The sequence below is a fragment of the Sprattus sprattus genome, assembly GCF_963457725.1.
Source record: "Sprattus sprattus genome assembly, chromosome: 19".
Classification (NCBI taxonomy): domain Eukaryota; kingdom Metazoa; phylum Chordata; class Actinopteri; order Clupeiformes; family Clupeidae; genus Sprattus; species Sprattus sprattus.
The window spans coordinates 665,689-737,777 of record NC_137917.1 but is presented as its reverse complement, the minus strand read 5'-3'; the positions used below and the strand labels follow the sequence as shown (position 1 = coordinate 737,777).

Sequence of the window (72,089 nt, the reverse complement as noted above, 5' to 3'; positions counted from 1 at the left end):
TCAATGACAGAAGACATCACTTCTGACGTTATATGGTTTTTGCTGCAATCAAGACAAACAAACTGAATTCAGAATATTTAACTTAACAACAAAACTACATGTTCAGTACGGGCAGACTTGGATCCCAGTGTGATTGTAGGCCCAGGGCAGCCCCTCCACCTAAAATCCCACACACAGGGAAAGGTTACCTCGTCCAAATTAATGTGTTGAACGAGGTAACATTTATTACCACGTGACAGACACAATTTTTCAAATGAAAATAAAAGAGAGAGAAAAATGTTTCTATTTTTGAGTAGGATTTTTATTTCAATGATGATATATCATAAATAGCTTACGTTTGCTAGAGTTCATGAATTTCAACATAGGTTACTTCAAGTTACGGCAAGCACAACTTGTTTTTCCACGTTTATTTGGAACAGCGGTTGGCGAAAGCTGCTCTTTAGTGGTTTGCCGTCACTAGAAACCCTCTCATAGACGCTTCTACAATGGACTGCCATGGCATTTACAATGCATCTGATCAGTCAGACGCACCTACAGGATTACGGGTTAGATAGGCAATCAGGTATTCGCATGGCTTTATCTGTAAATCTAGACCAACGGCGTCAAATCAGTACCTTTTCGAAACATGACAGAAATGCACACGCCAGATAATTAATAAAATATAAGAAAGTTGGCTATTCAACGCAATGCTAATTTGCGTGAATACATCTTTAACCTTGGCTAGCAGGAGTTAGCGGGAAAGCTGTTTAGTGTAATTCATCTGCTCAATTTGCAAGCAAAGTCTGATTCAGTACAGAAGTGTGTGGCACCACGTTAAAAGATAAACCTAGACATCTAAAGATGCCGTTACTGGTAAGCATGACTTAAATGGGTTGACGGCTCCTGGTCCAAACGGATTTCCAACATCTGCTGAAGTTTCTTTGAGTTACCTTGCTAACTAGCTAGGATACCTAGCTAATTATACTACCCTAGTATCCTGTTAAGTTGCCATTTCGCCCTAGCTACCGTTGTTATCTGGCGTATGTTAGCCCACTAGGCTAGTCACACTGAACTGACATATTGGGACGCGTTCAAAAACCTGCCTTTAAATAATAATTTTTAGTGTGAACTAGGCATCAAAATAAGGTTGCAATGTTGTCATATGTCACCATGTCAATATATTAACGTAGATTATGGACTTCATTTAAATAGGGAAGATCCGCTTGTAGGTAACCTAAAGTTACGTTAGCTTTCCAGCTAATGTTGGACAGGTTTACCTTTCTGAACGAGCGTTCAGCTTTGTAACAACTTATATTTGGTTGTTAATTGTGTGTGTGAGCTCCTCTGTTTTCAGTTACCAAACTATGGAGCTTAATCCCTGTCTTTATTCGTAAGCGTGTTCTTTCAGTTTGCAAGCATGAAACCCTGCCCTCGCACTCAAAAACCCAGTCTTTGCACGCAAAATGTGCTCTGCTTACGCTCAAACTGTGTGCTCGCACTCAAAAACCTAGTCTTTGCGAGCAAAATGTGCTGTGCTTACGCTCAAACTGTGTGCTCGCACTCAGATACACCGTTGCGCGCACACATTTCCTGCTTGCACTCATATTTTCCGCGTGCTTGCGAAAAGTCTCCTTGCAGATTTTTTCTGCTTGCGGATTTTTTCGTGGGCAACCAATAGAATGCCAGATGTAGTGTTGACCAATGAAATGCTCGCTCGCCTGGTTGATGGTGCGTTCGCTTTAGTTCGGTAACCCATACCCATATATATAACAAGGTTCAGCCGTTAATCCTCCTTTAGAACTCTAGCTAGCAGATCGTCAGCCTTTACGAACGGGGTTCATCAATCTATTCAGTCCAGTACCAGTCAACATGGCCCAAAGCGAAGGACCTAGGGTAAGTTTTTTATTTTAATGTTTTGTGATAAATGGACTGAATTTTTTTTTATTTAGCCATACCTCGCGAAAACTGGACTGACATTGCATCAAGCTAGCTCTCCATGTGAGGCTAACAATGAGATAACGTGGTTGGTTCACTGCCAGTGTCCAAAGTACCGCTAAATCAGGGTACCTGCAGAGTCTTAAAAGTATTCAAAAAGTATTACATTACTTTTTCCAAAATGAAGGTCTTAAGTATTGAATTTCATTTTCTAAGGGTTGATTTTTTTTTTAAAGGACGTAAATTATCACTAGGCTAGTCTAATATCGTACGGTAGAGTAAATTCAATTCTGTGTACTGTTCATGAACATGAAACGAAACATTCTGCAATCTTTCATACTTCACTTGAGGTACTGCTACTAGCTTTGCATTTCCACTGCGCCCTCTGTACTATGGTTGGGCACTCGCGTGAGCAGGAAAGTATACGTTTTACTGTGGTTTCCAGCGGGTAAATCAGAACGTGCCAAAACGTGAGAGAATTAAGGTCGAGCAGAGTGATAGCGGTGGAGAAGAGAGATCATGGGAAAGTGTTGGTTCAACACCAAGTGGCAGCTCGATCAAGTGGCAGCTTAATACACCTGGGTGAAGGAAGTTCCAAATGACAGTGAGCCGCAATTCATTAGGTGTTACAATTTAGGTTTGACAATCCTGGGGGTACCTTGTAAACACAAATTTAAACACAAATTTAGCCGTACATTGGACATTGGACACTGGCAGGGATTTCGTGAACCAACCATGTTATCTCATTGTTAAATTCACATGGGGAGCTAGCTTGATGCACAGCTAACGTTAGCTAGATAGCGGTCCTAAACGCCATGTGACTCATGTTGCACAGGTGCTGCTCCTCACGATTGATTCTCACTGGCATAAGAGATTACATTTCCTTTTATCCATGGGTGTAGCACATATCCTGTTAAATCAGCGCGGCTAAATAAGACTAACATTAATAAGGCACAATCCTTCACGTACAGAGAGGCTCCATCCAGGAGGCGGCCAGAAATTTAATCGCCTTATTGGATGGTCAGCTTCGAGCTGACAATCGGCAGGTGCAGTTGGCACCTCAACAGCAGACAACACCTCAACAGCAGACAGCACCTCAACAGCAGACAGCACAAAGGATTCCTCAAGAAATGGCCAGGTTCTGTACATTTTAAAATCTTATAGAAGTAGTTTCTTCCTTTCTTGCGTACCTACTTGGTGCATTCAGGTTCAGACAACCAGTGTAATATACGTATCATAGAATAAATCATGTCTGAGAAGAAGATTTTGCCTAACCAATATGAATATGTGAATCCACAGGTCATTTCCAGGTTTTTTTTCTAAAGTCCCTGCAAGGGGAAGAAGAAGATTTTCCTCACCCTGTAGGGTCACTACAGGGGGGAAGACCGTAACACTGCACTTCTATTTGTTGAACAAACATTCCGACAGGACACCTACAGCAAGCTGCGATTCAGCACTTGTTCTTGCTGGGATGGGGATGCGAACAGTCTCACTGCCTGAGTCTGCTGACCACTTTCAGGTAAATTAAGCCAACTTGTTGAAAATGTACAATGTATGCTTGATATTTGAACAAATAATGGCCATAATTACAGTGGGCTAATATCATTCACTGCATATGCGTTCAACACTTCCTGCAACCATTCACCGTTGTACGTCTCCTCACTGAAAAATCGAATTTGTCTCGGATCAATGTCGAATTGCTATGCTGCTTTTTCTCCCGAATGTTCTTAAGCATATTTCAACACCTTCTTTTTTTATTCAATATCACATTTCCACCTTGGTGCCATTGTCTACTCCTTTATAATCCTTTCTAATAAAAATAGCCTTGCCAATGCCAACTAACTAAAACGTTAAAGATAGTCTACAGTAGGCTATGATGCGTGCATTTAGGTTAAACAATAATAAATTGCCTGACGCGCCGCCTTCATGAATAATAACAAATTCTCCTAGTGGGCCTATGTGGGGAAAATGCCTCTTATACAGCAGACAACCAATGACATTAGCCAACAACATTAAACATTAGGAGAACATGTATTTATGAAATGCATTAAATTAAATTGTGATGTCTGCTTTGTACTGATTCATACAATGTAGTGTGTTGTGTTTTGTACAGATTACAGGTCTCCTGACCAGTCAGTACCCAAAATTAGAAGATGTATCAGGAGGATGGCTACTGTATAAAGCCCATGGTATTGTAAAAATAAAAAAGCATTGCACTGAATCATTCATGTTTTTATTCTTCATTTATTAACTTATTGCTTTTTTCAGGTGGAACGGGACAACGTAAACTCTCTGTTATCCCACCAGAAGCTGAGGGTTACAATGCCCACTTTTTAAAAACTCAGACTGGAGGAGGAAAAATCACGTTATACATTGTTCCTCTCCAGGATGAGTTAGACACATCCCCTCTTCCTCCAGATGCGCAAGAGTTCCGAAAGATGCCCAAGGCAACTTGTAGGGTATGCGGCTCTAGCATGCCCTTGCAAGTGCTGGTAGCGCATGTGGAGTCCTGCGTGAACCAGTCAGGGGATGACTTAGATGTTTATGGAGGGGTAATTCACAGTTTGAACAGCTTTTTGATTTTTCTCAGAATTTAAAGAAAGATGTACACGTGTAATTTATAATATCTGTTTTAGTCTTCTCCCGATGTGACAATTGTTGCTGAGTCCATTCCACCAGAACCAACACCTAGTTATGCCACAAGAAGCACAACTGTAAGACCAAACTTGGTAAATACAAAAACATCTAATACCAACCCTCTAAAGATACAATTTTCATACAACCAACAGCAATTATTCAATGAATGTCTCTGTTCTTGCTTTTGCATTTAGGCTGCCTGTCCAGTATGTCAGGTGGAATTCCCACTGGATTATTTACCAACCCATGCCAGCTCATGTGGAGACAGGTGAAAATAGATTAATTATTTTTCTCTGTAAGAGATAAACAGAAAATTCCTATTTGGAATAAAGTACCAGGTCATTCAAAGTTAAAGTGTTGAATGGAGAAATTCTGTGCTATTCGTATATAAAGCTTGAGGGGAAAATCAATGACAGTAATTAAGCACTGTTCTGACAATAGTTATTTTAATCCCATCAGAATTTGAATATTCAATACTGAAATGTTAACCTTGTCCTCTTTACTGTATACTTCTATGGCAACACAAATGTTTTAATGGATACTCTTTGCCATTGTAAAGGTACATAATGTTCATTTGTAATTCTTGTCTAATCATGTTTTACATGACAGTCTGGAGGAAACGCCTTCTAGGGTGGAAGATGTCTTCGAATCTGAAGGCAGAATTGAAAAGTATCTTTTCTGTTTCATCATCTACCTATACTCATATGTTATTCAACCTGCGCAGTTAAAAATAAAATAATGTAAAATATTGAAGTAATTTATGAATTGGACTATTTTTCAAATGCATGCAGTATTTTTGCAATAATCAGATGCACTGAATAGTTTGTAACCATTTCTATAATGTTCTGTATATTATCTTGCACTTACATCTAGCTTGACTTTTTATCACTAGCCACCTTAATATCTCATCAAATTAATATTCAAATGAATGTTGGCCCTTAAAGCAACATCCTGCATGATACCCAGCCCTACTGTTTGTACCCAGTGCTCACTCATCATAGACTTGAGCACTGAATGAAAGATTTGACTAATGTAACTTAACAACTCTTTTCCTTTCCTTTCCCCCCTCTTTAGTCTCGATGATGTTATCCAGAAAATTGCAAACGCTGTCACGGATGACAAAACATTTGGCATTACTGTGTCACGGAAAAACGTGTTGGAGAGGGGCCTCGCGCAGTGGCAGCGCTCAAAAAAAGCATCCCCAACGAACCAACTGCAAGTAACCTTTATAGGTGAAGCTGGTGTCGACACAGGGGCTCTGCGCAAAGAATTTCTGACAGGTATGTGTAGGAAGCAGAACATAAAAATATGCCATCAGAATAATTTAACAGGTTCAGTGTCATAGAAGTTGTACTTAAAATGTTTATGTATGATTTATCATTTAGCATTTTATCAGGAGATCTAATGTAACGCACAATTCTAATCTTCTTTCAGAAATGGTGGCAGGCATTGAAAAACGTTTTTTTGTGAATGGCACACATGGCAAAACGCCAAAGTATTCTCTGTCTGATTTGGACAAAAGTCATTTCAAGTATGTGCTTTATGCTCCACTCCAGTTAATCTGGGCGACCATTGACTACTAATAATATACTTCAATACCATACATTGTGATTAGCCAGTAACATCAATTTGAAATAAGCACCTGTGCCCTTGTTGTTTTTTTCAGGACTGTTGGCGAAATATTTGCTGCCAGCTTGGCCCAAGGAGGACCAGCTCCAAATTTCTTGATGCATTGGTGCTACAAGTGCCTGTGCACTGGGTCCCTTGATTTTGAGATGTTGGACCAAAATGTAGAAGATCAATACATGAACCTGTTAACTAGTGTGAGAACAGCCACGGATGAGACCCTTCAAGACTTGACTGAGGAGATATTGAACTGTGGTTACACAGGGTCGATCAGTGTTGAGAAAAGGGATGATATAATCCGGTATGTGTTGGTGCTTCATGTACCGTTTCAGAATCAAAAATGTACTGGCATGACAGTTTCTAGATTAAAAAAAAAACATAAAAGCTTCAACACTTTGGCATCATCAACTGGAAATATGGGCAAGCTATAACAATATTTTTTTCATGACTTAATTTAACCATAGTCCTATTGAAATAAAAAAAGGTATGTCACAAGTATGTGGTATTCCCAAATAACATAACATTCTCCATGAATTCTTTAAGGTTAAGTATTCTGTGATTAATCATGTTATTTATTTTTTATTTTATTTTTTTGCATGTTTGTCTGTGCATGTGATTTATTATGAAAACAGTGCGGTTGTCCTCCATGCAAACCTGAGGCTGCTCCCAATACTACTGCAGATACGGGAGGGTTTGAAGTTATATGGCTTGGCTGGTATCATGGAGAAGTACCCTGATATCTGTCAGCCTTTATTTGTGCCAGGGATAGTAATGACCGTAAGTGCAGCATAGATACAAGTTTAAGATTAAGTAGAGGCCAAAGTAGTTAAGTAACAATGAACAGTATAGCACAGCGTTTATAAGGTAAAAAAATTGTTTATTCTCAGGAGGTTTTGGTATGAGGCTGTTTTTATGTAAATCTGTCTATATACACCATTATAAAGTGGATTGTGCTAATGGGTCATCTGCGTTCATTTGACAGGCTGATGCAGACTTCATTGTCTCTGTGTGCCAAACCCAATATAGTGAACGAGGCACCAACAAGGAGCAGTTGGAGGTAACGATCATGAACAATCTCCAGGACTTCCTCCAGGAACTTGAGCAAGGTAAATAAAATAAATAATTTGCTGTTTTGTGACTGAAATGTAACCAACTTTGTTGTCCAAATCTAGTCTGGCTATCACCAGACCAAGTTTAATCTCTGAATTTAGTCTGGGGAGTCAGTGCTGTATTTCCACTGCACAAGAGGCACGCAATTGGATAGTCCAATCATTAACATAATGACATCATTCATCATTAATCATTCACATCAGCGGCACCAACATTTTGCTGTGATTCGGTGCCCACCACGTTGAATGTTTAACGTCATCGTGGTTAGGTAAACCCGCCAATAGTGTGCCAGGTAGCCAATAGCCGGTTTGTGTTTGGTCCCAGAGATTGTGGGATCGGATACAGATATTTTGTATGCTTTGGTGGCCAGACCCTTCTGCAGAGCAAAACGAAATTCGAAGTGCAAATCTAGCCTCAGAGGAACAAAAAAAATCTCAAAATGTTACAATCTGTGTTGTCTCTCATTTCAGATGAAAATGAAGGGATGTCTCCGACTGTATTCCTGCAGTGGGTTACAGGGCAAGGGCATGTTCCTGTTCTGCAAGAGGAGAAGGCGCATTTCAGAGTCAACATACATTTCGATCATCACTGCCTGGAAAAGTTTGGAGAGCACAGGGTTTGTTATCCCTCTGTGGCAGCGTGTAGCAATACAATCACTTTCCCAGTACGACACATGGTGAAATATGATGAATTTAAAAGCATTTTGGAAGAGGCCTTCCATCTGGGCCAGGAGTTCTCAAAGGTGTAGGATCAAGGGTCTATTCGTAATAAAATGATTTTGTTAAACTCTACAAACTATGACTTGGTCTTTTTCATAGTATGTCTACATGTAAATGGTAAAGCAGTTGGTGCTAAGACTTACTGACATGACAGTTGCTCACTGGAAGATTTCAAGACAACGACAGTAGATGTCTCGACCATGGGAGTCGGACGGCTCTGTAGGGTCCACAGCAGCTTGTAAGTATATTATATCTCGCTCATTTAGGGGTGTGGGAAGTTCAGGAACAACAACCCCAGATTCTGATAGGGACTCATCATGGTCAAGGGCACTCTCCCAGTCTATGTCAAGTTCTTGAAGATCCTAACATTCAAACAACAGTTTAAGCATAAATTAGCAGTGCTGTATTCAAGGATGTACTGCTTGAAGCAAAGTTTGTTCAACAGAGAAAAGTATGTGTGTACCTCAACATTCTCAGCCTCATCTGTGCCGTTTTGTAGCAGGCCCAACTGCCACAACTGCTGAGGGGTCATGTTTCCCTCTGTGCGGAGTGGGTGATGGTTCCATCCCTCAGTGAAGGTGTGAAGGTCACTGCTGAGGCGAGGTAGAAACACAAAGTGCACCAGGAAGATATGCAGTGTGTTTGAGATGTCCAGTAGTCCCTCTTCCTCAAGACTGTGCAGGACATCATAATAAGTGCTTGTCACTGCTATCCACACATCACGCCAAAGCCGTTCGATTCTGTTGTGGAAATGGTAAAGTAATTTGGAAAACAAGCAGTATGTCACTTTTTAAAGTTAATGCACAGAGTAGATGCAGCTGGGACTCTTACTTGTTTGACACTAAAGCACCCCTTGTTCATGTGGATACTAAGGTTAGTTTTCAAATTGCAGTTGCAAATTAAATGAATCTTTGGGGTCTTGACTGATATACAACTACACAGAGAAAACTGTATGACTGTCAGTGGTGACTCAAGGTTAAGGTTAAATGTGGTGAAATGTACCTCTGGTTGTGGACACTTTTTCCAGAAATAAAACTTGCCCGGTCAGTTCCTCGTACAGTAAACATGAAACGAGCAATGTCGACATTCTCCACTCCTTGATCAGCTCTGACCCTGGCATATATGAAAAAGTTATAAAGGTATATAATTACAGTTCTAAGTCTAACAGCATATCAGACTGCACTACCTCTAGTATATACCTTGAGGGTAAGCCATTCCTCTCACAAGAGGTCAGGAAAAATGTGAGCCCAGTAGATGCCTTATTATTGTTGGCAGGTTCCAGGTACATGATCTGGACACAAATACTGTATAAGCACCCCTTAAATATAGGAAATGATCAGTCTTGTGTCAACCTTAACATTATCCAGAAATCACAGTGATGACTGTCACAAAAATATATCATTTTGAATCTAAGTACCTTTCTGGAGAAGCCATCAATGCCCCCAAAAATGATGATGTTATATCTGTTGAGGAGGAAGTAGTGTATGTATGTGTTTGTTACAGATGCTTAAATTATTTGACAACTGCAATTTGAAAACATCTTACCTTATGAGTTTGTGATTAGTATCCACATGCACAAGAGAAAGGGGTGCCCTTACAGAATAGCTTCTCCTCACAACACAGCCTAACTGTGTCAAACGAGCAAGAATCCCAACTGCATCTACTCTGTGCATAGCTGCCTTCATTCTGCTCCACTGTACCCTGTGGCCTAAGGACTTCAGTCTTCCCATAACTAACCTGTAGCCAATATAGGGCATCTGAGCTTTGATTTCAGACACTAAAGTGTCAAGCTCCTGGTCTGACATCGTACTGTAGGACCCTGACACAGAAATTCCAAATTCCGCCATTCGGCGGAATACTGTCACCTCGCTGACTCCCAGCAATTTAGATATGCATGGTATGGGTAATTGGGTGTCAATCAAGGACTGTAACATGTCCCGTTGAATGATTAATTTCGGTCGCCCCCTTGCCCCTTGCACTGCCTGTATCTCAACAACGGATGGAATGCATTGCTCATTTTCTACCTGATGTCTAACCTGGTTGGTCAGTTCTCTAAGGGCATTTACTATATCCACTGGCAACTCTATTTGCTCTGCTAATGCGTCAACCACTATTAATTCATGGGTGCACATGAAATTAAGATAGTCGAGGTCTGGGTCAGGATGGCTGACTGCATTTTGCAACTTGTTTAGCAATCTTTCCAAGATGTGACGTCTAAGCAGGTTCTGTAAGAAAAGAAGGCAATAAATATGATTTAATTGTAGACATACCTGCATACCATGATACCTGCAAGTGGGGACGGTTAACCATATTTTCAATATTAAACCTATCTGATAGAGCAGAAAGCAACGTAAACGTTAAAGTTGAACTAATTTGATCTACTGTGTTAGCTGGTTACGTTTCCCATTCATGAACACTAAAACAGAATTTTGTTCCTGCAAACAATACTTTAGCGATTCAATTTGAAAGACGTTAGCAAAACATTAAAATGCAAAACTTACCCTAGGTCCTTCACTTTGGTCCATGTTGACTAGACTCTTCAGTTGGGAAAAAAGACCGGGAGAGGGTGAACCGAGTTATGTTTACGAGTTGGCTGACGATCCACTAGCAGTGGCTAGCTAGACTCTTCAGTTGGGATTGTTTAAGGGAGGAGCTATGGGTGAACCTCGTTGAGATCGCATGTCTATGGGTTACAGAGTAAGTCCTGAACTAAAGCGAACGCACCATCAACCAGGCGAGCGAGCATTTCATTGGTCAACACTACATCTGGCATTCTATTGGTTGCCCACGAAAAAATCCGCAAGCAGAAAAAATCTGCAAGGAGACTTTTCGCAAGCACGCGGAAAATATGAGTGCAAGCAGGAAATGTGTGCGCGCAACGGTGTATCTGAGTGCGAGCACACAGTTTGAGCGTAAGCACAGCACATTTTGCTCGCAAAGACTAGGTTTTTGAGTGCGAGCACACAGTTTGAGCGTAAGCAGAGCACATTTTGCGTGCAAAGACTGGGTTTTTGAGTGCGAGGGCAGGGTTTCATGCTTGCAAACTGAAAGAACACGCTTACGAATAAAGACAGGAATAAAGCTCCATATGGAGCTTAATCCCTGTCTTTATTCGTAAGCGTGTTCTTTCAGTTTGCAAGCATGAAACCCTGCCCTCGCACTCAAAAACCCAGTCTTTGCACGCAAAATGTGCTCTGCTTACGCTCAAACTGTGTGCTCGCACTCAAAAACCTAGTCTTTGCGAGCAAAATGTGCTGTGCTTACGCTCAAACTGTGTGCTCGCACTCAGATACACCGTTGCGCGCACACATTTCCTGCTTGCACTCATATTTTCCGCGTGCTTGCGAAAAGTCTCCTTGCAGATTTTTTCTGCTTGCGGATTTTTTCGTGGGCAACCAATAGAATGCCAGATGTAGTGTTGACCAATGAAATGCTCGCTCGCCTGGTTGATGGTGCGTTCGCTTTAGTTCGGTAACCCATACCCATATATATAACAAGGTTCAGCCGTTAATCCTCCTTTAGAACTCTAGCTAGCAGATCGTCAGCCTTTACGAACGGGGTTCATCAATCTATTCAGTCCAGTACCAGTCAACATGGCCCAAAGCGAAGGACCTAGGGTAAGTTTTTTATTTTAATGTTTTGTGATAAATGGACTGAATTTTTTTTTATTTAGCCATACCTCGCGAAAACTGGACTGACATTGCATCAAGCTAGCTCTCCATGTGAGGCTAACAATGAGATAACGTGGTTGGTTCACTGCCAGTGTCCAAAGTACCGCTAAATCAGGGTACCTGCAGAGTCTTAAAAGTATTCAAAAAGTATTACATTACTTTTTCCAAAATGAAGGTCTTAAGTATTGAATTTCATTTTCTAAGGGTTGATTTTTTTTTTAAAGGACGTAAATTATCACTAGGCTAGTCTAATATCGTACGGTAGAGTAAATTCAATTCTGTGTACTGTTCATGAACATGAAACGAAACATTCTGCAATCTTTCATACTTCACTTGAGGTACTGCTACTAGCTTTGCATTTCCACTGCGCCCTCTGTACTATGGTTGGGCACTCGCGTGAGCAGGAAAGTATACGTTTTACTGTGGTTTCCAGCGGGTAAATCAGAACGTGCCAAAACGTGAGAGAATTAAGGTCGAGCAGAGTGATAGCGGTGGAGAAGAGAGATCATGGGAAAGTGTTGGTTCAACACCAAGTGGCAGCTCGATCAAGTGGCAGCTTAATACACCTGGGTGAAGGAAGTTCCAAATGACAGTGAGCCGCAATTCATTAGGTGTTACAATTTAGGTTTGACAATCCTGGGGGTACCTTGTAAACACAAATTTAAACACAAATTTAGCCGTACATTGGACATTGGACACTGGCAGGGATTTCGTGAACCAACCATGTTATCTCATTGTTAAATTCACATGGGGAGCTAGCTTGATGCACAGCTAACGTTAGCTAGATAGCGGTCCTAAACGCCATGTGACTCATGTTGCACAGGTGCTGCTCCTCACGATTGATTCTCACTGGCATAAGAGATTACATTTCCTTTTATCCATGGGTGTAGCACATATCCTGTTAAATCAGCGCGGCTAAATAAGACTAACATTAATAAGGCACAATCCTTCACGTACAGAGAGGCTCCATCCAGGAGGCGGCCAGAAATTTAATCGCCTTATTGGATGGTCAGCTTCGAGCTGACAATCGGCAGGTGCAGTTGGCACCTCAACAGCAGACAACACCTCAACAGCAGACAGCACCTCAACAGCAGACAGCACAAAGGATTCCTCAAGAAATGGCCAGGTTCTGTACATTTTAAAATCTTATAGAAGTAGTTTCTTCCTTTCTTGCGTACCTACTTGGTGCATTCAGGTTCAGACAACCAGTGTAATATACGTATCATAGAATAAATCATGTCTGAGAAGAAGATTTTGCCTAACCAATATGAATATGTGAATCCACAGGTCATTTCCAGGTTTTTTTTCTAAAGTCCCTGCAAGGGGAAGAAGAAGATTTTCCTCACCCTGTAGGGTCACTACAGGGGGGAAGACCGTAACACTGCACTTCTATTTGTTGAACAAACATTCCGACAGGACACCTACAGCAAGCTGCGATTCAGCACTTGTTCTTGCTGGGATGGGGATGCGAACAGTCTCACTGCCTGAGTCTGCTGACCACTTTCAGGTAAATTAAGCCAACTTGTTGAAAATGTACAATGTATGCTTGATATTTGAACAAATAATGGCCATAATTACAGTGGGCTAATATCATTCACTGCATATGCGTTCAACACTTCCTGCAACCATTCACCGTTGTACGTCTCCTCACTGAAAAATCGAATTTGTCTCGGATCAATGTCGAATTGCTATGCTGCTTTTTCTCCCGAATGTTCTTAAGCATATTTCAACACCTTCTTTTTTTATTCAATATCACATTTCCACCTTGGTGCCATTGTCTACTCCTTTATAATCCTTTCTAATAAAAATAGCCTTGCCAATGCCAACTAACTAAAACGTTAAAGATAGTCTACAGTAGGCTATGATGCGTGCATTTAGGTTAAACAATAATAAATTGCCTGACGCGCCGCCTTCATGAATAATAACAAATTCTCCTAGTGGGCCTATGTGGGGAAAATGCCTCTTATACAGCAGACAACCAATGACATTAGCCAACAACATTAAACATTAGGAGAACATGTATTTATGAAATGCATTAAATTAAATTGTGATGTCTGCTTTGTACTGATTCATACAATGTAGTGTGTTGTGTTTTGTACAGATTACAGGTCTCCTGACCAGTCAGTACCCAAAATTAGAAGATGTATCAGGAGGATGGCTACTGTATAAAGCCCATGGTATTGTAAAAATAAAAAAGCATTGCACTGAATCATTCATGTTTTTATTCTTCATTTATTAACTTATTGCTTTTTTCAGGTGGAACGGGACAACGTAAACTCTCTGTTATCCCACCAGAAGCTGAGGGTTACAATGCCCACTTTTTAAAAACTCAGACTGGAGGAGGAAAAATCACGTTATACATTGTTCCTCTCCAGGATGAGTTAGACACATCCCCTCTTCCTCCAGATGCGCAAGAGTTCCGAAAGATGCCCAAGGCAACTTGTAGGGTATGCGGCTCTAGCATGCCCTTGCAAGTGCTGGTAGCGCATGTGGAGTCCTGCGTGAACCAGTCAGGGGATGACTTAGATGTTTATGGAGGGGTAATTCACAGTTTGAACAGCTTTTTGATTTTTCTCAGAATTTAAAGAAAGATGTACACGTGTAATTTATAATATCTGTTTTAGTCTTCTCCCGATGTGACAATTGTTGCTGAGTCCATTCCACCAGAACCAACACCTAGTTATGCCACAAGAAGCACAACTGTAAGACCAAACTTGGTAAATACAAAAACATCTAATACCAACCCTCTAAAGATACAATTTTCATACAACCAACAGCAATTATTCAATGAATGTCTCTGTTCTTGCTTTTGCATTTAGGCTGCCTGTCCAGTATGTCAGGTGGAATTCCCACTGGATTATTTACCAACCCATGCCAGCTCATGTGGAGACAGGTGAAAATAGATTAATTATTTTTCTCTGTAAGAGATAAACAGAAAATTCCTATTTGGAATAAAGTACCAGGTCATTCAAAGTTAAAGTGTTGAATGGAGAAATTCTGTGCTATTCGTATATAAAGCTTGAGGGGAAAATCAATGACAGTAATTAAGCACTGTTCTGACAATAGTTATTTTAATCCCATCAGAATTTGAATATTCAATACTGAAATGTTAACCTTGTCCTCTTTACTGTATACTTCTATGGCAACACAAATGTTTTAATGGATACTCTTTGCCATTGTAAAGGTACATAATGTTCATTTGTAATTCTTGTCTAATCATGTTTTACATGACAGTCTGGAGGAAACGCCTTCTAGGGTGGAAGATGTCTTCGAATCTGAAGGCAGAATTGAAAAGTATCTTTTCTGTTTCATCATCTACCTATACTCATATGTTATTCAACCTGCGCAGTTAAAAATAAAATAATGTAAAATATTGAAGTAATTTATGAATTGGACTATTTTTCAAATGCATGCAGTATTTTTGCAATAATCAGATGCACTGAATAGTTTGTAACCATTTCTATAATGTTCTGTATATTATCTTGCACTTACATCTAGCTTGACTTTTTATCACTAGCCACCTTAATATCTCATCAAATTAATATTCAAATGAATGTTGGCCCTTAAAGCAACATCCTGCATGATACCCAGCCCTACTGTTTGTACCCAGTGCTCACTCATCATAGACTTGAGCACTGAATGAAAGATTTGACTAATGTAACTTAACAACTCTTTTCCTTTCCTTTCCCCCCTCTTTAGTCTCGATGATGTTATCCAGAAAATTGCAAACGCTGTCACGGATGACAAAACATTTGGCATTACTGTGTCACGGAAAAACGTGTTGGAGAGGGGCCTCGCGCAGTGGCAGCGCTCAAAAAAAGCATCCCCAACGAACCAACTGCAAGTAACCTTTATAGGTGAAGCTGGTGTCGACACAGGGGCTCTGCGCAAAGAATTTCTGACAGGTATGTGTAGGAAGCAGAACATAAAAATATGCCATCAGAATAATTTAACAGGTTCAGTGTCATAGAAGTTGTACTTAAAATGTTTATGTATGATTTATCATTTAGCATTTTATCAGGAGATCTAATGTAACGCACAATTCTAATCTTCTTTCAGAAATGGTGGCAGGCATTGAAAAACGTTTTTTTGTGAATGGCACACATGGCAAAACGCCAAAGTATTCTCTGTCTGATTTGGACAAAAGTCATTTCAAGTATGTGCTTTATGCTCCACTCCAGTTAATCTGGGCGACCATTGACTACTAATAATATACTTCAATACCATACATTGTGATTAGCCAGTAACATCAATTTGAAATAAGCACCTGTGCCCTTGTTGTTTTTTTCAGGACTGTTGGCGAAATATTTGCTGCCAGCTTGGCCCAAGGAGGACCAGCTCCAAATTTCTTGATGCATTGGTGCTACAAGTGCCTGTGCACTGGGTCCCTTGATTTTGAGATGTTGGACCAAAATGTAGAAGATCAATACATGAACCTGTTAACTAGTGTGAGAACAGCCACGGATGAGACCCTTCAAGACTTGACTGAGGAGATATTGAACTGTGGTTACACAGGGTCGATCAGTGTTGAGAAAAGGGATGATATAATCCGGTATGTGTTGGTGCTTCATGTACCGTTTCAGAATCAAAAATGTACTGGCATGACAGTTTCTAGATTAAAAAAAAAACATAAAAGCTTCAACACTTTGGCATCATCAACTGGAAATATGGGCAAGCTATAACAATATTTTTTTCATGACTTAATTTAACCATAGTCCTATTGAAATAAAAAAAGGTATGTCACAAGTATGTGGTATTCCCAAATAACATAACATTCTCCATGAATTCTTTAAGGTTAAGTATTCTGTGATTAATCATGTTATTTATTTTTTATTTTATTTTTTTGCATGTTTGTCTGTGCATGTGATTTATTATGAAAACAGTGCGGTTGTCCTCCATGCAAACCTGAGGCTGCTCCCAATACTACTGCAGATACGGGAGGGTTTGAAGTTATATGGCTTGGCTGGTATCATGGAGAAGTACCCTGATATCTGTCAGCCTTTATTTGTGCCAGGGATAGTAATGACCGTAAGTGCAGCATAGATACAAGTTTAAGATTAAGTAGAGGCCAAAGTAGTTAAGTAACAATGAACAGTATAGCACAGCGTTTATAAGGTAAAAAAATTGTTTATTCTCAGGAGGTTTTGGTATGAGGCTGTTTTTATGTAAATCTGTCTATATACACCATTATAAAGTGGATTGTGCTAATGGGTCATCTGCGTTCATTTGACAGGCTGATGCAGACTTCATTGTCTCTGTGTGCCAAACCCAATATAGTGAACGAGGCACCAACAAGGAGCAGTTGGAGGTAACGATCATGAACAATCTCCAGGACTTCCTCCAGGAACTTGAGCAAGGTAAATAAAATAAATAATTTGCTGTTTTGTGACTGAAATGTAACCAACTTTGTTGTCCAAATCTAGTCTGGCTATCACCAGACCAAGTTTAATCTCTGAATTTAGTCTGGGGAGTCAGTGCTGTATTTCCACTGCACAAGAGGCACGCAATTGGATAGTCCAATCATTAACATAATGACATCATTCATCATTAATCATTCACATCAGCGGCACCAACATTTTGCTGTGATTCGGTGCCCACCACGTTGAATGTTTAACGTCATCGTGGTTAGGTAAACCCGCCAATAGTGTGCCAGGTAGCCAATAGCCGGTTTGTGTTTGGTCCCAGAGATTGTGGGATCGGATACAGATATTTTGTATGCTTTGGTGGCCAGACCCTTCTGCAGAGCAAAACGAAATTCGAAGTGCAAATCTAGCCTCAGAGGAACAAAAAAAATCTCAAAATGTTACAATCTGTGTTGTCTCTCATTTCAGATGAAAATGAAGGGATGTCTCCGACTGTATTCCTGCAGTGGGTTACAGGGCAAGGGCATGTTCCTGTTCTGCAAGAGGAGAAGGCGCATTTCAGAGTCAACATACATTTCGATCATCACTGCCTGGAAAAGTTTGGAGAGCACAGGGTTTGTTATCCCTCTGTGGCAGCGTGTAGCAATACAATCACTTTCCCAGTACGACACATGGTGAAATATGATGAATTTAAAAGCATTTTGGAAGAGGCCTTCCATCTGGGCCAGGAGTTCTCAAAGGTGTAGGATCAAGGGTCTATTCGTAATAAAATGATTTTGTTAAACTCTACAAACTATGACTTGGTCTTTTTCATAGTATGTCTACATGTAAATGGTAAAGCAGTTGGTGCTAAGACTTACTGACATGACAGTTGCTCACTGGAAGATTTCAAGACAACGACAGTAGATGTCTCGACCATGGGAGTCGGACGGCTCTGTAGGGTCCACAGCAGCTTGTAAGTATATTATATCTCGCTCATTTAGGGGTGTGGGAAGTTCAGGAACAACAACCCCAGATTCTGATAGGGACTCATCATGGTCAAGGGCACTCTCCCAGTCTATGTCAAGTTCTTGAAGATCCTAACATTCAAACAACAGTTTAAGCATAAATTAGCAGTGCTGTATTCAAGGATGTACTGCTTGAAGCAAAGTTTGTTCAACAGAGAAAAGTATGTGTGTACCTCAACATTCTCAGCCTCATCTGTGCCGTTTTGTAGCAGGCCCAACTGCCACAACTGCTGAGGGGTCATGTTTCCCTCTGTGCGGAGTGGGTGATGGTTCCATCCCTCAGTGAAGGTGTGAAGGTCACTGCTGAGGCGAGGTAGAAACACAAAGTGCACCAGGAAGATATGCAGTGTGTTTGAGATGTCCAGTAGTCCCTCTTCCTCAAGACTGTGCAGGACATCATAATAAGTGCTTGTCACTGCTATCCACACATCACGCCAAAGCCGTTCGATTCTGTTGTGGAAATGGTAAAGTAATTTGGAAAACAAGCAGTATGTCACTTTTTAAAGTTAATGCACAGAGTAGATGCAGCTGGGACTCTTACTTGTTTGACACTAAAGCACCCCTTGTTCATGTGGATACTAAGGTTAGTTTTCAAATTGCAGTTGCAAATTAAATGAATCTTTGGGGTCTTGACTGATATACAACTACACAGAGAAAACTGTATGACTGTCAGTGGTGACTCAAGGTTAAGGTTAAATGTGGTGAAATGTACCTCTGGTTGTGGACACTTTTTCCAGAAATAAAACTTGCCCGGTCAGTTCCTCGTACAGTAAACATGAAACGAGCAATGTCGACATTCTCCACTCCTTGATCAGCTCTGACCCTGGCATATATGAAAAAGTTATAAAGGTATATAATTACAGTTCTAAGTCTAACAGCATATCAGACTGCACTACCTCTAGTATATACCTTGAGGGTAAGCCATTCCTCTCACAAGAGGTCAGGAAAAATGTGAGCCCAGTAGATGCCTTATTATTGTTGGCAGGTTCCAGGTACATGATCTGGACACAAATACTGTATAAGCACCCCTTAAATATAGGAAATGATCAGTCTTGTGTCAACCTTAACATTATCCAGAAATCACAGTGATGACTGTCACAAAAATATATCATTTTGAATCTAAGTACCTTTCTGGAGAAGCCATCAATGCCCCCAAAAATGATGATGTTATATCTGTTGAGGAGGAAGTAGTGTATGTATGTGTTTGTTACAGATGCTTAAATTATTTGACAACTGCAATTTGAAAACATCTTACCTTATGAGTTTGTGATTAGTATCCACATGCACAAGAGAAAGGGGTGCCCTTACAGAATAGCTTCTCCTCACAACACAGCCTAACTGTGTCAAACGAGCAAGAATCCCAACTGCATCTACTCTGTGCATAGCTGCCTTCATTCTGCTCCACTGTACCCTGTGGCCTAAGGACTTCAGTCTTCCCATAACTAACCTGTAGCCAATATAGGGCATCTGAGCTTTGATTTCAGACACTAAAGTGTCAAGCTCCTGGTCTGACATCGTACTGTAGGACCCTGACACAGAAATTCCAAATTCCGCCATTCGGCGGAATACTGTCACCTCGCTGACTCCCAGCAATTTAGATATGCATGGTATGGGTAATTGGGTGTCAATCAAGGACTGTAACATGTCCCGTTGAATGATTAATTTCGGTCGCCCCCTTGCCCCTTGCACTGCCTGTATCTCAACAACGGATGGAATGCATTGCTCATTTTCTACCTGATGTCTAACCTGGTTGGTCAGTTCTCTAAGGGCATTTACTATATCCACTGGCAACTCTATTTGCTCTGCTAATGCGTCAACCACTATTAATTCATGGGTGCACATGAAATTAAGATAGTCGAGGTCTGGGTCAGGATGGCTGACTGCATTTTGCAACTTGTTTAGCAATCTTTCCAAGATGTGACGTCTAAGCAGGTTCTGTAAGAAAAGAAGGCAATAAATATGATTTAATTGTAGACATACCTGCATACCATGATACCTGCAAGTGGGGACGGTTAACCATATTTTCAATATTAAACCTATCTGATAGAGCAGAAAGCAACGTAAACGTTAAAGTTGAACTAATTTGATCTACTGTGTTAGCTGGTTACGTTTCCCATTCATGAACACTAAAACAGAATTTTGTTCCTGCAAACAATACTTTAGCGATTCAATTTGAAAGACGTTAGCAAAACATTAAAATGCAAAACTTACCCTAGGTCCTTCACTTTGGTCCATGTTGACTAGACTCTTCAGTTGGGAAAAAAGACCGGGAGAGGGTGAACCGAGTTATGTTTACGAGTTGGCTGACGATCCACTAGCAGTGGCTAGCTAGACTCTTCAGTTGGGATTGTTTAAGGGAGGAGCTATGGGTGAACCTCGTTGAGATCGCATGTCTATGGGTTACAGAGTAAGTCCTGAACTAAAGCGAACGCACCATCAACCAGGCGAGCGAGCATTTCATTGGTCAACACTACATCTGGCATTCTATTGGTTGCCCACGAAAAAATCCGCAAGCAGAAAAAATCTGCAAGGAGACTTTTCGCAAGCACGCGGAAAATATGAGTGCAAGCAGGAAATGTGTGCGCGCAACGGTGTATCTGAGTGCGAGCACACAGTTTGAGCGTAAGCACAGCACATTTTGCTCGCAAAGACTAGGTTTTTGAGTGCGAGCACACAGTTTGAGCGTAAGCAGAGCACATTTTGCGTGCAAAGACTGGGTTTTTGAGTGCGAGGGCAGGGTTTCATGCTTGCAAACTGAAAGAACACGCTTACGAATAAAGACAGGAATAAAGCTCCATACCAAACGTACATGCACTGAATTCTAGGAGGTTGACCATCACCTGATTTTCACCTGGTTTAAACATGTTTTGACAGGCTCATACTCCTTTGCTGGAAAATTCCTGAGTTGATTCTTCAAGGGTGGAGTTTTGCTTCAGAAACGTACTAAGGGGGATGGGCAAGTGCAGAAAGCACTGTGTTCCTTGCCAATCACTGGCATGACCAACCTGCTGATACGAATACTTTTTCCTTGTTGCCTACGAGATTGTAATGTACACGGGAGCCGCTTTTTTCTTGACAAGAACCATGCAATTTTAGCTAGCCATTTCTTGGGACTCACACCAGGTACGCTTTACTTTATGAAGACAAGTTAAATATTGTGGGTTCGATTTAGCTCTTCTCTGTCCAAGTTTATGCACTTCAACACGAAATCAGTAATATTTATAATATATATAGTGAGCGAGGTATATATATCAGTGTATATATTATAGTGTATATTATGCTACTGACTGCTTGCATTTTTCAACTGCTTTTGAGTCTGTTGGTTGGTTTAACTCAGGATATTGCATCAGTGCTTTATTACTCAAACCATATTAATTTAACCCTTGAGATCTCTGACATGCAGTAAATCTGCTGTTCAAAATCCTGAGCTGCCAACTCACCCCGATATTTGTGAGGATGATGCGCTGACATGTTCGTTGAGCCTATTTGCTATGCTGTCCACTTTGAAAATGTTAATGCTATGAAGACATGTTTGTGACTTGCGTGTCTTAGTTCCTCTTATTTTTGAGTTACTCAACCATGTTAAGTAATTGATTGGCCTGGTGAACAGTTTCTGAGTTCTAAATGCTTCTGTCTATCACAGGCTCAGTGGGGATGCACCAAGAAGCCTTCACATCTCACTGGCAGATCTTCCCTCCCATAACTTCTCCCCTGTGCTTCTACTCTAAGGAAGCCATGCCTTGTCTACCTCCATTTCTAAAATCTATATGGATTTGTAACTGTTAACTGTGCTAGACAGTCTACCAAACCAAATGGTGCAATTCTAGCTACCTCAGTCAACTAATCTGCTTGTTCCCATGTGAAATCCCCCATGAGTGTGGATTGGACAACATCCTCTTGGACGTTCTGAAGAAGGGGTACTGGAGAATAAGAGCTCAGGACAATCAAGTGTCCCGTTCATCAATCCGAACAGGTACATGAAGGACGCCATGGCTCCCAAGACCGCCAACGCAGATGCAGCGTGTGTTCTGGATAAGGCAATGGATCTGCCAGAGAAGAGTCAGAGTGGCATTTTGCAGAAAGCGAAGGTGTGCAACCACGAAGCAGAGAGCCAGGATGGATCAGCCAGTGAAGGGCCCACCAGGCGCATCCCACTGCGCAAATGGGTCATGAATGGAGCTGTCATGTTTGGCCGGGAATTCTGTTATGCAATGGAGACTGCCCTGGTCACACCTGTACTACTACAGATAGGTAAGGTGGATGTACGCTTTAGCCTTTACCTTCTCTCACTGTCACAGTGTTGTGCATACATAAACTGTTTGTAAAACAAAGGAATCAGTTGGTCTTTTTAGTAACCTTGAAGTTGCCTGACAGACACCTGTTTTATTCTCCATTGCCAAAAAAAAAAGAGGGAAAAAAACAACAGCCAGGGATAGATTGGTTGGAATGATTGGAATGTGTGAGTCGGCACATTTTTCTGATGCTGTTTTTCTGTAGTGGAAAATTTGTGAGGTCATCACCAAATAAATGGAAACATCCGTAACTGGTTCCAACAAAGTGAATCAAACATGCTGTGGATATAATGGCTGTAATTGTGTGGGATGGGTGTGGGGTTTGGGGGTGGTTAGGCCTACCTGCTGACGGCAAGATTAGCTCATAGCTCCTGACAGGGAAAGCAACTCCTGGAAAGCAATGGCCTAGTATCCTGTTCCTAGAAAGCCACTTTGAAGATGATTCAAAATGAGCTTATTCTCACTTAAATTGTGCTAAAAGTGTTAATTTTTATTTAACTCCAAAATCTGAACCATAGTGTTAAGCCCTGAAGTTAAATTTTTCTAAATGTCGGCAAGACTAATTCTCTTAGCAACAACCATCGATGACTACAAGGAGTTTGTTAGGCTGTTGAACCAGGGTTTGCCTTGGTCACAAAATGTATTTTGCATCCTCTAAATGAAAGGCCCTGTGATGCAGACACAGCTTCTGACCTGATTCCTGAATTGAGGTGGGAATAGTTGAAAGAGAGGTAAAAGCCTGGTTCAGGAGCTTAATGCTGCTCAAATAGTGAGCACTTCACTGCTTGCTAATGCGCTGTTTAATGTGAGTGTCTGAGTAGGTTCTGTCTTTTTAGCTGAACATAAATTCCTAATAAATAATGAGTTTGTTTGCAGCAGAAACAATCATAGTTGTTTGAAGGAGTTGGTCTCTTGTTTTGTTTGGTGTGACTGTTCCTAGGTCTGCCAGAGCAGTACTACAGTCTGACGTGGTTTCTCAGCCCTGTCCTTGGTCTGATCTTCACCCCTCTGATTGGCTCTGCCAGTGACCGCTGCACTCTGCGATGGGGCCGCAGAAGACCCTTCATCCTGGCCCTCTGTGTGGGGATGCTGATGGGAGTAGCCCTGTTTCTCAATGGCGCTGTGATTGGTAAGGGATTAGCAGCCATCACTCTGGAAGAGGAAAGACAATGCAACTATGTGTGTTTGGTTATATTTCTGCAGATGCAGATACATACATATACTGTATATATATATATTTTTTTTTTACTGATCAAATCTGCTGGTTCTTAACTCCTTTATTGTCTGTGTCAGGTTTGGCCATGGGGGATGTGGTTGGGAGTCAGCCTGTTGGCATAGTGCTGACGGTGCTTGGCGTGGTGGTGCTGGACTTCTGTGCAGATGCCTCTGAGGGCCCAATCCGAGCCTACCTGCTGGATGTGGCTGACACAGAGGAGCAGGACATGGCCTTGAATATTCACGCCTTTTCAGCTGGTAGGCACACACCACATAGTATTCATATGCTCAAATTGGAAACCAGTGTGAAAATAGACCCAACCTTTGTTGGGGTTTATTTTTTTCCCATGAAACAGTGAGAGATTAAGTTTAAAGGTTAACTGTTGGTAGTAAATGTCAAGCCAAGCAAACCTTTAACCTTTTTGTTTTATTTTTCTAGCTAAACTTTCCACCTGGATTTGGGTGATGTATAATCCCTGCTGTCCTGTATAGAATGTAGATTAGTGTTTATGTAGGTTGTTCAAGGCCTTCTGATTTTCTTTAATTTGCAAAAATGCAAACCTGATATCACTGAAAACGTTTTACTCTGGGATCTTTGTGATGTCTGTCTATAGAGGTGTTTTAAAATAGATTTTATAATGCATAAACAGTTTCTATTTTTAGTTTTATAATAACAGGTCACCATAAATATGGTATGTGAAGTATTTTTTTGTAAGATGTACAATACTTAAAGTGACATTGACAAAATGACATTACATTTTCTTATTCATATTCCTTAATTCTTTCAAAAATCAAATAATCCCTTCCCCTTCTGGTAGGACTGGGAGGGGCAGTGGGTTATATGCTGGGAGGTTTGGACTGGACTCACACTGCTATAGGCAAAGCCTTCCAGGCCCAGGAGCAGGTTCTCTTTTTCTTTGCTGCCATCTTCTTCATTATATCAGTGACACTTCATCTGTTCAGCATCAAAGAGCAGCCATACAGTAGGCACCGCCGTGAAGGTCTGGAGGGTGAAGAAGTAGATGACCTGTCTCTGTTCCGTGCCAATGGCAGTCTGCCCAAGTTGGACTTCATTGGTGAAGAGGAGTCTGGCAAAGATGAGCATGACCAGAACGAGCAGGAAGTGAAGATGGACTTCCTCAATGTGGACATGGTGCGGAGCAAAAGTGACTCAGTTCTGGCGATGCCAGATGCCACCATCGAGCTTGACCCAGACCTGGATCGGGATCGGACTCTGGGTTTAATTCCTGATGTAGACTCTCCATTTGTGAGTAATGACGATGCTTTCTTCCAGGACTTTCAACCAACAGAGCAGAGCCCTTTGCAGTATTATGGAAGCAGTCCGCATTCCCGGGCACAGGCGTCGGCCAGCAGGGATGAGTGGCTCTCTGGGGCCAGCAAGGCCGGGAATGGAGCTCTGGCTGGTTCCAGCTCGGGCGCCATCGCTCTGGCAAACAAAGCAAGTCAGCGACTGCCCTGCGCCCCTCCACGGCACCGGCACTTCTCCTTCTACCGGCAGCCTTCATTCACCTTCTCCTACTACGGCCGAGTAGCCTTAATGCGGTCACGTCGTACCCGTGCCAACATGTCGCCCATGCGCATCACTTCCTCCCGCAGCATGAATGACATCTATGAACTGCCCCGGCGACCAGGACGCCGTCTGCAAGAGAGAGGCCTGTCCGAGTCCAGCAGCGAGGACGAGGAGAGTGAGGACGGGGAGGCGGGCACCACTGTAAAGCTGTTGTGGCTGTCCATGCTGAAGATGCCGCGGCAGCTTGCCTGCCTCTGCCTTTGCCACCTGCTCACCTGGTTTGCCATCATGGCAGAAGCTGTCTTCTATACCGACTTCATGGGCCAGGTCATCTTTAATGGAGACCCAATGGTAAATTGACACAGCTTTTGTTTCTCATCACATTTCCATTGCGTATTATTCATAAGAGCAGCTATCAATGGAGAAAAGTACCTTTAATATAGGAACACACAGGAGCAACAGAGTCACATGTCTTTATTAGTGGTAGCTAACAAGCTATAAAGTTGCAGTCCGTAATCTCGTTCCTGTAGCTGTCCAGAAGTAGGGAAATAAACCAATCGGCTTGGACCGAACCATATACTATTCCAGCAACACCTTCAACAATCAACACCTTGCTTCAGGAGCATGGAATGGAGGGGTGTAATTTGATTGGCTGATGAGCTGAAATTCTTTGGCCAGAATTTCAGGCTGGTACCTTTCAGCTCAAGCAACTCGTGAAAGTGTGTGTGGTGCGCCGGGGTTACTTATGTATATCCTCTTCTTTCCAGGCTGCTGCCAACTCCACAGAACTGCAGAACTACCTTAAAGGCGTTCAGATGGGCTGCTGGGGATTGGTGATCTATGCTGCTACAGCTGCTGTCTGCTCAGGTGGGTCACCGACATCTACTCCCATCACACATGACACTTCACTCTTTGTTCTTTCCTCTCTTACTGACACCCATGTTTGATCCTACATCTTTGCAGATGCACTTTAATACCCAGTAATGAATAGAAAAGATCTTTAAAATGGTGACATCAGATGTGGTTCAGATGAAGGCAATCATAACACTTAGTTTCCAATTCCAATTTTGTGCAATGTTCTGCTGAATGGACACAGATATTTTTTTCCCCCTACAGTGGTACTCCAGAAATACCTGGACAACTTTGACCTCAGCATCAAGATCGTCTATATGCTAGGCACTTTGGGCTTTGCAGTGGGGACTGCAGTGATGGCTATCTTCCCCAACGTCTATGTTGCCATGGTGATGATAAGCACCATGGGAGTCTTTTCCATGAGTATCTCCTACTGTCCATATGCCCTTTTGGGTCAGTACCATGAAAGTAAGGAGGTAGGTATCAGTTTAATACATATAATATAACTGTTTTGTTATTATGCAAACACTCCCATGACTTAATAACGTAGTCTAGGATGAGAGAAATTCTAACAGTAGAAACCAAAGTGGAAAGAGTTCAGTAGGCCCATATACATGTGTCAATATGATCTGATCAGTTTATCGTATCGTATTCGCGTGTAGGTGTGAACATTTTTAAGGGAATCGGCTCTTGTCGTTACGTTTCGACCTAAAATTCCTTATTTCGCGGGAGCTTCCCACTTTTGAGGGGGGATAAGCCCCTACATAATACCTATAATTTTCCCTGTGACACAGCAAAACTAGGGTGGTCTGGGGGCATGCTCCCCCATAAGATTTTTTTTAAAATAACCTTTTAAATAGTGTCCTCTAGTGGGTTTTAGGAAGAGAAATGATCAAATTTAGATTTAAAATATGGCACAAATATAAACATATTGAAGACATCTGCTGAGATTTGTTTTGGATGTCTGTGAAGCAGGAGCACCCTGACCTGGGAGAGAAAGCTTAGGAGCAGCTACTACCCTTTGCCTCCACATATTTATGTGAGGCCTCCTTCTCTGCAACGACTGTGATCAAAACAAAGCAGAGAAACAGACTGTGCCTGGAGAAGAGCTTAATCACAGCAGTTGCCCCCCCCCCCCCCCCCTTTTTTTAAATAATCTTTTAAATAGTGTCCTGTAATGGGTTTTAGGAAGAGAAATTAACAAATGTAGATTTAAAATATGGCACAAAAATAAACATATTGAAGACATCTGCTGAGATAGGTGCTCATTATAGTTAATGTCAGATATCCTCTGTTCGATTTTCAAACTCTCCCTCACTATATGACTTTTTTGATCGAGCAATATTCCATGTCACTTGATACGATGCCAACGTGACCGTTTCAGAGTACTTCGTACATTTCCCAAAAAAGCCGAGTCTGTTTCTCTGACTGACGTATCAAAGTATGTACCTTGTGCTTGCCCAGCTCTGTGCCTTTAGGAACTCCTGGGCTATGTTAGCGTTGTGTGTCAAGTTCAAGGCTTTAAAATGCGACAGTGACGTCTACATATTTCAGACAAGAACGTCCGGTGTTCATCTTCATACTTTCGTTTAGCTTTACGCTTTGCTGAATCCATGGCATTCTTTCAGTACTTACAGCTAGTCTGGCTAGTAACTCTCTGAGACTTGGTGCACACATTAGAATGTTTCATGTTTGGAACATTAACGTTACTTGAAGACATCTCTCAAGATCGAGTGATGACAAAATATACATGAATAAATACCCCATTCAAATCGGACAGCTTTTTGTCTGTATTTCCAAATATATTGCGTGCAAAATATGCATTTTAGATGTTTTTTTTTTTACAATATGAAAATTCTGTACACCAAGAGAAAAGTCAGTGAGCAGCACTCGAGCTGGAGCCGAGCCGCACGTCAGCCGGCAAACACTATCTGCGATCTTATTTTCAAACAGAAAGTAACGTGTGCGCATCAGAGCATGACTCCGCCTTGCGCGATACAGAGAGCAGAGGACAATTGTAAATGCGCGATCATCTAGTGACAAAAATGACATGCCGTCGTGCAAATAAGATAAATAACACAAAGCTATTTATTGTGTATATAAAAGAACAAGCTATAGACCTGTTCTATAAGAAATGTATCCTTAAATGACTTCCGTTGTGATCTGGCGCTTTATAGAAAATAAAATTTAGCAAAGTTAACTTGACCTTCCAGGGGGGGCGGGGCGCCCCCCTTATACAATGGTAGGGGAAACACTGAGTTGATACACCCGGAATAACTTGCATGCGCAGCAATCCTGAGACGTGATTTTTAGTTTGCACATGAATACGTCTTCTTTGATCCCAGGAAATTTGAGCACATAACCCATCTCCCTTACGGAGATATTGGCGAAAGTTGATTTACCTACTTCATTTCAAACGTCTAGTTTTGCAAACGTGTCTAGTTTTTGTGCAGTAGTGAATAGAGTCTCAGTCTACTACACCATACATAGCATATCATGTTTGTAGAAATTGATTAAGGTGCAACAAATGGCAATAAGCATATTTAAATTAAATGATTCACATTGCAAGTAAAATGGTGCGGCTGGAGCACATACAGGGAGGGCCAACGGTGACGCGTTTGGATGTAGCGACAAACATTTATGTGCTGTAACAAACAGTGTTAACCAGTATGTGAGTAACGTGGGTTTTATTAAAACATAGCGTGTGTAATGTGTAGCAATTTAATTCCGTTTGTTAACCTTCCCGGCTGTCTGTATTTACTAGCCAGCAGCAGACGTAAAGGAAAGGGAATTAACCCTGAAGTTAAAAACATGTAATCTACTTCGGCAGCGGAGCATTTTACTCCCCCGCAATCTCTCTACAAACTTCCATATAGACGCGGGATCAGCAGAGGAAAATCTACTTTCCTTTTGGGAGAAACAAGGCCAGTCGTTCCCACGACTACAGCACCTTGCAAAACGAATTCTATGCGTTCCAGCAACAAGTGCTGCGAGTGAGCGCTCCTTCAGTGCAGCTGGGCGCGTTATAGAAGCCAGGCGCTCTCGCCTGAATCCTGACACTGTAGATGCTATTTTATTCCTGCATAGTGCTAAGACAAATTCTAAATAGAACGAAGGTTAGGCATATCAGCAGAGGTATATTTTGGTTACATTATGGCTACGTTTATAGCTTGCGTTTTGGGCGCACCACAATGCCAAGAAGTTTGTCGCGACTGTAATGGCATATTTCATTGTGGGGGTGATTGATAGCTTAAGGCTTAAGAGACACGGTGTTTTCCGATGTTTCACTGAGTCCTCTCTGTCTCTATCACACACACACACACACTAACGGAAGCAAAAAAGGTTTAAATTAAGCGACGATCCCTCAAATGTCGCGTCTCCTTGCAGCGCCAACCAGCAAGCTATAAGTCAGCTGTCAGTATTGGAAGAAGCCTTAACGTCTCGTAGATGAAACTGCCTGGGTTATTTTGTTTCGTTAGGCTTTTAGTTATATTTTAAAATAGCCAGTCTTTGTAGCCTACCACTTGTGGAATAAGGAATTTCAAAGAGTGATGGAGTGATTTGACTCAGCGCGAGATGTTCAGAACAAGTTAAACTTCTAGCTCAGTAACATCAACAGCTAAGAAAGAAGGTAAGATAAATAGTCGGAAAACTTTGATTTACAAGGGAAGCAGGCAAGTGTTGGGGTTGTTACAGTATATAGCCTACAATGTGGTGAAATTTCGGAATTAATAGGCTCGAGTTGGCGTTTCCTTAATATGCTTTCTTTCATTTTGCAAAAAACAGTAGGCTATATTACCATATTAAAATGGTGTACCAAATTGCGTTTTATTACAATGATAAAAAATGGTAGGCCTATCCTATTGGATCAGTCTCCTTTCAAGAACAGGCAAGAACTTATAGCCTCTAACTTCCTAGCCTCCTGTCACCGCCTCCCCCATGGCACATCGGCCTGATTTGACACGCTCTTTTCTGAGCTGAACGATCGGTGTAAACCACCTCTCTCGAAAGGCTCAGACATCGGCGGAAAAACGATCAGATCACATCTAGGCCAGTGCTACATGAGGCAATTGTAACCGTATCACGAGTTTCTATCGGAACCGACGCAATGTGATCGGATCACATTGACACATGTATAAGGGGCTAGTGTTGTAAATCTCTGTGAAATGTAAGCCAATTGTGTGCTTTCTGACAACTTTTCTCTTCATATAGTACATCCATCACAGCCCAGGCAACTCCAGAAGGGGTTTTGGCATCGACTGTGCCATCCTGTCATGTCAGGTGTACATAGCCCAGATCCTGGTGGCTTCAGCGCTGGGTGCAGTGGTAGATGCCGTGGGCACAGTGAGGGTCATCCCCATGGTGGCATCAGGAGGTTCTGTCCTGGGCTTTTTTGCTGCTGCGTTTCTCGTCATCTACCCTGACACGCCGGAGGATGAGGAAGAAGAGCCTGGTCAGATCGGCACAGACCCTAGCATCACTGTGGAGTACCACCTGGACAAGCCCAGTGAGCTGAAGCTGGAACCCCGAAATAGCAGCTTTAAGCTAAAGGTGGAGTCTTCCATTTAAGGCTTGGGGAAACGATGAATCTCAGACTGTACTGCCTATCCTTGCACAATCACATATTGTTTTTCTTAAGTTTAATTATTATTTTTATTATTCCGTTTTTGGAGCCGTTTCAACTCCCATGGTTTTTATGATATCGATAACAGGTCAAAGACTGGTTCGACTGATATCGGCAACAGGTCCGTCCTAATGCTTGTACTTAGTTAATTGATTGGCGTTTTTAGTTGCTTATTTTCCCATTGAAATGAGGGGGGGGGGGAATGATGTGTGTCGCTGGTATAATGGTTAGCATTGCTGCCTTCTAAGCAGTTGATGGCGATTCCTTGCCAGGACGCCCTTGCAAATCGCTTTAGACAAAAGCATCTTCTTAATACTTGACCTGGAGTGGTATGCTGAGAATCAGTAGTCCTGAACGAGGAAGGCATATGGTATGCTGAGGTTGTGCATTTTAAAGGCCACAAGTTTCTGGCATTGTAAATATTCAACCAGCTAGATTCTTAGAAAGAACAGCATTTGACGTCACATCAACCATTTGTATAACAGTGGTAAACGGTCCATATAATTAGTTTGTTGAAAATGAGGGAGATGTGAATGTTAAAGTCGTGTTTTGTAGGAGGAGAATTAACATTCATGTTCCAGCTAACTGGATGGTCTGTCTTTTATCTTGTTGCAAGATACGCAGGATTAGTGAAAACCTTTTTCACTGGAATGATTCGATTTTGCTAACGTAAAACACTGGATCAACATTGTAGGCTGACGTTAGATGATATATTGGCCCGGTGAAAACCATGCAGATAACCCTGTGATTTTGTATTTGACGGGAATTTAAAATGTGGTACTCATTGGTGTATACTCTTTAATTTGAGGGATTTTAAGTTAGGTTGGTTGAAACGGTTTAACTGGACCGAAACTAACTTTACCTGCACGCCTGGGGTGGCTAATGGTACAACTGCTTCGAAAAGATGCTAGCAGGCCAATGTAACTAAGTAATATTTTTGATGTGTAGTTTGATACGTTTCTGAAATGCCGTGAGTTTCTGTCATTGAAAATGACCATCCACCTACACGCTTACAAAACGGCAAATTGACAATATTTTGTGTAGGGCCAAGTGAGTTGTTGTAAACTTGTGATGTAACACAAGATGACAACCAACACATCAGTAAATCCACTGAAAAACTCACCAATAACTTTAACTTATTTATTATGGTTTACTGGTATAGAGACACGGAAAAATCTATGAAAAAGCATGAAATTGCTGATTTCTTAGAATTAGATATGGTTAGGATATATGCATCATCCTATTGCAAAAAATGTGTAGTGATGATACTATGACCGAAACATTAAGAAAGCGAAGGCAGTAGACTGTGTCACTAACAACTCTGTTAAACTGGTGCAGTTTCCCTGTAATAATACTGTGTTCATAGCCCATCTGTCTTCAAACCACATTTGCACAAATACTGTGTTTAACAGAATATACAAGAATACACAAGCAGATTGCCCTCATACCTTCATCAAATGTATTGATTAACAAACAGCTGTTTTTTGGAGACAGAGAATGCACAATTATGTGATAGCCTACTTGGCATCCCTGTTTCTGCAGAGGAGGTGCAGATTAATGAAATGATAGAGATGTCTAGTCATCAAAATATGTGTGTTCTTGTATAGTTTGTTAAACACAATTTTGGCCCCTTTGCCTGTGCACTGCTTTCATTCCCATGTCTGATCCGTGCAGTTACTGTATAGTGATCCTCTACTACTGCTGAGCAATCACACTACACATTGTGTTGTGTAGAGGTCAAATTGTGAATTTGAGGAGAGCAAAGGGACATGGAAGCCCAAATCAGTTTTGAATTTGCAATGCTGTTCATTACAGAAATGTTAGTCTGCTTACATGTCAATTCATTTCCACATGCACACACATAGTCTATGGTGTTCTACATGTGCTACAAGCATCCACCGACAGATAGCCCTTAAGCCTTTATAAAATGCACCTATTATTTAACTAATATCAGCTGGTCTTGAGACACAAAGGATGAAAATAGTTATGGTATTTAGCAAACGCTTTTGTCCAAAGTGACCTAAAGAAAAGAAAGTAAAACGATATGATCAGCAATCAACTACAGTAAATGCTTTAAACAATATTGTATATCAGATGGTACATTTAACAATAATAATATAAACTATAACTATAATAAATAAAAGGTCTTGAACTAATACATTTGATGACAGATAAGTTCTAACGAGGCGAGTCTTTAAACGCTTTGTAATACTCTTTGACTGTACCATGGCTGTCACTTGATTGGATAGCACTAGGTAATGTCATTCCACCACCTAGGAACCACTAATCTCTCGCTGTGAAGACAAAAGTAGTCAAAGTAAAACAAAGTAGTCAAGTTCTTCCTAGATGTCGATAAGGTGCATTGCACTCAATGAATAGACACCATCAACTAATTTTGAACATTGATTGATTAATATTATAATCGGAGTGGCTATTGGTACGGATTCTTTGGCAATAAGGAACTATTGCACTATTACTACGGATCCGTGTCAGTAGGCCATTAATAGTCTGCGCTCCCTGGTGTGTATCGGTGGTATAGTGGTCAGTAACTTTAATCAATTTATGATGTCAGAGTTACTGACTAAACATACGGCCTACACTGATTAAACCACGTCATAGAGGCGCACCAAGAGGGGGCCGTGGACGGTGCCTGTGCCAAGCAGTGCCCTATTGACTAAGAGCACACTACGATTCCTCATAGCGGGGAAGCAACCATTCTTTGAACCCACTCCACTGACAAACATGATGGTCCCTAATGCTACGGAATGGGAATAAGCCATACGAAACAAAACTACGCAAAATCCTTCCGTGGCAGTAGATATACTATTGGCACGGAAAAAAAACATTCCAAATCAATAATATTCACGCTATGTAATTCCGTAGCAATATTGCGCTATTGATCCGATTCCGTAGCCAGTGCCTATTTTAATGGCAGAGTATGTGTGTTATCTGCCTATGTGTGCCAGAATGTCAGTGGGTCATTGGTGTTACAGAATTGCTGCTCTGTGCCTTTTTCGATGATATTTATTCCTCATCCAGCTGGTGGTAGTAGAGTCTGAGCCTTCTTTCATAGGGTGAAGTGTTAGCGTCCACATGAGTGGATAGGCCATGGTATCCTATGGCCGACTGCTACTGTGGCGCAATCACATTCTCATCTTCTTGATGATGATGCATCTCTAGGAATAGAACGCACTGCCTAACATAAACAATGTTGTGATGCGTTTAAGGACCCCTGCAACCTAAACGTTCCATGCCAAAGGCACAGCATCTGATCCACTAATGCAGATGTGGTCCTATAAGCCTCATACATGTACCAAGAGTGCCTTCACTGTGGGGGCTATAAGTTTATGTTGTCCAGCCTGTATTGAGCATGGTACTGAACAATCCTGATACTCAGTTAAATAGAGAGGGTCATTTACCAAATTACTTCTGAAATCTTTCCTTAAAGACATTTGATTTACCAAAACAAGGAAACGTACATGCTCTTGCAACTTGAGAGGGTTCACAAAGTAAAATGCAGCTACATGTCTTGTTGTTCAGTGTCCCTTTTCTGTTGTGGCATTGTGTTCATTTAGATTCCCTAACCCTCAATAAGGAAGGGCAGCATACATTTGTGAATTGCTTTGCACAGTTTGTTTAATCACCTGCATCAGTGATCCACACTGGCCGAGCCTGCAGGGCTCTACACAAACAAGCCCTCAGAGATCTGTAAACACTCCACCCCTTCAACCAACAGCTCTGGTGTTTTCATCTATGCAAAAATCCTAAGGTGGAGAATCAAAGATTTTTCAAAAAGTCTGTGTTTATCAGCGATTTCTTTAACGCCAAGCTTGAGAGTACTTCTGGTTGGTTGAACCAAATTTGATATTAACATACATGGATGCAGGTTTGCATTCTTTTCTTGTTTAGACTTGCTAGGCAAAACATGGATGCAATAATGTATTCTCCTCTTGTCTTAGACCTCCTGAATGCTTGAGAGACTGTATGCCAGAAAATACATTCATATAGGACCTACAGGAGAGGGTCTGTATGTCCTGTTGGTAAGACATCCATAAATATAGAATAGGCCTTAGTTAGAGCAAGCAAATAGTTTAGAACACAAACTCTTCAAAGTCTATGCACCCGTTTCTTCAATCGTTGAGGTATATCAACAAAGGTAAGAATTCTTGGACCAATTTTGATGTGAATTCACATTGCGAGGGTTTTATTTTGTATTTTTTTTTTTTTTTTAAATATGACATGACTCAGGATGGGGTTTTAATACTTTGAAAGGACTGTTGAATATCTTCCTAATATAGCAATTTGTTTTACCATTTCCCACTAGAAGACCTTGTGCTGCTGTCAAAACTTTGTACAAAATGAAAATAACTATCGTTATCTTTAAAGAGACATATCATTTGTATTTAATAGAGGTGTGCAATTTTTTGTATTTGTTATTATACAAATGTGTGCTGTGTAGTACTGCTGTGAAATTACTTTAAAAAATGGTTGGAAATTAAAGTGTTTTTGTTAATTAAATGAGTTTTGCAGTTCATTGTGGGTTTTTTTTAAAAACACGAAAGCTGTGGTGTCGGGAGAGAGAAAAAAAAACAGTACGCTCAAGCAAAGTTATAACGTAAGTGAGGAGGCCAAATCAGTAGATGGCATGTAGGCCATGTCCTCTTTTCAGCTGACAAAATATAGACAATTCGATGTTCGGTACTAATTTCTCATAGTTTTAAATCAAAATACATAACTGTGGCAATCTTACAAGTGCTGTATGATATGAGTGGGTCTTTTGTTTTTTGGTCAGGGCCTAATTACATTATACTGACTGTCCAAGATAAGCAGGAAGAGACGATATCAGACATCGCGTGGTCTGGAAGAAAAGACCACTAAACTGTTAGCGGTGGGAGTCAGAGCGAACTCCCAGAATCCATCGTCATTAGTTTGGTTGATGTACACAGAGGGCTGTTTCTGTTGAATTACATATTTGTGGAAACCAGGTAGGCCGTTTGTACCTGTTGTCATTTTGTTTCAGTAGTTTACCTTGTTTGTTGCATTAGCGAACTTATTTGTACAGCTGTGCTGCCTGAGCCCAGTACAAAACCAACCACTTAGGCTACCTACCGTCTCCCTCCTACAACTACCTCACAATGGATTTTCCATACATTTTAGTTACTTTTAGCGTTTTCGAAACACTGAAATAACTACCGACTACATTGTCCCAGTTATATTACTTTGGGCTCTGCAGTTAGACTTTTTTTGCACTCTTACCGTTATTTGAGTTAACTTAAAGCCTACACATTTATCAAGAAAAGCGTTATGGGATTTTAGCTAGAGTGGTTTCAGAAACAAGGTTAATGTTGACAAGGCTAAGTGCTATGTAAATGAGGAAAAGTTGTCTTCTTGATTTAGAACTAAAATAGAATAATCCTCTACCGTCATGTGATAACCTGTTGCTTTCTTTTGATGTGATACACATTTTTACTACTAAGTTGTAAGTAAAGTATGTCCTGTTCCGAGTTCATAATAATACTGTTTTGTTCGTGTAAGTCAGCAGTGTGCAAAGATGTTGCTTTTACGATTGTCCTGGTCTGAACAGGAAGCTAAATCTGTCCTCCTCATAACACTCATGAATGCAATTTACTTCTTGGATATCCTTTTGGCAAGGACATAGGCTACATAGACTGATTCTAACCTATTTGATTTTAGACTATGTTGCTGTTAAAAAAATCCTGGCTTTGGTTATCGACCTTTCATGCCTTTTAAAGAAGGACGTGCACGCGCAATTTAGCTGATGATTTTAGCTTGGGGTAAATTAACGAGAGGTTAAAATAAACTAGAAAATGCATTTCCTGAAGGAAATACCAGTGCATGAAATGCAAAGGTTAAGAAAGGAAGAAGAAAAGAAAGAAGAGTGAAAGAAGAAAGGAAAGAAGAGTGGAAGAAGGAAAGACAAAAGGAAAGAAGAGTGAAGAAAGGAGAGAAGAGTGGAAGAAGGAAAGAAGAAAGGAAAGAAGAGTGAAAGAAGGAAAGAAGAAAAGAAAGAAGAGTGAAGAAAGGAAAGAAGAGTGGAAGAAGGAAAGAAGAAAAGAAAGAAGAGTGAAATAATGAAAGAAGAAAGGAAAGAAGAGTGAAGGAAGGAAATAAGAGTGGAAGAAGGAAATAAGAAAAGAAAGAAGAGTGAAAGAAGGAAAGAAGAGTGTAAGAAGGAAAGAAGAGTGAAGAAATGAAAGAAAAGTGGAAGAAGGAAAGAAGAGTGGATGAAGGAAAAAAGAAAGGCAAGAAGAGTGGAAGAAGGAAAGAAAAATGGAAGAAGAAAATAAGAAAGGAAAGAAGAGTGGAAGAAGGAAAGAAGAGTGAACAAGAGTGGCTCTGGATGAAAAGATAAAGAGAGAGTGAAAATATTGAAAAAAGGAGATAAAAATGGAGTGAAGAAGAGAGATTGAGTGTGAGAGAAAGTTGACTGAGAGAGAAAGATGGAGAGAAAGATGGAGAGATGGAGAGAAAAAAAAGTAGAGAATGGAAGGTGTCTTAATGTTCCTAGTTACAGTTAAATTGAGAGGGACAGAGAAGAGGTTCCTTGGATTTGGCGCATGTGTCAGTGAAGCACAGGTGCAAGCCAGTTTAAAGACCCTATTATGATGTCATAATGGCCCAATGTAAGTCAATGGGAAAAATGTATATTCGTTTTTCTTTAATATCTTAAAAAGTATAAAGTTTAGAAAAGTGAAAAATACATAGCATACAACGTTTGAACGAAGTTTGAACGAAGTTTGAACGAAGTTTGTAAGTTAAGCGGTTCGAGCTGAATTAATCGCAGAAAAAGGTAAGAAGAAGAAGAAGAAGAAGAAGAAGAAAATGCCTATGAATAACAATACAGGGCATTTCATGCACTGTAATTAGCGCCCGTCGCCAGACGTGCTTGGCCTGTTCTCAATTAGCGAGCTAGTTAATCTCCAGTTGCGAGCTAAATTATTTATCTTAGCTTCAGTTGTACGCCGAACAGGGCCCAGATGCTATAGTTCCATACCTCACTACGTCGTGTTTCATTCTGATATCTGCTTCGTCCTCACACAAGGCTCTCCAGGCACATTACTATGTGACCCAGGGAGTAGGAGCACATACTCTAGCTTCAGATGGAGGACCACCTCCCCCCTGGGTTGCTTGTGGCCTGTGTCGTTGTGGGTGCAACAACTGATAAGCTAAAGGAGGCATATCAGGTAGAGGCAAAGTTACATCTGCAGTTTCACAATATGATCTTAGAACATTTGAGCCTGGTTGAATTCATACAAGGACTCCCATTTCTTTCCCAGAAGCATCTACAAGAGAGAAGAAGTGACTTTCCAGTATTAGAGGCTGAGGTTCTACAGGTCCATGTGCCCCCTTTTGTGTCAAAGGAGAAAACGACAGACTCTGTGGGACCATCAGCTTTCGGTAGGGTTCAACGTAGACGCTCCTTCATCAAGAAAAAGGAAAGACCAGCAGTGCCGCCGGGTGACTCTTCTCCTGGTGGGGATGAAGCTACGCAAGACATCAGTGTCCCTAAAGACATCGACCTCGTAGGCCTTCCACAGCTCTGCTTTCCTGGTAACGCTTTTGTGATAGCATTGAGTGTAACGTCCTGAGCAGTGATATAGTTAACTCTTAGTCAGTGACAGCCACAATCAAGTTTGCTCTTGCACTAAGAAACAGGTTTTCTTGGTTAGCATGACTCCAAGCACAAATACTTCCTTTACATAAATGTAGAACTAACATCAGATTTGCACTCAAGCTTTTTTCACTGTCTTTTTTTATGGTCGTGACTTGTATGTTCCTTTTAGGAGGTCTGACTGTTTGGAGTGAACCAAAAGAGCCAAGCTTTCATTTCCTAGTGTTCACTGATGTGTTTGGAAATCAAACCCATGGAGTGGTACTGCAGTACTGTAAACCAGTACAGGTGCGTGTCTTTTTACACTCTTTCTGTTTGTGAGATGTTATATAATGAAAAGTGAAACATTGGGCGGGGTATCTACTCCAGTGTTGTTTGGTGAGTGACGCCCCAACTGAAGTCTGTGCGCACACTCTGCAGTAGCCCATGGAGAAGTGAGTGGAGTAATACAGAAATGGAACAATGCACTTATTTGTTACAAGGAGATTGGACTTTTGCCGTGCGTGTTCTCAACTTAGCACTATTATGTCTTGAGTGTTGGAATGGGTGAGGAAGACTTTTTCTGTCACATTTCTCGTACTGAAGACGCTACATGGCAATAAACTCCTGTGTTTTCCCAGCTGTTTCAGGAGAGCTTTCGTCAGCAGAATGGCCACTGGTCTAAGGCTTCTATGCTCTACACAGCCTATGGTGTCTGTATAATATCAAAATACCCCTACTACAATGCCTTGAGGGATTGCCTGTCATGGTGAGATGAAATAGAATTTCATTTGAATGCTTCAAAAGTCAGCTAACTGTATCTTGTCTTCCACGGTCAGCTAACTGTATCTGGTCTTCCAAAGTCAGCTAACTGTATCTCGTCTTCCAAAATCAGCTTACTGTATCTTGTCTTCCAAAGTCAGCTAACTGTATCTTGTCTTCCAAAGTCAGCTAACTGTATCTTGTCTTCCAAGGTCAGCTAACTATCTTGTATTCCACTTGCATGCAGTCTTCTGAGTCAGCTGAAACATTGTCGGATAACGGAATTAGATCAACGTATGAAAGAATTCTCTGCCAAGCTTGCCCTGGTGCCCATTCCACCCCCTGGAGATCTTCATCTGGTTGGTTAATAATAATACAAATAATAATAATAATAATACAACTCTGAGAACGCCGAATGGATCCACGTTAATTGTCAATATAAAGTGGCAGCAGAAAAAAATGTGTGATCAGCAGGATATCTTCTGCATCTTGTCTTTGGCAGGTGTTTAACCTGAGCCCCCTGGTGATTGTGCTGCCTTCCAGGGAAGACAAACACCACCCTGTGGTTGATCTAGATATACACCTTCCATTTCTATGCTTTCAAACAAGGGAACTTTTACAGGTTTGACATTCTCAATTATAACTACAGAAACAGAAAAGCTTGCCTCAACTTTCTATATGCAAAGCCATTAAACAAGAACATTGCAGTAGGAAAGCCAAGTGTGTGTGTGTGTGTGCGTGTGTGTGTGTGTGTGTGTGTGTGTGTGTGTGTGTGTGTGTGTGTGTGTGTGTGTGTGTGTGTGTGTGTGTGTGTGTGTGTGTGTGTGTGGTGTGTGTGTGTGTGTGTGTGGCTGTGGCTGTGGCTGTGCTTACACACACACACACACACAATGTTGAAGTACTGCTAATATGCACTGTATGCCATTATTGTGTTGCTGGATGGAAATGACTACAATAGAACTGCACACTCTTTTGGACACTTACCCAGCCCCAAATTAACCACAATTTAAAAATAAAGAGTAACTTATCAGTCCCTGTTTTTTCGGACTCTTCTGTCTTGATCACAGATAATCACAGCCATCCTGGCAGAACGGCGGATCGTGTTCTTCTCCAGTGACTGGGCCCGGCTGACAGTGATGGCTGAGTGCTTCATGATCTACATCCATCCCCTGCAGTGGCAGCACCCGCTGGTGCCCACGCTCCCACACCAGATGCTGGACTTTGTCATGGCCCCCACCGCGTTCCTCATGGGCTGCCATCTCAGCCACTTTGAGGAGGTTTCTGCGGTAAACCTTTGAAATTGGTCTAATGTGTCCCATGATTAATCTCAAGGTTTCTAAACCTACTTAAGCCTGATGTAATGTTCTCCCCGTTCATTCTACAGGAAACGGATGACCTGATTTTAATCAACATCGATGATGGGACCGTGTCCTCTTCCAGCTCAGAGCTCAGTGACCTCCCGGCTGTGCCGTCAGCCGCAGCAGAGTGCTTCAGGACCCGGTAGGACACGTGTGCAGAGAGACCGCTCAGTCCTCAGTGGTGTTAAAGATGGCGGGTGGGAATGAGCGAGTGTGTGTGGTTGTATGTGTTGTGCAGGAGGAGAGGCCTTCAGCTTCACTATGACCTAGAGATCAGCCAGCAGGGCGGCAGCACTGCGGTGAATGAGCTGCGGGCACAGAGGCGCCTCTGGCAGCAGCGCCTCAACTGGGAGATCCAGAACATCACACTGGAGCTCATCGTCAACATCTTCAGGTCAGCGGCTGGTGATGAAGACAAAGGTGTTACATGCGGTGGCTCATTGGCTCAGGGCATTTTACAATTTAAACTGAAGCTGTGACAAGGATCATCACTCATGTTAGTTTGTACCCTATATCTTTGTACACTTAATATTTGTTTGTACAATTTATCTTTGTTTCGAATTCAACATTTATATCAGGATTTGAAGGTTGATTACAAATCCATTTTTTTTTAAATAAATCTAGCAGAATGCATTTTGAATGACCAAGTGCTTCTCTCCTCAGGGGTGTGGCTGATCATCTGAACTATGAGCACAGAGTCTTTAATAGTCAAGAATTCCTCAAATCCAGGGAGCCATTGGACCAGCCCTTTTATAAAGAGGTGAACACACACAATTTAGAGAAAGCTTCTCTCTTTCAGTTGTTTGGTCAATCACTCAGTCTCTTCCAACACTATATACAGTGGGGAAAATAAGTATTTGAACCTGATAGGTGAAAAATCACCCCAGTTACCTCAGGACTCCGGAGCTGCATGAAAGTATATTTATTAGACAGACAAACAACAACAATTGCAATTGGGCTCCCCTCCCAGCCGAGGCTGACAGTGAAGGCATGATAAACTCTTCGCACAAAGTTTATATAGTCAGAAGTTTAGCTTTGAGCAGGGATGATCACGTGGTGGATTTCTCACGTCCGAGGCTCCCTGTCTTGCAAGGGTGGCAGTTTTGCACAAGGTCGGAAGAAGCACAGTTCCTTTCTTATCTCCTCTGGTCTAAACATGCTCTTGTTCATATGCAGACTTAGTGGCACCTAATATTCTAGTTACACACACACAGAGAAAAGCTGTGCTCCTTCTTTCATAAGCACATAATTCATACAAGGAATATATTAATACAAGTCACTTGATTATTATATTCTTAAGTCATTAACAGTGTTTGGAAATAATCTCTATCAGAACCCCTACCGATTTCGCAAGTTTGGCCACTTGCAAAGAAATGTGTGATCTATAATTGTATTGCTAGGTGTATTTGTACAGTGAGAAACAGAATATCAACAAAAAAAATCAGAAAACTGCATTTTATAACATTTATGACTTTATTTGCATTTGATGCAAAAATTAAGTATTTGCAAACAGCAAGAATGCTGGCTCACAATGACCAGTTATGTGCCCAAGAAGCACACAGATTAGTCCTCATTTGGTATAACAAGGTACACCTGATCTCAACTGGTGACGTTTATAAAAGAAACCTGTCCAAAGAATCATACTTCAAGAGTTGTCCAAGGACGTCAGAGATAAGATTGTAGACCTGCACAAGGCTGGAATGGGCTACAAAACCATTGGCAAGCAGCTTTATGAGAAGCAGACAACTATTGGTGCGATTATTCGTAAATGGAAGCAACACCAAGCAAATGTAAATCGCTCTAGGTCTGGGGCTCCATGCAAGATATCGCCTCGTGCGGTATCAGTGATCATTCGAAAGGTGCAGAATAACCCCAGAACTACACAGGGGGAGCTTGTGAATGATCTCAAGGCAGCTGGGACCACAGTCACCAAGAAAACCATTGGCAACACACCACGCCGTAATATTTTGAAGTACTGCAGCACTCGCAAGGTCCCCCTGCTCAAGGATGCACATGTACAGGGCCTTCTGAAGTTTGCCATTGCACACTTGAATGATTCTAAGGAGGATTGGGAGAGAGAATGTGGTCAGATGATGCCAAAATCAAGCTCTTTGGCATCAACTCGACTTGCTGTGTTTGACGGGGGGGGGGAATGCTGAATATGACCCCAAGAATACATCATACCCACCATCAAGCATGGAGGTGGAAACATTATGCTTTGGGGCTGTTTCTCTGCCAAGGGTACAGGACGACTTCACCGCATCAAGGGCACTATGGATGGGGCCATGTAACGTGGAATATTGGGCTTTAACCTCATTCCCTCATTCCCTCCCATTGAAAACGCAACCTTAAAGTTTTAGAGAGGATCTGCAAAGAGGAGTGGACCAAAATCCCTCCTGAGATGTGTGTAAACCTGGTGACCAACTATAATAAACGTCTGACGTCTGTGCTTGCCAACAAGGGTTGTTCCACCAGGTACTTAGTCATTTTTTGTCAGTTTTGCTAGGGGTTCAAATACTTATTTTTTGCATCAAATGCAAATAAAGTCATAAATGTTATAAAATGCATTTTTCAGTTTTTTTTTGTTGATATTCTGTTTCTCACTGTTAATATACGCCTACCATTACAATTATAGATCACACATTTCTTTGCAAGTGGCCAAACTTGTGAAATCGCCAGGGGTTCAAATACTTATTTTCCCCACTGTATCTGCTTACGGCAGGTGTTGGAGGGTCATATTTTCCACATCTTTCTAAAAGATCGGTTGAATCGTAAGATGGATGCCTACACTCGCATGGAACAGAGCACTCGCTCTGAGGCCGAATGGTAGGTGTAATTATTGTGAGGGTAATCTTTATAAAGCAATTTCATAACCCCACTGCCAGAATTTTTCCCCCCACTTGACATTGAACTTTAAACTTTTCTCAGGAGACTTAAAGTCATGATTGACAATCTCCGTAGACCCACCATGAAGGAGATGGTGCGTAGGAGCAGCAGCTCAGAGAACTGTTCTCCCAAGAGGATGGGTACCAGTCTGCCCAATCTCAGAGAGGAGCGCCCCCTAGGCATCCTCAGACACACCTCAGTGATTGAGACGCGTAAGAGCACCACACTTCATATGCACAGTTGTCTCTTTTCGGCTGTTGTCGAGAAAAAAAAATCTGTTTCTGTTTATAGCAATATGGTTTCTGTTCGTATATGGGCCATTCTACCGAATTGGTAGTCAGGTCGGAAATATTTAGATTTGTTTTATGTTTTATTCCCAAAACTTTGTCCGCATGTATATTGTACCATATCTAAAGTTCACATATCTAGTTAAAGAACAGTACATTTTTATATTGTATTTTCAGAATGTGTTGGAATGTTTTTCCTCTTCCAAAAATTGTCACTACCGAAACATCACATTAACTATAGTAAAAAAGTATTATTATGACCGCCGCGCGACAGCTTTTTTTCTGTTTCTTCTTCTGTTTGCCGATTTTCTGTCAACGATTCCCGGGACACTGAAACACCGAGGTGCACGACATTTGGTGGGCATGTAGCCCCACTAGATGAGCGTGGAACCATTGAGTTTCGTTTTGATCCGTTGCACCCCTGTCGGACTGGACCCGTTTTAGAGAGGGTGGGGCGATCAGTTTTCTGTGAATAAGTCGAAAACCGTAGGGCTTAGGAGGACCACATTTTTTTTGAATGTTGGTCTTAAGGGGCCACGTCAACCATTCCACTACCACTTATTTCATGTATAGCGCCACGTAGTTACAAATGAAAAAGCAAAAATGGAGTGTTGTAAAACATTTTAATTGTAAGTTGACAAGGTCAGAACTGCACGAAATCGGAGGTGTGGGATCATTATGACACCTTCTGACTGCACGTTAAGTTTCGCGGAATTCCGTTCACGGGGGGCATGCAATAAATTGATTTATATGATTATACACGAACTGGCCTGTAGGTGGCGCGACACAGTTTTCTTTGAATATCCCGAGAACTGTAGGGCCTTGGAGGGCCAAATTGTTCTTGTATGTTTGTGTTAAGGGGCCATGTCAACCCATACCATAACCAGTCATTACATGTATAGCACCACCTAGATAAAAATTAAAAAGCAAAAATGAGGTGTTTTTATCGAATATATGTCAAAGTGCTCGGAAAATTACCAAATTTGCCAGGGACATCAAGCATGACCGCATAACCGTCAAGCATAACCGTCCATCTTCGGTAGAGTTTTTGTCCATGGATGAAGCAAAATGGCTCTGTAGCGCCCCCTAGAACATTGCAAAAACCCCTGCGCATTGGGGTTATTTTGGCGTAGCTTGACGGAATTCGGTACACGTCTTCATCATGCTTGGACGCACCAAAAAGTCTCTTGACGCCATGATGGCAGGTCCACAGAAAGTCGGCCATTTTGAGTGGAAGATGCGTTTTGGCGGTGTTTGCACACCTCGCATCTGATCGAACTCCTCCAACAGCTTTAATGGTAACGCCTTGAAATGTGGTCCGGCTACTCCTCAGCCATGAGCGACTAAAAGTTGTATTGGATTTTCTCATTAGTCGGAAGGTGTGGTCGTGGCAGACCCTCAAACTTTGCCAACGTGTTAGTGCTTGCCACAAAACACAAAGTCAATTATAACTCAATCGCATAATTGTCAAAGTGCTCGAAAAATTACCAAATTTGCCAGGGACATCAAGCCTGTAACCGTCCATCTTCCGTACAGTTTTTGTCCATGGATGGAGCAAAATGGCTCTGTAGCGCCCCCTAGAACATTGCAAAAAAACCTGTTCATTGGGATTATTTTGGCGTAGCTTGACGGATTTCGCTACACGTCTTCATCATGCTTGGACGCACCAAAAAGTCTCTCAGCGCCATGGTGGCAGGTCCACAGGAAGTCGGCCATTTTGAGTGGAAGATGCGTTTTGACGGCGTTTGCACACCTCGCATCTGATCGAACTTCTTCGACAAATTTAATGGTAACGCCTTGAAATGTGGTCAGGTCACTCTTCAGCCCTGGGCGACTAAAAGTTATATTGGATTTTTAAGTCGGAAGGTGTGGGCGTGGCAGACCCTCAAACTTTGCCAACTTGCCAGTGCTTGCCACAAAACACAAAGTCTCTACTCTATAACTCTTGCGAACATTGTTTGATCCAGAGAAAATGTCTTAGGGTGGACGCTGGCCCGAACCCGTACATATGCCTGTACATATGCCTGACTGATATCACCTATAGCGCCACCTGTTGGTGGTTGGAAACTTCACTTTGTTTCCACACCTCTTTATGTGACCTGTTTTAACAAACTACATTGCAAAAGAAAAATATACCAAAACAATCCACAAAAAAGTAGTACACAAAACATTACATTACCAAATCATCAAAATCTATCACAAATAATTCCTTTAATACATAAAAATGAAACGCAAACCAATTTACACACACAAAACACATAAAAACACACAAACACACTGACAACCATGACTCATTCTGTGTTACAACCTACTGAACTGTTTGGCGGTCATATTTTGTAACGCTTTGCGTTACGTCTAGTTATTGACCTGTTCAGATTGTGTTTATTCCAAGTTTTGTTTAAACCCAATCATAAAGATCTTTGAAATTAGATCATTAAAAAAAATTAAAAAAAATGAAAAAAGGTTATTTACAGGAATTGAAATTTAGATGTCAGGGTTGGGGACAGCTACTTCCCAATAGAAAGTACCCTATAAATGATGATTTTGTATATATTTAGCTTATCACTATCTCATTTAATGCATTGGGTTTATATAGACCATAACATTTTCTCAGTAAATATCTATGCCTATATGCTTAATTGTTTTGTAAATAGTTTTTATTGTTGAGGGACCACACTTTACAGGAATTCGGTAGAATGGCCCATATTCTTATTTATTGTGTGAATATTTAGGAATGGAGCTATTGAACAGTCCTAGTATAAAAGACATTTTCTATTTTTTCATGTCATATAAAATATGATGGGAGAGAATAGTACACTGAACAATGACCCAAATCATCTTATGTTTACATCTTGTGTTTTTATCCAGCTCTGAAGATCCGTCAAAAACATGTCAAGCAATTCAAGCTACCAGATTTCCACCCTCATTTGTCCTCCCAGTATGTGCAGGATTACTATACTGACCTGGTCGGGCTGCTGGGCAAAGCCATTTCCTTCACGCCTCGTGAGAACTCCTACCTGCTGGCTCGCTACTACTACCTGCGTGGTGTGGTAAACACAATGTGTACCCGCAGGCTGGATGCCCTCAGCGACTTTCAGAACCTAAACCACACCGATGTAGAGATTTTCCCCGCTGAGCTGGTGAGGGCATTGGTGGATTCGCTCCAGCATGAGGAGCAAGAACAGGTAGACCGCCGGCCGGAGCTCAAACGCCTGGTCTGTAGGGTTAAGAGTAGTGAGACCGGGGAGGTCACTGTCCAGCCCACTGATGACCACGTCAAGAAGTTTAAGATGCCAAAGACTCACATGCCACTGGAGAGCTTCGTCAAGCACATTCAGGAGTCGGGTATCGTCAGAGATGTGGGCACCATCCATCGCTTGTTTGATGCACTTAGTGTTGGTACGGCAAAAAAAATGTTTTACCTTACATATTAGTGTCAGTGGCAAGTAGTTGTGATGTAATCGAATATGTAGACGGGCCTTCAAGAGATACTGTTGCATTACAAGCCTGTCCAAAAGCTGCCATGTCTTGAAATCTATCAGCAACGTGTAGTTTAACGAAAGGGCAGTGTGATGGTAGATTTCTAATGAGTGCTCTCTAGAAAGGGCAGTGTGATGGTAGATTTGTAATGAGTGCTCTCTAGAAAGGGCAGTGTGATGGTAGATTTCTAATGAGTGCTCTCTAGAAAGGGCAGTGTGATGGTAGATTTCTAATGAGTGCTCTCTAGAAAGGGCAGTGTGATGGTAGATTTCTAATGAGTGCTCTCGCAAGTACACAAAAGAACGTCAGACATTGTATGTCCTCATCCATTTATTCATCTTCACAGTTAAAGATCAGGAGCCTGCAGAGCAAACGGCTTCCAAATCATGCTTTTACATTCCCTCCACTCTGGGTGGTAAGCAAGCACATCGTTGCAGTTTCACAGGCTACCACACCCTTGCTTTGTGCAGTGTGCCAGGTCTAAACAGCTGTGTGTTAACCTGCTTACATCCTTCTGTTGGGAAGCTTACTATACGTATGTTTCATGGGAAGGTGTTAGAAGGAGTGCTGGATTGCTGCATGACTCTTAGTGGTGACCACCTGCAAGGCTCTGCAGTGTCTCTGTGAGATTTCCTTCTCTCAGGGACATGATCTGCAGGCCATTATATCACATGGTGAAGGCTTGGTGAACTCATGTTGACAATGGGTGAGTTGAAAAGTTGTTCTTCTTTGTTTCATCAAACAGCCTTAACGGACACTTTTGTGTTTTAAGGCCCGCAAAAAGAGGTGGATCCAAACGTGTTCCGCCTCTTCTACACCTTCTGGAAGGAGATGGAAGCTGAAGCTCAGGATGTGCACCTGCCGGCTGAAGTGATAGAACAGCTGAACAACAATGAGTGTGTGTATAAAATCTCCTGCTCGGTGAAGACTAACTATGGTGTGGGCAAGATTGCCATGACCCAAAAGCGACTCTTCCTACTTCCTGACGGACGGAGAGGATTTGTAGACATCACTAAGTTCAGAGATATAGTGGTAGGTACTGTGCATTCACTAGTGTCACCACATAAGTGTCGTCTATTCTTCTAATACTTATGGGGAAATGGAGAGTGTCTCTGTGATCTCTGTCCTCACTGAAAGGGAATCCCCCTGAATTCAGTGAATTCCCTTTGTTGGACTATGATGATAGAATGGTAGAATGTTTGTCTCCAAAACAGGAAGTGAAAATCTCTTCAGCTCAGTTCCTGCTTTTGCGTATCCCATCACTGAGGATCAAGAGCAACCTGAAAAAAGAAGTCTTTGAGGCCAACCTCAAGTCAGAGTGTGACCTCTGGAGCTTGATGATTAAAGAGATGTGGGCTGGTAGGAAGATGGCCGATGATCACAAGGTATTTTTCGCTTCCTGTAGACTTCACGATGGCTGATGAAGGCTCTTCTAAACAGATGTATTTGGAGGAAGATCTCACCCTGACCAAGCTGCAGCCAGTACACTATCTCAGTTGCAAATGACTGGTGTTTCTAGATACTTCCAGTGGAAAACACAGATCACAGGTCATACTGTGTCTTAAGCTAAGGCTAACAGGATATCCCCACCGCTGCCTCTCTTTAAGAGAACATACTGTGTTCTCTGGCACTAACAGTTGGCTCATCTAGGGGGTTATTAAGTCCTGATGGCAAAAAAAAACAATGACCCGAAACAATAACAGATTCCAATACCTTACCAGGTTGTATTTGTCAAGGCTTCTCATATCTGTAGAATTTGCGTCTTTATTGCATGTCCACATGTGATTTCAGGATCCCCAGCACATGCAACAGGCCCTCACTAATGTCCTCCTCATGGACACTGTGGTCGGCTGTCTTCAATCTCAGAAAGGCATATCAGCAGCTTCTAAACTGGCTTATTATGACAGGCTCAAACATGAGGGTATGTATGCTTTCCACATTCCTCAGCAAGATCTGTTAGAATGGCATGTTGATTTGAATCTGTTATGTAGGCAGCCTCCAATAAGCAGGGGAATGGCTGTGTGCGCGTGTGTGTGTGCGTTCTGAATACAGTTTGATTGTGTGTTTTTCCACTATGGCCTATCAGTGCCGTCGGCTGTTCCAAAGACAACATCTGACACTCTGAAGCACAGGATAAACCCCTCCCTTCATCTGCCTTCCCAGCAAACAGTGGATGTGTTACTCTATACTCCAGGTATGGGAACATTGTGGACGGAAACGTGTTATATATTCCATGTTTATCTCAAGGTAGTTGTGGTGGAGCCCTTAACCTCAGCAAATCATCAGCCATGGATCAACATTGGAAAAACATCACACTCTGGATATGTTTAATACATGGAGTTTTGTATGCAAGTGAATGTTTCATGGTAGATACCTGGAGAGTTTATCTTGGCTTTGACTGTTCAGGGCAGTTCAGCAAATGTTTTCCTGGATGGTCACATGCTTGCATGATGGAGCACGGTGCTAAAATTGACCAATTTGCATTAGTGACACAGCTGATCTGGGAACAAGAGGTGCATTGAGTCCCCTTGGCCCAAATGCTGCAAATTCACTCCTGGAACAGAACCAGGACCATGCTTAGTGGATCTCCAGTTCCTGGGCTTGCTGGAGAGACTAACTCTCAACACCACCGTCAGGGTTAAGAAAATGCCAATAAAAGTGTTTGTCAAGCTCTTACTGGATTGTGCAATCTTCGAGCGTAGCCTGTTTGTGTCCATGTTGTTTTCCATAAGTTTATTGAGCTCCTTCATCCGACCTGCGATTTTAACTTTAAAATTGAGTTGTGAACATTTATGCTTTATACTGACATTAGTGGTACTTGATTATCATGTAAAAACGTTTGGGTCAGGACTGATAAAGAGCTAGCCAGAATGTTTGTTTTCTCTGGCTAAGCGTGGGAGTGCCAGTTTTTCAGACTGTTTTCCCCCTGTTCCACCTGCAGGCCAGCTGGAAAAGTCTGACATAGACGGGGAGGGGAACCCTAAACTGTGGTGTGCTCTGAGCCACGGGAGGGTGGTGGTGTTTGATGCAGCCAGCTGGTCCATGCAGCAGAACGGGATTCAAGTGGGGGCACTGCGTCTGGTTCGTCACTCACAGACACAACTGTCACAGCAGTCACAACAGACACTACAGACACTACAGACACAACACACATGGTGATCAAGAACAGTGATCCTTACAAAGAGGAAGCGGCTCCTCTCACTGATTCTTTATTTAGACTCCTGTGCACGACGGCATTTTTAGAGACAGTCATAAACCCAAGGACGGGAGAACATGTCCTGTTTAGTAATCGGGAAGAACAGGAAAGCTTATTTCAGTGGCGATGAAAAGACAGGAGAGGAGGAATGGAGTTTCTGAGATTCAGAAAGGGTTTTGATTGTAAAAAAGAGTCACCAATGTTGCCACCTGGTGGTAACGTTATTTTCTGGATGCCAACTAAAGTATGTTCACATGATGTAAGAATAAAAGTTGCTCCTGTCATCACCCTTCTGTTGGGGCCCTCAGAGCTGCATGCTTGGACTGGACCAGGAGCAGGTATGGATTGGCTCTCAGGATTCCACCATCTACATCATCAACGCGTGCAGCATGTCTTGCCACAAGCAGTTGACTGAACACCGGGGTGAAGTCACAGATTTAGTCCTGGAGGACAGACAGGATGCATACAGGTGACTTGCATTGATGGAGACCATTTAGCCAATAAATGAAGGCACTGCAAATATCACTTGAAATCTGATTCATGGAAGAGATATGTGTTCGCAATCTTTCATAACTGTTTATGATAAATCCTCACACTCTGAAACTGATATGCAACAAGTTGAAGAATCATGAATGCGATACAACAATCCAATTCAACTATTCTATGCTGCATTACTCCCACTATCAGTCACCAGGGGGCAGTATCACACATGCATTGCATGCAGAAATCCAACATGACTGACCCACTACAAAATAGTGTAGCAAGCCTAGGATCAAGCCTAGCATCTTCTAGAGCAGGGGTCTTCAACGTTTTTCAGGCCGGGGACCCCCAAACTGATGGCGAGATGAGCAGGGACCCCATACTATATAAATTGCATAACATTTTGTTTATAATATACTGGGCCTAGTGCCAAATAAACATAGCTACCCTATTATTGTGTATTCAATAATAAGCTATTCAAATAATACAAAGGTTAATATATTCATTAACATTTTAATTTTTTAACATTGAATTTAACCTAACATTTTTGAACAACGAATTTAACTTAACCTTTTTTAACATTGAATTTAATTTAACATTTAACAACATTAAAGGTACAGGGTGGCCGTGCCACTGCCATTTATAAACATACATCTTGCAAACAACTCTGAGCTAACAATTAATAACAACTTATTAAAATAATTCACAGATATATGTTTTTATTTCATCATACATAAAAAAGGGACAGTGAATCCTCAAGCATCTGTCGATGGCACACATCCTCCCACATTAGTGAGATGTATCTTCTGGATCCAACGGATGACGGAGGAGGAGTCTGGCGCATGGATTTGTGTTGACAACATAGATGTTATAGTGAGATTGACAGGTCAACAAACCAATCACACCACTAGCAAGTTGTTAAGATTGTAGGTATTAGCATGCTAACATTAGCTAGGGGGCTCATACACCTTGCAAATCCTCTCAGACTTATTTTTCAGTTACAATTAACATTTTTTGACCTTGTACAGTGTCTATTTCTCTTTATTTTTTATTTTTTTTTTTAAATCTAAGCCAAAAAATGTCAAACTAACAATTTATAGACCAACAAGACCAGCTATGGAGTTTGGTCCGCCATCTTTTATTTTTGATCTTCGCGCTCTTTAGACTTGAGCAGAAACGCGATCTGATTGGCTAGTGCCTGTGCTGTCATTTGCATGAAAGGTGCTGTGAGTGAACCGGCGCCCAGTTTGAAAGAGCTCCTGTGGGTAGCTGAATGTGTGCATTGGACTGAAAGATAACATCTTCTCGGTCAATGTATACGTTTGCTACAATATGTTGGATTTACGTTAATGTAATTTTAAAGGGAATAAATACAATTCTGATTCGGAAGACATTTAAATTTGTGGAAAAAAAATTGGTTGAATTTTTATTTATTTTTTGAAATATAAAAAAAAATCTCATCAACCAAAGATTTTGCGACCCCCCTGCAGTACCTTCGCGGACCCCCTGTTGAAGACCCCTGTTCTAGAGAGTTCTATATGCATGCCCGGCAATGTGAATATACATTTCCATGGTAGTTGCTGACTGTTATCATCATCTTCTCACAGCCAAACCTTAGCTTACTCATGCAGTCTTGATGGCATGGTTATTGTGTGGGATGTGTCTACCCTGAAGATGAGAAGGCAGTTTCATCTGAGCTGTCACAAACTCACCTCCATGCAGCTGTACAACAGAACACTGTGGTGCTGTAAGTATCTGATCCGCAGAACAGCAGAACACTGGTGCTGTAAGTGATTTTGTTAGGCACTTTGCTGTGATATCACACATCACTTCCCAGGGACTTGGTCTTTGATACTGCCTTAATGTACTATTACCCAGTGACTTACTACTACTACTATCCAGATGGTAGTTTAAACTATTATGATTAGTGTTTATGTCTGTTTCTTTCAAGCCAGTCCAGTTAATTTGATACCTTAACATCATTCAACATTTTGTTCACATGCTTGGTATTAGTATCATATAGATTAGGATTAAGAAGTAGTTGATAATATATTGTAATACAACTCATAGTGTGTACATTGTCCTATCAGTCAAGCAATCTTGTTTTATTATGTGTGACAGGTGCCAATGACTGCATCATGGAGCTGAGGAAGACCGGAGCAGTGCAGCGGAAGATCAGCCTGCTCCAGGATCCCACAACCCCTCCTTCACCTTTCAATGGGTTTATTGTCTACTTAGAGGTCTGCACCATTGTCTATACAGCTGTAGTGTGTTCTTAAGGAGTACTTTTCCACTCTTACTAGCAAGGAAGCCCCAACAAACTCCTGTCAGTTTTGAGGTGTGCTGTATGTATGTATGTATGTATAGTACACAGATGAGATTTGTTACATGTTCCACTGCGCCCTTATCTACTCAGAGGGATCAGATATGGACCAGTCATGTGGATTCGTCTGAATTGTGTGTGTGGCACTCTGGAAATCTGGAGAAGCCTGCACAGAGGGTACAGCTGCCTGACAGTGCTAGAGTCAGCTCTATGCTCAAGGTCAAGAACCAGGTGGGTGGGTGGGCTTAGTTTACTCAGACCTCATGGATCCTAAAGAAAACTAGTATTCTTGATACTCACTTAAGCATCATTTGAAGATGACGTGTTCAAGGATTGAGTTAGTGCTTTAAAATAGCATCTGTGTTTATTATCATTTCAGGGGGGGATGCAAAGATGAACACTGATCACTGATCTTTTTCTTCATTACTCCAGATCTGGGTTGGCTGTCGGAGCTTAAGTGAGAACCAGAGTGGGATGGTGGGGAAGATCTTTGTGGTGGATGTGGCCCAGGCTGTGGTGGAGAAGGAGCTGCTTGCTCACACAGACAGTGTCCAGGCACTCTGCTCAGCTGAGGACCGCTACGTGCTGAGTGGCTCTGCCTGTCTGGACGGCAAGATCGCCATCTGGAAAGTAGAGTAGAAGACTCACATGTCAGCAGTAGCTCTGACTCCCAATGCCTCTCTTCAGTGCAGTTTCACAGGAAACATCTGGACATGAATGTTGGACACAAACAGTTGTACTGATGAGGGTCACTCTGCTAAGGGAAGCCCATTGCCTCTGTTCTCAGCATTCGACCTGACTGTCAGACTGCATGACCAAAACTGGACTTGGACTCCTGGTGAGGTCTCCTCCAAATGATGAGGCCTTAATTGTATCATCTTCTACTGTATTGTTCTAATTAAAAAGTATTACTAGCTACCCTTATTTTATTTCATTTTAAATCAGTAATTTATAATAAATGGATTTGTTAACAGCCAGAATGTATTTGAATTATTTAGATATGGATCAGTTTGTACAAGCTTAAAGTTAAATAAAACACAGCAGTGTGTAATGATTCATATAGTCTATGATATTGGTATAACTGATTGGATATAATATCACATTTTGAAGAAAGATAATTCAATATTCTTCTCAATCTTTGGACCAACGTTATCACTTCAGCATCATTGTAGTAATTTTGTCAGTCCCATACTATTTGAACAGTTGAACAGTGTGTAATTGTGTGCCTTCTGTAATGCAGTGCATTCCAAACGCCCATGAGGATGGCTGCGATTCGGCCCCCAGTGGGAGATGTGGGTGGTTGTCCCACAGTTGTACTGACGTGACGTGTGTGTGTGTGTGTGTGTGTGTGTGTGTGCGTGCGTGTGTGTGTGTGTGTGTGTGTGTGTGTGTTGGTGTTGGTGTATGCCTGTCTGTGAGTGTTTATTACAGAGGAATGTTTGGGGATGTGCCCTGTAACAATGAAGATACACATCTCAGTTCTCTTGTAGTTTGTGTGGGTGTTGTAATATAGGCCTGTGTAGAATTCTGCGACTGCTGGGCATGGCAGCTCTGCAATCTCATGTGATTTGAATTTAGTTCTGAGCCATTTCAAGTGAGTTATTTTGATACAGTTGATAGATTTTTATCATGCCCAGGATTTATCACATTTTGTCCTGAGAGTGGCCAGTTTCAAGGACCACCAGACTATAGGCACTGAGTTCACACCCTGATGACCACTCAACAGAATTCATTAAGGGCGTTCCTCCTTGGTTGGCCAGGGTTACTGTGCGTCAGCCATATTGAAACAATCATCCCAGGATGCAGTGCCGTGGTGACAGTGGAAACAGGAGGGAGAGAGTGTATCTGGCTGAGTAGACGGAGGAGGAAGACCCCACAGAGCCTAGGAACTACACAGGATTTAAGCGTTTTTGCGGGAAATTGGAACTGTAGTCAAAGAGATCATTTGTTGACTTATATTTTGCAGGGTAAAGGTACGTTTTGTGATGCTCACGCAACATGTTTAATTTTTATGCCCTAGAATAATGTAATCATTTAAATGTTAGCGTGTTAGCATGGTGGCTACGGAGATGGTTAGCGCAGATCCGTTAGCTGGGAGTGATGATATTTTGCTGACTCGCATAGCAATGTATGCGTTGTGAATTATTGCAAGTCTGCCGCAGCAATTGACAGCCATTATGAAACGGCACGAAGAGGTTACCATAGTGTTACTGTCAGCTGGTGTGTTTACTGTGTTGCAGAGCTAAAAGTGTTATGCCATGCCGAATCACACCTAAGGTTCCTAGCCTTTTCCACACCTTTGGTTGCATGTTGTTGGACTTTGTGTTTTACCGATTGCGCTGTCTTCCCAATGGCTTTTACAACTCTGAATGCCTAGCTTTCGTGTGAAATTAAGCACTATTATCATCTGGCAAGAGTCCGGTTTTGATGCTGGTGCATAGAACAAAACGAGTTATTTATTCAGAATGCGGGGATGGGACACATTGTTTCCTGAGCATAACAGTGGGAAGGCTACATTGTTTCATTGAAACGTCATTTTTAGATTAATATCTTACTGTTATATGTGTTATCCCTCTATAAATTCACATAACTACAGTACATTTGTTTGTGTTTTCATTCTGCTCTACGTTGTATGATTGTTGCCTTGATGGGCTACATTGTGCACTAGAACGTTTTGTTTTAAAGTTTGCCAAAGGGGAGACCGAGCAAATGCCTGGGGTTACCCTGAAAATTACCACTTTAATGATTTTTTTTTTTTTTTTTTAAATGAGTCGGAAATTTAAAGCAAATGTGTTGGATCTTAATTGATTGAAGCCCGATACTGTACTGTTTATTTGTGACGTCGCCTACCAGATTGCGGTTTAGATGAAGTTCTAGTCAGGAGACCCGAAGGCTATGGCAGCGGATGAAAAATGTAAGAAAAACCTAAATAAAAGCATGACGTTGCTAGCTGTGTAGTTTGTCTACACCTTCCTTTCCCTGCAACTGCAGTTTCTGCAGAAATGGACTTTAATAAATTGGGTGTGTAAAAAGTGAGTCAGTTTGACATCTGTAAACAAAGTTCTCAATGTTCTGGTTTATGAGTGGAGCTGAGGAGGAATCCAATCTTTTTCTTTAAGTCGCCGATTCTAAGTGGAAGGGAGTGTTTTAAGTTATTATCAGTTGACAAAGATTATCAGCATTTGTATGAACCTGAACTGTCTGACAGATGCTTAGTCTTCCTGTGCATGATTTAGTTATTCGCATACCTTGCAGTTGATGACAACACAAAGTAAATAGTGTTCCACAAAAAACATTCAGACAGAACTGTTGTGACCTAGGTTGTGACCATAAAGAAATACTACTCTTCACTGATTGTGTTGTCGCTCTTGATGTTCCCTGCTAAAAGCCACTTGTTAGTCCAGCTGTGTCTGTATCATCTGTACACAAACTCACCAGTTGAAATGACCCTGTAAGTTGACTGCTACTGGCTCTTGTTTGTAGGAGGTGGTGGTTTTGACATGTCATAGCTAGCACCAGGCTCAAGGAGGGGCAGGAGGAGGGAAGGTGGAAGAGTATGTTTCACAGAGCGCTTTCAGTTTGTTCTCGAGCAGTCAGGTATGCACCTTCCACAGCATGTAGGGGGCTCTTCAAACAGCCAACCGGGAACTGCTAAGATAAAAACATTAAGTTAGGAGCGTTTTGGAGTTTTTCTTTAGCTGGGCTTCAAATTGTCAATAGGAGAGTCCCTCCTGCCTGAATCCACGAGAGCACCATGCAGTTCTGGAGCCTTCTCAGCTGTGCACAGGGAGGTAGGTCTGTGAGGAACGGCTGCTGACTTTATTTGACATCACACCCAGACACAACATGTGGCTCTACAAGAAACGTCGAGAGAAGTTGTTGTTGTTTTGAATGACTTCAGGTTAGGGAAAACGGCAGTTGTAGCGTTGTCTGGTGTAAACAACTGAGGCGAGGCTAGATTGATAAGATGAGGAATTCACTATCGTGTTCACCATGCAAGCTCTCGCATGTGGGGGCATTTGGAAAGAGTATTAGTCAGGTATTTACAACATTTCATGGGTTGATGTTGTGACACTTTGGCGTTCATCTTGAGGGGAACATAGTTGCTAACTCAGTGGTTGAGAATTCATTCCGGAGCAGACCTGCCCTCAACTGTGCTTCATATTTTGAATGTTGATGTCACCGGAGGAATTCCAGGAGAATGACCTCACTGAAGTGTGCTGCCTCAGGGTACACATTATAGAATGTTTGTGTTCAGTTCAAAGCTGATGAGCTGACTTTTTTTTTTTCGAATACTTAAGATGGATGTCTTTACATTCTTAGGTGAATCTCTGTACATTTTGCATCCAGTAACAATCAGGAAACTCCCGATGAGATCTGCCCCCTTGATCACAGTGTTTTTAAGGGAGTGGAGCACCAGACACGAATGGCAGAAGATAACAAGAACTGCTTACACCTTGTACCTTTGGCTGGTCCAATTAGGCAAGCAGATTCTAGACACAAGCAAAGGCATGTAGCATTAATAACTTGTATCTGTGCATCTGTATAAGATTTTGGAAAATTGTACAGAATGATACTGAAGTTAAATGTCAAAATAGAACATGTGGACTGTCTACGGAATGGTTGTGTAATGTTGCCTGCACTATTGTCTACACTGTAGCATTCCATGTCCTTACTGAAGAGTGTGTTGTGTATAGTGGGAAACTCGCCTTAAAACTATCCTTAAAGAGCCTAACGTTATGCACGTGGAATAGCTTTTAACAGTTTACATTCATAGACATGTGAATCAAATTTAGATGAACACTCTATTTGATCGCATCACTCTGTTGTAGTTCTTTGTTGTCCATTCTGTATGGGATTGTTTCAGATTGGCATTGATTCTAGCTCTGCTCATGCTGGGATTGAGCTCAATCAATCAATCATCAAGAAGAGCCCATTCCATCAGATGAATTCCCTTTGAGGGTGTTCATAGACGGTGAATGTAATGGCATATGGGGTCTGGATATCTAGAGCAGCATTCATTTAACCCTTGTGGTTAATGCTAGCACAGCTCCAACAGCTCATCCACACAGGTGTCATGTACCGTATCTGTTCTCAGGGAGAGAAGCCCAGTGGATGTGAGCAGTTGGTACAATGAGGTCTTTTAGACACCACAGCTTGACAAGATGCTGGGCTGTCATGTTCCATGTCCTAGCTGGTGTTCTTCAATCTTGTATTCATTTCACATTACACACAAGCATGAAAGTTCTTGTGACCTGTTTCAGTTGACTGAATACTTTGAGCAGTTATAAAGCGTGGTAACCCTAGAATAATGGTTGGAGACTGCAATTTACTTCAATTTTGTATACACAGGCAGTGTAGTTTTTTCAGTTACATATTTGAGTTATTTCAGTAGTGTGAGCTAACATAATGAATTTGTTCTTCATTGTAAGTCGAACAAAAGGCTCTGATGAAATTTAGCAGAAGTCACTAAGGCTGTTGATCTGTTTTGACCAAAGGGGAAATCAGGATATGGAGGAAGAGAAAGTTCTATTAATTTGTATTAATCGATTGTCTGTTTACCTGCGTATTATGAGAGTATATTGATCTGATGTAACCTTTATTATCATATTGTACAAATGCATGCTGAGCTCTTTTGGGGATTTATTTTGACCATGACTTTATTAGTCATATTTTCTAGAGAATCACAGTTTAATATCAGCTTGATGGAAATGTTTTCGTTCAGTCACTAGAGGGCACATATTGTCGTGATGAGTTTTCATAGAGATGGCTGGTATGAATTAAATAGTGAAAATATTTAATTTGCTTTTCTCTCTTTGAATGGATATTCATTCCATAGTCTTAAGTATACTCCTGCAGATGTGCTTACGTTAAGCCTTAAGTCTTAAGTATACTTCTGCGGATGAGCCTACAGTAGAGTCTCACAGCACACTGCTTTAGCCTTAAGTCTGAAGTATACTCTTGTGGATGTGCCTACGGTTGAGTCCATGATGCAGATCTCCTCACCAGGATGGTCTGTGCGGACTGACCACGCAGCACCAAAATGTTGTGCCAGCCTTGACTGCGCATGTACATGAGAGATCTAGGGCACTGGCTCAAGGTCAGGTGGAAACAAAATGTATTGATGCTATTTATTTAGCAGATGCCTTAAGCCAAAGTCGACTTGCAGTACAGATGCAGATTTTCATCAGTATGGAATACAATTCCTGGAGACCCGCTGATAAAAACGAGAGTTTGGTTTGTTTCATGTCTCAGCAAATGATTCATTATATTATCAGCAATGCTATTTTAAGGTGCGTAGCTAGTGCTTTTTAGGTAGAGGAGGAAATGGTTATGAAGGGGCAGAGGAAACTAGACCTTTGCTGTAGTTTCAGACATCTTAGAGATTTGTCACTTTACTGAGCTTTTCCCCTTGCTTAAGCTAGATCTTGATGGCTTGGTCTGATGCCCATGCAGAGGAAGTGGAGGGAATGAAGGCTCAGCAGTCAGGGGAACAGGGAAGCTTGCACATGCTGACTAGTTTACATGAGGAGGCAAAGTCGATTATGTCATTAGCCATCCGAGTTTTGTAAATTGCAAAGGCACTCAATTTTCTCAATTTGCCTTATTTATTTGATTATGTTCAAGTCCTTGAACATCAGGGTACAGGGCGGGTGATCAAACTTCTCATGAGGAACGAACATGTCGTCCACACAAGTGAAGCAGCTGGACAGTGGTTTGGGAAGACAAGACAGATTCACTTCCAGCCAAGTATGTCCACATTCGGCTCCATCTCCAGCCTGGCCATATCCCCTCTTGTGCCCTGGTGAGGGTGCAGAGGTGCTTAGGCAGACAGTCAAACAGGCTTATCCAGGCAGTAGGTCACATGCTGGTCTGAAATGTCTTCCTCTCCCCTTAATCTGCTGTCAGTCCAGTGGCTAAGGGCTAAGCTGCTACTCTCCAGCTGCTGGAGTCCCTGATGAGAGCCGTTTGATGGGGTTTGTGTTGCAGACAGCAGATCACTGCTGTGATCTTCCACTCAAAAGCAGGCGGCATTCTTGAGGCGAGTCTAACTCAAGGACCTGAATGGTACATTTCACGCTGCTATAAAGCCTTTGCATACATAACACTGTCAAGTGATTTTACATTAACATTTCGAATTGAAGGTAAACAGCAGTAGTGTGTCAATGCTTACTTTACTTCTTTATGGTATGCTATAATTTCCTTTAATGCTGGCCTTATTGAGCTGGTGTCCTGTGAAGTTATAGTCGTGTTAGGTATTTTAGATCATGTCTAGACCTGTTTATGCCTCTAAACTGAGTCAGCTGACAGCAGTTGAAATACTTCACAGATAAATCAAGTGTGCCTCAGATTGATCACAGAAACGAACCGGAACAGAGGACCTAATCGGTGACTTTCAATATCGATGTCATTTTCTCTTCACACCCTAATCGGTTCTGTGAAGTCATCTTTGATTCTTGAGTGTTTGGAGCTCACACAAGACTGCATGACTCCACGCTCTGTGCTGCTGATGACCCTTCACCCTGAGGTCTCTCTAGTGGCGGAACTGAATGTGCACACGTCCCTGCTCAGCTACCCTCACAGCCAGGTTGCCCCCCCCATGCACATTACCTGAGCATCTTAGTAGAGCGAGCAGGTTGTGTGGCAGTAAAGGCAGTAGCTGGGCCCTGACCCTAGGACTGTTGAATAAACCCAGATGGTACTAGACCAAATACTCTGGAAGGAGTCTGATTTGGGGCCAGAGCTGCTCCAGACTCCAGGCAGGGGCGCGTGTTCGTGATTCGTTCACTCACGAGTCTCGGAGTCCCGCCTGCGGTACCACCACCCACACCGCCCGCAGAGCCCGCACTGAATTGAATAGCAGTGGGGGTCTCTTCCCATGTCAAAAGTGTGTAAAGCTACATCACATACACTGTTTAGGTTCAGGACCTGCTACAAGATCAAGAGAATTGTATTATAACCTTTATTAAACCAGCCGAGACCCATTGAGATTAATGAATGCCTGACAACCAGTGAAGGGATTTCCTTTGAGATGAACAGATGGCATGAAAGGAATGGGAAATGTCTTATTAGAATGGACATTGGTGTGTGTTGTGGTCTTGTGTGTGTAATGTGTCAATTAAACAGGTACCCAATCCCAGGGCATCGCACTATAACTCCATTCTACTGGTTAAGGTCTCTTTCTGATCTATAGATGAAGTGTTTCCCTGTCTAACCTCTATTAAAGATGCAGATTTAAACGTACCAATCACAACAAATCCTGCAGGTATAGTTAAAAAGGTTTGACTTCTCAACGGTTCTTCTAAGTGTATAGTTTACATGTCTTCATTTAGCTGCCTATTGGTACACTATCGGTACACTTTTCTGTCAGTATGTGTGCCTCCTGGGTATGAAACTCATGACCTTGGTGTGGCTAGCACCTTGCTCTACCAGTTACACTACAGGAACATATTATACAAATGTTTTTCATAGCCTTGTTAGTCTGGTTTGGTGTATGTAACATAATGAGGCTCACAATATTCAGTGTGCCATCAGGCTGCACTTGAGGCAGTCTGCCACCCCAGCTAGCAACTAACGGGACGAAGCTGAGTGTTGCCCGGGGCATGGCTGGCATTTATGATGGCAGCTTGGCTGGCGCACCCAACCTGCCAGCACAACAACTACTGCCAATGACCTGACAGCCAGAGTTGTGCGTGCGTGCGTGCGTGCTTGTGTGTGCCTCTACCTGGCACATTCTGATGGACTGTGATCAACAAAGTGGTGTGAAACCAAGTGGAAGAAAGGCTCATTCTAATTTTCTCTCTCTTTTTCCCTAGATATTTCAAGGATATCTTACTACACAGGTAAGTGCTGATTGAATATTAATTCAAAAATGTCTGTCTTTGTTTATGTTTTTTTTGTGTGTGTTTGACAACAATGAATACATGGCGATCTTTGTGGTTGATTCAAAGCAAGCCAGTGTGCCTAAAAAAATCTGTCCCATTTCCTCTTCGCTGAAATAATGTATGAATGAATGAATGAATGAAATGGAAAAATATTCCATCATCAATCTTACAATATAAATTTGAATCTTAAAATGAATCCCTTAGGTCGTGTAATGGTTGTTTATAGTGCAGGACAAGTGCATTTATCACTGTCTTCCTCAAGGATTCTGGAGCCTTGTGGAAGGTGGCACCATAGATTTTAAAGGGGTCAGAACAAATTCATCCAGAGGTTGTCCAGTTTTATTAAAAGCAATAGTAGGTCTTTTCAACTTTAAAAGATTGTCTCATTAACATGTCCACTATTCTACAGATGAACATTTTATTTGGAATAAACATCCTAAAAATAGGTCTGTGTCTGTGCATAATCATAGACAAATGCTTGCCTTGCATATCCAGACATTTGCTTTGCTGCAGTAGATTGTCAGTTGGATTTGGCTAGGCCTCCAGCGTGAGTGGTCTCCTGTGTCTCTGGGGATGTGGCTTTTGGAGGTGATATTTGAGGCTGTGAGGGCTCCCTGTTGGAGGCTAGGCTGGCAGGAAGTCCCCGGCCTCAGCACTCTGCACAGGGATCATCTGAGACTCAACAGTCTCATGCTTAACACCAGGGACTACATGACAAGAGAGCTACAAGTTTTGTGTTAAGGCAGCACAAAGTATCAGAAGGACTATGTTTAGCCATCTTCAGCAAATTATGCCAGAACTGTAGATGACTTGATTGCTTAGCCACATTTATAAACACTGACCTACTTAGAACCATCATTGCAAAATGTTGGATATACTTAACATTCATAGTTGTTAATATGCCCATCACTTGAAGTCTCTTGCTCTTGCCAGTGCTCAGGTGCCAGTTCCACTGGTTAGATGTGATGTCAGTTCTACTGGTTAGATGTGATGGTAGTTTCACTGGTTAGATGTGATGTCAGTTAAACTGGTTAGATGTGATGGTAGTTCCACTGGTTAGATGTGATGGTAGTTCCACTGGTTAGATGTGACTATGTCTGAGGTGCTTCCTCTGTCTCAGCTCAATGTGTGGAGGTCCTGTTGTGCACTGGGATCACACATAACCCCCTAGCCCTCTGTATGGAAGATAGCTGTGGCAGGTGCAGTCTGATAATGCCTAGAGCAGCATAGTTGGGCCGTGAATTTAATTAAGCAATAAGCCCCAAGAAGCCGTGGTTTGCGCTGATTTTAGAACAGGTAAGGGGAGTTGTTAGGCACGACGCGAAGCGGAGTGCCATTAAACCCCCTTACCTGTTCTAAAATCAGCGCAAACCACGGACTCGCGGGGCTTATTGCTCTTCTAAAACTGTTACTACAAATATTTGATATGGTTTATAAATAAAGACAATTCAATTTAAGAAACAATAGTTTAATGATAAACCGTCATTCTTCCGCCACTAAAAAATATAGTTCCTAAATAAATCGTTGCCACGCAACCCTTGAAGCAACGCAACAGCCAGATGGAACACTGGGTATGAAATGCGCTATATAAAAACACAGCCTTGCCTTGCCATTCACTGCGCAGTAATATGGAATGTAATCATAGAATGTTATGAGGACAAACTGTAAGGTAATGCTGGATTTTACAACGGCTTTTAGCCAATCACAATCAAAGATTTGAACAATCAGTTTTAGAATTAAGCAATAAGCCCCAAGAGGCCGTGGTTTGCGCTGATTTTAGAACAGGTAAGGGGAGTTGTTAGGCACGACGCGAAGCGGAGTGCCATTAAACCCCCTTACCTGTTCTAAAATCAGCTCAAACAACGGACTCGCGGGGCTTATTGCTTTTCTAAAACTGTTACTACAAATATTTGATATGGTTTCATAAATAAAGACAATTCAATTTAAGAAACAATAGTTAAATGATAAACCGTCATTCTTCCGCCACAAAAAAATATAGTTCCTAAATAAATCGTTGCCAGGCAACCCTTGAAGCAACACAACAGCCAGATGGAACACTGGGTATGAAATGCGCTATATAAAAACACAGCCTTGCCTTGCCATTCACTGCGCAGTAATAGAGGTGCACGATTCAGAAAATGTCACAATTCGATTCGATACCGATTTTTAGGCTCACGATTCGATTCAAAATCGATTTTTGATTCAAAAACGATTCTCGACTGAAAAAAATTGATTCACATTATGTAAATGTTAGTGCTGTCACACGATCGTGATTAATCGCATTTTTGTCATAGTTAACTCAAAATGAATCGCAATATATCGCAAATTAATTAATCGCAAATTTTATTTTAATGCTCTTATCATGGAAAAGTGGATTGGCTTGCTTTATGCAATGTTTTATTTTATTGAAAAACAACATTGCCAAACAGAGCTACAAAATAAAATTATAAAGTGCACATTTCAGACTCAGCCTATAGCGCAGTTTAACCATGGCTTAATATTTTCTTTTTTTCAAGTTTGCTGTGAACATATAAGTCAGGCCTCTTATTTCAAAAACAATGAACCATAACAGTTAGGTTACCAATAAAAGGTAAGCCTACTACTTCTGTGCTTTCAGCCAGCTGCCTGTTGACATTTTCAGACAACAGTGAAGCTCGCTTCTTTTGCACATCACAACTTTTAAAGGTAAACTTTCTATTCAGAAGCTTTTTATCAACCATTTCGCCGTATCGCGCTCACCATCACTCAAACCGTAACGTTAGCCTACTTCACAGTAAGGTAATGCTGGATTTTACAACGGCTTTTAGCCAATCACAGTCAAGGATTTGAACAATCAGTTTTAGAATTAAGCAATAAGCCCCAAGAGGCCGTGGTTTGCGCTGATTTTAGAACAGGTAAGGGGAGTTGTTAGGCACGACGTGAAGCAGAGTGCCATTAAACCCCCTTACCTGTTCTAAAATCAGCGCAAACCACGGACTCGCGGGGCTTATTGCTATTCTAAAACTGTTACTACAAATATTTGATATGGTTTCATAAATAAAGACAATTCAATTTAAGAAACAATAGTTTAATGATAAACCGGCATTCTTCCACCACTAAAAAGTATAGTTCCTAAATAAATCGTTGCCACGCAACCCTTGAAGCAACGCAACAGCCAGATGGAACACTGGGTATGAAATGCGCATTCTCTGCGCAGTAATATGGAATGTTATCAGGTCAAATTGTAAGGTAATGCTGCATTTTACAACGGCTTTTAGCCAATCACAATCAAGGATTTGAACAATCAGTTTTAGAATCAGAACTATATTGTTTTAAACACTCAATGCAAGTGCATGGATTTCTCTGCATTCAGTTGTAGGTTGAAGGTATTGTCTTATATATCCCTCTCAAGGCAATGGAATGTGGAGTAAATACAGTAAAGGCTCAACACAGCATATGCTTGAAATAAGGGACCCTGAAGCTGGGTTTGATCTCATTCCTTTTTAATAGAATGCTAAACATTACCTCTATAAGTGCCTTTTTCAGTCTCTCTCCCTGCCCGAATTAAAGACAGTAAACTAGCTGCCCACCTTTTCTCCTGGTGCAAACTTTAGTAGTTGGGCTGTCTCTGGATCTCACTGGATCACTCACTGTGCTTTGAGTGATGCAGCCTGTTCTTATTATCTGTGCTTTTTTTTAATTAAATGTGTTTTCAGACTTCGGAAGTTCAACGTAAGAAAATATCTCCACCTTATTAATGAACACCTGAAAATTGGTTCTTACACAGCCGAAGTGTTCTCAGCTGTGCCGATTGAGGTAGAGGATTCTTAAATTTGGATTTGCATACATACACGCAACATGCCCTGCCAGGGCACGCAACCGTAGTGACGTGTGCAGTCAGCCCTAGCCCTTCTAACACGGATGAGGCACAGCTCGTCGCTACCTCTGTCAATCTTTTCCGTCAGTCTAATTTTGTTTTAGGTGTTATTAAATATCAATTACTCTAGCCTACATTTAATTTGGAAAACCACTGGAACCACTGGAAAGCCAAATGTTAGCTTGCTATTCACAGATGAGGTAACGTTCCCTACCGTTAGCTAGGCTAAAATTGAGTCTTAAATTGAGACCGTTATGATCTGGTAAAATAAGCAAGCTGGTGCTGTTGTCAACATCGAGATTATCTATTTTTTATTGTTCGAATGGGATTTTCAACACCTGACAATACACTGTAGAGCAGGGGTCTTCAACAGGGGGTCCGCGGAGGTACTGCAGGGGGGTCGCAAAATCTTTGGTTGATAAGACACAAAATAAAAAAAATAAAAAATTCAACCAATTTTTTGCCCACAAATTTAAATGTCTTCCGAATCAGAATTGTATTTATTCCCTTTAAATGTACATTAACATAAATCCAACATATTGTAGCGAACGTATAAATTGACCGAGAAGACGTTATCTTTCAGTCCAATCGACACATTCAGCTACCCACAGGAGCTCTCTCAAGCTGGGCACCGGTTCACTCACAGCACCTTTCATGCAAATACGACAGCACAGGCACTAGCAAATCAGATCGCGTTTCTACTCAAATCTAAAGAGCGCGAAGATCAAAAATAAAAGATGGCGGACCAAACTCCATAGCTGGTCTTGTTTGTACCTCTAAATTGTTAGTTTGACATTTTTTGGCTTAGATTTAAACAAATAAATAAAGAGAAATGGACACTGTACAAGGTCAAAAAACATTAATTGTAACTGAAAAATAAGTCTCAGAGGATTTGCGAGGTGTATGAGCCCCCTTTAGCTAATGTTAGCATGCTAATACCTACAATCTTAACAACTTGCTAGCGGTGTGATTGGTTTGTTGACCTGTCAATCTCACTATAACATCTATGTTGTCAACACAACTCCATGCGCCAGACTCCTCCTCCGTCATCCGTTGGATTGTGTCAGTCAGGAGTTATTGAAAAGAAGATACATCTCACTAATGTGGGAGGATGTGTGCCATCGACAGATGCTTGATGATTCACTGTCCCTTTTTTATGTATGATGAAATAAAAACATATATCTGTGAATTATTTTAATAAGTTGTTAATAATTGTTAGCTCAGAGTTGTTTGCAAGATGTATGTTTATAAATGGCAGTGGCACGGCCACCCTGTACCTTTCATGTTGTTAAATGTTAAATTGAATTCAATGTTGAAAAATGTTAAGTTAAATTTGTTGTTCAAAAATGTTAGGTTAAATTCAATGTTATAACAAAAAAATGTTTAAGCAATATAGCACGAGTGGGAGTGGGGTAGGTAAGGGATAATCCGACGGGTGGTGCTCGGCCGTAGCCATCGAGGCCGAAGGCCGAGTGGCGTAGGCAGCAACACCTGTGGGATTATCCCTTACCTACCCCACTCCCACGAGTGCTATATTGCTTTTATAAAACAATTCTACTGTCAACAAATTAACATTTCAACACAAAGTTATTGATTAAAAATGGTTTATTTCGCCATTGTTTCTCCGCAACAAAAAAATAGTTCCATTGTCAACGTCTTGGTTTGGAATTTTAAAAACTTTGAATTAACGGTTATCATCAATGCGAATGTTTCATCGTGGAGTGATTTATTTTTAGCTGTGAAAAGTCCCGTAGCTGTAGGTATGTTGACGAATAACCTATAGCATGGAATGTCTCTCGTCCAATCAGAAACAGCTAAATTACGCGCTAGAACCCAATTGTTTTATTATAATGAATATATTAACCTTTGTATTATTTGAATATCTTAGTATTGAATACACAATAACAGGGTAGCTATGTTTATTTGGCACTAGGCCCAGTATATTATAAACAAAATGTTATGCAATTTATATAGTAGGGGGTCCCTGCTCATCTCGCCATCAGTTTGGGGGTCCCTGGCCTGAAAAACGTTGAAGACCCCTGCTGTAGAGCATATTGTAATGCAACGTTGAATGGATGAATAGCTTACATAAGGGTACCCAGCACTTTTCAAACCACACTCAAGCTTATGGTTATTGTCCCCACCACTTCTAAAAACAAACTGCAGCCTTTGGACCTGCCCGAGTATTAACCCGTCATGAGTTAAGACACAAGGTAGATCAGAGTGTTCACAGAACCGTGGAGCCAGATGCAAATCCTCATTTCCCTCTCTGTGTTTCCCTGGATTGGATTTCTTTTTCATCACACAATCTTTTTTTCCATCCGGATGGATTTGTTCTCAAGTATTGAATTTAATGTTCGTGAAGGTTACGTTTTTAAATATTTAGCAGGGCACAAGCCACAGCAGGTGTGGCCATAATTTGTTTAGGATTTAAATGTGCATGTAAAGTTGGGGCTTATATCGTCTCTGCTTATCCCCACTTCACCTTGTTTCCCTGTCAGACCTCTCTACCTGGCCACTGTGTGTGGAATATAAGAGCTTGAGTGGTGCATTGAGTGGAGGGCTTTTGGCAGTCTCCCCAAGGGCAGGGTGAGCCAAGGGGAGAGTGTTTGGCTGGCCCACCGTCCACCTAACAACCTGGTCAGACTGGACGTGCCGCTCTCTTGTGCTGTGGAGGAGGCCGTGTGGTCTCTGTAAACAGGAGAGGGCTGAGCCAATGGCTGTAAGGGAGGGCCCTGAATATGAATGAGGACAGTTCCCCCCTCTCTCTCAGCTACCTTTCTTTGCTTACCCAGTTCAGTCAATGGATATGAGCTCTTTCTCTCTCTCTCTCTTTCTTTCGCTCTCTTTTTTCTCTCTCTCACTCACTCTCACTACCCCTTTCCTACCCTCCCTCCCATAAACACTCCCTGCCTTGTGCTCTCTCTGAGCTACACACACAAACCCCTCACACACTCCCACATAGTCCTCTTGGGAGAATCACGAGGCAGCGGCAGTGTGTCCTGGATATGAGCGTGAGAAGCTGAAGAGAGATGTTCCCTCAGAGCTGGAGAAGAATGTATTTTTGATTTTCAAAAAGGCTTGCTTTGTTTTTTTTCTGCCAACATCCTACGTTGTGTTTCATCAGTATTATCTGCCTTGATTAGTTGTCCAAAGCAACAGTCTTAGCTGGGGATTTGTATTTGATGCTGTTGCGAAACCCTGTGGATCTGTAAAACAAGGGCAGGACTGTGACAGACGAGGCAGCGCAAGGCAGCTTTTCTTCCATGCCATTCTCCTCTCTCGTGACTCTGCCAACCTGTTTTGGGGGCTCAGTTGGCAATCGGGTGATCCTTGAAGCTTAAGAAATACCTGCAGCGGTTCTGCTCCAGGAGCCCTCTGGAAGTTAGCCATTCCTGCTGATTTTCCTGTCGGTGAGCCGGTCTTGGGGGGCCGGGCCGGGGCGGCTGCCTGGGCTCTATGCGGACGAAGGGGAGCGGGGCAGCCGTGGGGCCTGGAGAGCCGAAGCAGGTGGAGAACACATGGAGCCCAGCGGCTGCAGCCCCTTCCCCCTGTGCTGGACACGGGGCGCCTGTGTCTACTCCTACGGCCCAGCTCTGCCAAGTACGTTTATCAGACGGCAGTCTGGAGCCTGCGCTGCTCCACTGTTGTGCCTCTATCTGTGTAAAATGTGACCGATGCTTTGACTTGGCTTTGAATAATGAGCTGCATGAAGCACCTGTCTGGTGTCTTTCATCTGATAATGCTAATGTTGAAAGATTGATTGTCAATGTCCTTTAAATGGTATGATCTAGTTGTTTGGTTTAGCTTGCTTTGCCTGTTAGACACACATCGCTCTACTCAGGTTTAGTGAGTCCTATGACAGAACTGGGGTAGGTGTCCTTGTGGTGTATTGCAGAAAAAAATCCGTTTCCTCGTGTGTAACTGTGGCTGTCTGTAGAGACCTCTATATGATACCCCCAAAACGCCTACGTAGTGGAACAGAAGCCCTCCCTCTCACTGCCTCATATCAATCAGCTGTTTTACTGACTGATCTCTCCGGCAGCAATCAGAACATGATAAACTGCTGGCCGTGTCTTACTGCAGAGCCAGTGTTGCATGAAGCTGCTTCATTACTCAGGGATGAATTCCCATTCGTCTTGGACTGATTAAGTGTCAGTGTGCTGTGTGATAAGTGTGACTTCCCCGAGGTGGATAAGTAGGCCAGGTACCTGCCACGGCGGCGGCAGCAGCAGCAGCAGCTGGCTTGTCCTTCTCCAGTTCAGCTTCTCACTGGAGCTGGATTGGATATCCAGTATCCGGGGAAAGACTAAATGGAGCACGTCAGGTAACTCAGCAGCTCCCAAAATGAATGTGTCTGTCACGGGGGAGTATTGTGGAGATGGCTTTTGTAAATACCTAATCTCCTTCTGGAGGTAAAACTAAAGTAGGTATCTGATTTCATGCCTTGACAAGACACAGGGTGCAAGCTTTTTGGACTACATTTGGTGGGTGAAGTTATCAATGGAATGAGTCTGAATCATCCAGTTACATTGTATTCCCTAGATTGTCAAAGGAGTTTTGATTGTCTTCATAAAAAAAGCATTGAAACGCACCTTGATATTTTCTATATTTCTGACCTCAATGCAAACTGACCTTTCCCTAACCCTTGATGATGTCAGCACATTCATAACAGGCAAGGTTAAAAGAAGGCCAGGACCTCAAGTGATATTCTAGTGTAAGCGTCATCCATCCTAGTCGTTCTGATTGTAATGCCTTTCTAGGCCAAAGGTATCAGTTGAGATGTTTTTGAGTTCTGCAGGGAGCCCTCTTCACTGCTGCCAGTGCTCAACTACTGATTTCAGTCATTAAAAGATAAGGATGCACTGGCATCCTGTGCAAGCAAAACAAACGTGCTCAGTCAAATATGGGCAGGTTGCATGTTCCTCAGTGAGATTTTGCAGGCCAGATCTTGATGGGATCTTTTTAAACCATGGCTTGGGCTTGCTTTTGTTTTTAGTTTTTAGTTTTTTTTAGGCTGTCAAAATTAACCAGTTCATTTTGCAATGAATTTGAATTATTCAACGTGTTAAAAAATTAACACAATTAATGCAGTTTTTTTAAGTATTTTTGTTAGTGCATATGTAATGGTGAAAATATCTGGGGGCATCCAATGTACACCTGACACGGGGCTTAGTTGAATTCACAAGATTGAAAGTTAATTGAACACTTCAGCTTACAACTAACCCAGCAGGCTGCACACCACATTCTAACTACTGACCGGATGACCTAGTCGCTAGCGCCCTCCAAACTATCTCCCTCCCCAAAAGTCAGTGTCTCTGCTTCTCTGCGTCTTCATCTCAATCCCGTTTTGAAATACAAGTTCCCTCATACTTTTCATGCTACTCATATAGCAAACATGCTTATCAAGCCCATGGCCCATTTGGAGGGCCTTGATGGTTTCATTGGTTCACGGGAGAGAATCTGTGTTCAAAGTTAAAAAGATGCTATTAAACAATAGTATTTGAATATAAATATACTCTCTTTGTGCTGACTCTACATTAATTTAGATGTACATACATTTTACACTTAGATGTAGATTATTACAAGCTGCTGTCTTCAAGAAGAACAAAAAACAGCAAATTGTGTGATTAACTAGTACATTTATAAATCGATAGACCGTACTAGTTTTTCTCTTTGTTCTGTATGTCTACAGGCTGACAGAGGTTTATGTCTAGAAGGGTACAGCCCGAGCCCTCCCTAATGATAATATGAGATCCCTTCTCAGGGACCAGGCTTGAGTGGACCACTGAAATCTGAGCCATCCCTCAGCGCCGGGCTCTTTTCAGGCTGCTTCTCAGAGGTAGCCATAGAGCTGATCTTACCCGGCTCTCACAGGTAGCATAGAGCTGATCTTACCTGGCTCTCAGCTCCTCTGTGCACTTTGTGGAAGGACCCTAACCCTCAGTGTTCCTTTCACAGACACCAGTGGTGGCTACGCCATCAGCAAAAGCTTTGGAGGGAGCCGTGGTCTCTGGGAGCGGATGTGGGATCATGTTCTTCCTCTGAGGGCACAGGTGGAATCATTATGAGCAGATGGCTCAAATTGATACCAGGGATTGTTTTGTGGGTTTGGTTATATAATGCTTTTGTTAGTGTGTGGAGTGACAGAACCTTCTTAACCCTTTAAAGGCCCCCGTCATTGTGGTTATGTTTCTAGCTTAAGATTCTGCTTTTGTTATAGATTTCAGCTACATATTTACTATCAGTAAAAAGACCTTACATGTTGACAGTGCAGTAAGTGATATGCCCTTCTTATATGTATAGTAGTGACAGATCATTACTCATTATCTATGGAATTGGTGGCATGTTCTAGTCACTGATCTCACTTTGGCCCATGGTTTAAGCATGAATATTTTTTTCC

The 72,089-nt window shown here is 41.8% G+C and overlaps 3 protein-coding genes across 3 annotated transcripts in view; all 3 read left to right on the top strand.

Moving 5' to 3' along the window:
• Positions 1-22,024: 22,024 nt before the first annotated feature.
• slc45a4b (solute carrier family 45 member 4b) lies at positions 22,025-30,506 on the top strand (the record flags this gene model as incomplete). Its single annotated transcript, XM_080857669.1, has 7 exons — positions 22,025-22,298; positions 23,280-23,468; positions 23,633-23,812; positions 24,373-25,436; positions 25,853-25,952; positions 26,202-26,413; positions 30,150-30,506. 7 exons carry the CDS (start codon positions 22,025-22,027, stop codon positions 30,504-30,506), a joined length of 2,376 nt encoding a protein of 791 aa, XP_080713795.1.
• A 7,176-nt stretch (positions 30,507-37,682) lies between these two features.
• Positions 37,683-53,584, top strand: LOC308380302 (DENN domain-containing protein 3-like; the record flags this gene model as incomplete). The annotated part of the gene is made up of 23 exons (XM_080857598.1): positions 37,683-37,766; positions 37,860-38,133; positions 38,367-38,482; positions 38,815-38,942; positions 39,183-39,294; positions 39,438-39,557; positions 40,003-40,221; positions 40,320-40,435; positions 40,532-40,687; positions 40,957-41,053; positions 43,016-43,119; positions 43,222-43,391; positions 46,335-46,865; positions 47,719-47,978; positions 48,161-48,331; positions 48,738-48,867; positions 49,033-49,140; positions 49,888-50,027; positions 50,451-50,611; positions 52,230-52,369; positions 52,744-52,862; positions 53,039-53,176; positions 53,378-53,584. The coding sequence occupies 23 exons, from the start codon at positions 37,683-37,685 to the stop codon at positions 53,582-53,584; spliced, it is 3,801 nt and encodes a 1,266-aa protein (XP_080713724.1).
• Positions 53,585-61,761: 8,177 nt separating this feature from the next.
• Positions 61,762-72,089, top strand: part of ptk2ab (protein tyrosine kinase 2ab) — a 67,816-nt gene continuing 57,488 nt past the window's right edge. Inside the window, exon 1 of the mRNA XM_080858419.1 lies at positions 61,762-61,788. The gene's annotated coding sequence lies outside the window, so the exon portion shown is untranslated. The remainder of the gene's footprint in view (positions 61,789-72,089) is intronic.